This window comes from Nicotiana tabacum, chromosome 6, assembly GCF_000715075.1.
Source record: "Nicotiana tabacum cultivar K326 chromosome 6, ASM71507v2, whole genome shotgun sequence".
NCBI lineage: Eukaryota > Viridiplantae > Streptophyta > Magnoliopsida > Solanales > Solanaceae > Nicotiana > Nicotiana tabacum.
The window spans coordinates 82797163-82869251 of NC_134085.1; the positions used below are offsets into that span (position 1 = coordinate 82797163).

The window sequence follows — 72089 nt, forward strand, 5'->3', positions numbered from 1 at the left end:
TGAACCTGTAGTCAAGATCAAAATTGGGGATGTGGTCAAAGCTATCTTGAGCTTCTAAAAAATCGTCTCACACTCCTCACTCCACGAAAATGGAGTGCCCTTCTTGGTCAACCTGGTCATGGGGGCTACAAGCAATGAAAACCCCTCCACAAAACGACTGTAGTATCCAGCCAAACCAAGGAAACTTCGGATCTCGGTAGCTAAGAATGGTCAGGGCCAAATCTGCACGGCCTCTATCTTCTTCGGATCCACCTGAATAACCTCACTCGATACCAAATGGCCTAAGAATGCCACTGAATCCAACCAAAACTCACATTTTGAGAACTTAGCATATAACTTCTTCTCTCTCAGAGTCTGAAGCACAGTCCTCAGATGCTGCTCATGATCTTCCCGACTCCGGGAATATACCAGAGTAACATCAATAAAGACAATGATGAATGAGTCAAGATACGGTCGGAACACACTATGCATCAAATGCATAAAGGCTGTTGGTGCATTAGTCAACCCAAAATGACATAACAAGGAACTCGTTATGGCCATACCGAGTCTGGAAAGCAATCTTTGGGATATCTTGCTCCCAAATCTTCAACTGATGGTAACCTGAGCGCAAGTCAATATTAGAAAACACCTGTGCGCCCTGAAGCTGGTCAAACAGATCATTAATACGAGGCAAAGGATAACGGTTCTTCACTGTAACCTTGTTCAACTGGCGATAATCAATAAACATACGCATAGAAGCATCTTTTTTCTTCACAAACAAGATAGGAGCACCCCAAGGTGATACACTAGGGCGGATAAAACCTTTATCAAGCAATTCCTGTAACTGATCCTTCAACTCATTCAACTCAGGAAGAGCCATACGATACGGAGGAATAGAAATGGGCTGAGTTACCGGCAATAGATCAATGCCAAAATCATTATCTCTATTAGGTGGCATGCCTAAAAGATCAGCTGGAAACACATCGGGAAAATTCCGTACTACTGGGACTGAATCAACTGAAGGGGTATCAAAACTGACATCTCTCACATAAGCTAAATACACGTCACACCCCTTATCAACCATATGCTGAGCTTTAAGAAAAGAAATAACTCTACTGGGAGTGTGATCTAAAGTACCCCTCCACTCAACATGCGGTACACTTAGCATAGCTAGCGTCACAATTTTGGTGTGACAATCAAGAATAGCATAATGGGGCGACAACCAGACCATGCCTAAGATAATATCAAAATCAACCATGCTAAGTAATAATAGATCGGATCTGGTATTAAAACCACTAAGAGCAACCAAACACGATCGATAAACACAGTCCACAATAAAAGAATCACAGGAGTAGAAACATAAACATGGGAACTCAAAGAATCCTGAGGTACACCCAAATGCGGAACAAAATAAGAAGACACATAAGAGTAAGTAGAGCCTGGATCGAATAGAACCGATGCATCTCTGTGGAAAACTAATATAATACTTGTGATGACAGATGCATATAAAACCTATCATGACGACTTGCAGCTGGGGTACGGGCACCAAAATAATGGCCCGACTCTCGATACCTCTTGGCCTCCCTAGCATGCATACCCTCAATCCTCCTAGAAATGCTCACCACCTGCTGTTAAGAAATATCCATCTCCAACTCACGAGCCATGCTAGATCTGATGCTGGGAATAAGCCCCTTAATAAACCGGCGAACCCTCTTGCGAATAGTAGAAACCAAGGCTGGTGCATGCCTAGCCAAACTGGTGTAATGGACAGCATATTCTGAAACAGTTATAGCACCCTGGCGCAAATATTCAAACTCTACGCGCCATGCATCCCTGAGGCTCTGAGGAACATACTCCCTCAGAAACAGATCTAAAAACTAAGCCCAAGTCAGTGAAGCAGCCTCATCTGGACTGTCTAACTCATAGTTGCGCCACCACTCATAGGCAGCTCCTCGAAGCTAGAAGGTAGTGAAAGAAACCCCGGTCGATCTTGAGATACCCATGGTACGTAGAATGCGATAACCCTCATCAAGAAATCCCAGAGCATCCTCCGATACTAGACCACTAAATACAGGGGGGCTTGTACTTCTTGAATCTCTCATCCTTAGAAGCCGCTGCCCTGTCCTCGGGCTGAATTGGCACTACAGGTGGTACAAGAATAATCTCAGAGACTGCTCAACATGAACTCGCTGCTTAGAAGTGCGGGCGGCGGGAGTCTTTGCTCCTCCCCCGGCCTGAGATGTAGCTGCAGCAAAGGGAAGCAACTCTACCTGAGCCAGAGTGGTGTACATGCTCATGAACTGTGTCAGAGTCTCCTGAAGAGCTGGAGTAGTACTAGCAGTAGGCATATCAGGTGCCTGGACTCCATCTGGATCTGCTGGTGGTACCTCGGCAGTAGCTCGCATAGGTGCTCTGGCTGCACCACGTGCGCGTCCTTGGCCTCTTCCCCGGCCCCGGCCTCTGACGACTGTAGTAGGGGGTGCGGGTGCTTGGTCATCTCGAGTAGCACGTGTCCTCACCATCTCTGAGAGAATAGAAGACAGAAGTTTAGAATTGTGATGTCAAAATATCGCACGACAAGGAAATCAAATGAAGTGGAAATTTTCTCAATAGTTACATAGCCTCTCGTAGATAAGTATAGACATCTCCGTACCGATCAGCGAGACTCTAATAAGTCGGCTTGTGATACGTGACTCCTATGAACCTAGAGCTCTGATACCAACTTGTCACAACCCTGGTTTGCCCTCAGCGAACCACCGTGATGGCACCTAGTCTCTATGATTAGGTAAGCCTAAATTGAGAAAGATAACCAAAACTTGAGAAAGTAAACAATTTTTAAAAAATAGAAATAAGGCAATAACAGTGTTTAAATGAGTTGCTCGGCATACACCATATATAAATCTCAAAACCAATATCCAAATCCAAGACCCGGTAACCCATGAATCAAAAGCTAAGAAAAGGAAATACTACATAGCTCTAACTCCGGAATTTGTCTAATAGGAACAGAAAGTATAGAAGGCCTAAATACAAAAAGAGCAGGAATAGAAAGGGACTCCTCGGTCAGCGGACACGGTAGATGTACCTCGAAGTCTCTAAGTAGTTGCCTCCGTCAAGGATGGTAGGCCTGAGCAGAAGTACCTGGATCTGCACATGAAAAACATGTGCAGAAGAGGCATGAGTACACCATAGCGGTACTCAGTAAGTGCTAAACCTAACCTCGATTGGGTAGTGACGAGGAAGGTCAGGGCCCTACTGAGATAAAATAAATATAAAGATGACAGAGGTAAGATAAGCAATACAATTGAAAATCTAAAGTAAGAATATACACAGGATAATAAGAGTACAATAACGAAAACAGAGATGAAGGCAAACCACAAGGAAGTACCACTCTAACAAGGATGCTAACTGGGGATCTCTTGGTATCCTCAATATATGCTAGGGATCTCTTGGTATCCTCAATATATGCTAGGGATCTCTCGATATCCTGAGGATCTCTTGGTATCCTCAATATATGCTAGGGATCTCTTGATATCCCGAGGATCTCTTGGTATCCTCAATATATTCTAGGGATCTCTTGGTATCCTAAATTATATGCTAGGGATCTTTTGGTATCCTGAGGATCTTTTGGTATCCTCAATATACGTGTCAGGGATCTCTTGCTATCCCGCACCTCATTTTAGATCATAAATACGTACAGGGGATCTCCAGGGATGCCGTCCCGTAGTCCCAAAGTAAAAACATGCAGTAGCAACACAAGAATACCCAATTAAGCTAAATCCCGTACCAAGTAAACAGTTAATTCTAACCTAACATGCTTCACATAATGCAATTAAGGCAGTTGAAGCAACTAGGTAATTAAGTCAACTAAACATGCTTCTCAAAACTAGCAACAGGCTAAATTCACAAGTAGAATAAAATATGAAAAAGAACTCAATTGAAATACATAAGGAAAAACTGGATTTTCAACAATTAGCTCAAGTACGCACTCGTCACCTCACGTAAAAGGTATTTCAATTATCAATATATCATATCCTAAGGGGAAGGTTCCCACACAAGGTTAGACAAGCCATTTACCTCGAACCGGCTGAAAATCAACCAAACACCACGTCTTTGCTACGAGTACCGGACTCCAAATGGCCTAAATCTATTCAATTCAATTGCATAGTATAAAAAACACTTCAAGTAACTGATTCTAAAATTAAATTCTAAGCTAATACGCGAAATTATGTAACATGACCAAAACGCCCCTCAAGCCCACGTCTCGGAATCGGGTGAAATTTACATTTTCAGAAACCTCGTACTATCATGACTCTATACATAACAAGAACACTGAAATCGGAGTTCACATGACCCCTCAAATCTTCAATCAAAGGCCTCTTAAACTCAAGCCCTAATTACCCTTTATTCCCAAATTTCTCACCACTAATTAGGTCTTTAATAACATAAAAATGAGTTATGAAGTAATGAACGTTACCTCCAAGTCATTCCCCTTTGTTTTCCTTGAAAATCTCTCTCAAAAGCTTCAAACCCGGATGAAAATGGTGAAAGAATCCCTCAAATTCGCGAAGGCAACTATTTATATGTTTTGCCCAGCGATTTCAGCATTTGCGACCCTGGGACCGCATCTGCGGTCCCGCTTCTGCGGAAACTTCGTTTCATCTACGACTTTATTTTAATTACCAAAAAACGCATCTGCAATTACATTTTCGCAGATGCGACACCGATTCTGTTGTGTCCTTCCGTATCTGCGGAACCTGAAGGAAAGGCCAAAATCTGCTTCTACGGATCCATAGCCGCTTCTACGGCGCCGCATCTGCGATCCCCAAACAACAGATGTGAAAATACCAGAAGCAGCAAAAATACAGTAGCTGCAACATTTTCTAACTTTTTCTCGTTTACCATCCGAAATCATCCCGAGGTCCCCGGGACCTCAACCAAAGGCATCAATATATCCTAAAACCTTAATCAAACTTGTACAAATCTTCAAAACATCTCAAACAACATTAAAACAACCAAAACAACATTAAACTTTCGTATGCACTTTAATGTTGTAGCTCTTAACAGTCACTTTAAACATGACTCTTTTGTCAAGAATGTCATATAACTCCACTGGATAAGAACACTCATCAACAGCACCAGAAGTTTAAGACCAGATTAGTATTAGAAGTTCTAAAACACAAAAAGAAATAAAATAAAAAGTACATTTACTAAACCATTCCTTAAATCATTAGCCTACTTTTCATTCCGGTAGACTGCATTATGTCATTTTATGATATACTTCTTATTTTGTTTCATTATTCACGTTAATTTAATAATAACAATATCATTTTTCTACAAAGATTGTTGGTGCCAAAAAATGACAAAGGGAATGGTATCAAAAAAATAATAGAGCTCATCATTTTGTGTGATATAACAAATGGCCAGTTCCAATAACTATAAGGGTGTATCGGAGGTGCGAGTTAATTTTTACTATAATTTTGCATGTATACCATATTTAACTTAATTGAAAAAATATATTATCAATTAAAATGAAAAAACATACCTCTACTGAACTTTGATTTAACTCATTAGCATATTTCCCTATGAGTTTTATTGCTTCACGATCCCAAAGCAACAAAGATATAAAGCCAATGCAATTCATTACTTGCACTTGAAGCTTGTACCTGAAAGATACGTTTAGAATAAGAAATTTAAACTTAAGTTTTATTTAGTTTTTTAAGTAAATAGAGGAGCTTATCAAACCTATGAATGGCAGAACTATCAAGGCGATCACATTTCTTGCAGTGAAATTTACTTCCAATTTTATCAACCTTCTTCGAGCATCTCTTGCATCCCAAATATAACCATTATTATTCAAGATGTAGATTCACTACAGTCGCAACAATTCAAATTTAATTGTTGGAATAACAATCTAAATGCCAATGAGCATAAGCTATGAAAATTTTATTATATTCCATTAAAAGATGATGTCCAAAACCAAATAGATATGCAGCGATAAGCATAAATATTCAATTAGTTCCATTAATGTCGCTTATTAATTTTTGAATCTAAGATTGAGGTATGTTATCATTATATTTCATTAAATGATGATCTTCAAAACCAAATAGATAAGCAGCAGTAAGCATCCAAATTCAATTAGTTTCATTTATATAGCTTATTAATTTGTTGATATGAGATTATGAGATTTGGTATCATTTTACATATAAAAATAATGAAACAGATGTGTATAAGGGAATGTCACATTAACAGAAGTATTTAGGATTACACTCTGTAGTTTCAGATTATGCATTGCTCATAAACTTATGTAACAGGGATTCTAAAAAATATATATGTGCATATTTGAGAAAAAAATAGTATTTTAAGATCCACCATTGTTATACATACACAACATAACATAAGTTAAATACTAAAGTAGTTTAATAGATTTATCACCTCCATGCAGTCGACCAATTCTCTAATAGTTTTAACTTCTACAATTCCATCAACCAACACATCAAAAATATAATAACTACGCTGAGAAGGTATTTGACTGATTCTGAAAGAGTTAGCTTCATTCACACTTGCCAATATGCATTTACGCAAGGTTGTATTTGTTTTAACTATAAACAATAATTTTTTTAGTATACACATAAACTTAATTTTTCAAATAACTAACCTAGACTTAAAATCAACAGCTTGAGGAAGATTCGTATTAATCCAGAGCTTTGAAGCATGTCAAGTACTACGCACTGAATACCTACCTATATATAACATTAGTTTCAGAACCAAAAAAATAACATAAAATAAATCTCTCATGTCAGCAAGACAACTGAAATACCTTGAAATTTGTGTGCTTTTATGTGACGACCCAAAGGGTCATCACCGGTTTTCTCCCTTTTTCCGTGCTTCCGAGGCCTTAAAACCTCACCTTTAGTTGCCTCGATTTATGTGCGCATTCCGGTGCATAACCGGAAAAGCTTATGTGTTAAATTATGTGAAATTTGATAAATTGTGGGTTTAAAATGGTTAAAGTTGACTTTGGTCAATATTTTGGGTAAACGGACCCAGACCCATGATTTGACTATCCCGGAGGGTCCGTACAAAAATATGGGACTTGGGAGTGTGCCCGGAATCGAAATCCGAGGTCCCGAGCCCGAGAAATGAATTTTTAAAAGAAACTATTTTTCTGAAATTTATTTGGAAATTTAAAATAAAAATGAATTAGAAAGCATTGGTATCGGACCCGTAATTTAGTTCCGGCGCCCGGTACAGGTCTTATATGTGGTCTAAGCGCTTTCTGTGAAATTTGGTTGAAATCGGACGTCGTTTGACGTGATTCGGACTTGAATTCCTAAGTTTGAAAGTTTATGAAGTTTGATGAAAAAGTGATGATTTTGAGGTTTGATTCCTCGTTTATGATGTTATTTTGGCAATTAAATCGCATGGTTAAGTTCGTAGGAGGTTAGGAGCCCCGAGGGCTCGGGAGTATTTCGGAAGTGTTTCGGAGTGGTTTTGGCCTTAGAAAAGTTGCAGAAAATAGCAGTTCTGGTGTTCTGTTATCCAGTGCTATGCGATCGCATAGGCCTTTCCGCGATCGCATAGAGTGAGTTTCCAGGTGCCCTATTTGTTCTATGTGGTCGCATAGATCCTCCTGCGATCGCGTATAGTAGCCACCATTTGTTATATGTGATCGCATTCCCCTTACGCGATCGCAATGCATAAAAATCAAACCCGGAATGGAGCCTGTTTTCTTCTATGCGTTCGCAATACACAGTCCGCGATTGCAATGGGCAACCTTCCTCTCCCTATGCGATCGCATGACCTTCTTCGTGATCGCATAGAGCAATTTTTCCCAGTTATAAATTTTAATTCCAGAACAGTGTAGTTACGGGATTTTCATAAAAGCACATGAGCTCTTTCTTCTCCAAGGTCCTTAGGCGTCCATTGATGCTCTCTTTCACCAATACTTCTTGGGTTAGTAAATTTCAACTCATTTTCTTCATTTTCCATCAATGTCCATTGAATTCCTAAGCCTAAAACATGTAATGTAGAGTAGAAATTAGGGGTTTTGGGTAGAGTTAGGTTTTTGGGAATTTTGAGTGATTCAACCTCAATTTGGGGTCGGATCTTAAAATAAATTATATATTTGAACTCATGGGGTTATGGGTAATCGGGTTTTGGTTCGAGCCTTGTGTTTGGATCATGTGGGCCTGGGGTCGAATTTTGGTATTTTGAAAGAATGTTAGGAACTTCATATCTAAGCTATGGGATTTTGCTATCGAGTCTTTATTGATATTATTGAATTTGTTATGCCTAGATATCATTGTTTCGGAGTCGGATTATAAAGGAAAGGCGGTATTTGAGGGTTGATTGCTATTCTTTGGACCGAGGTAAGTGTGTGTTCTAACTTTGGCTTGAGGAAATAGGATTAGAGTGTTGTTTGCTACTTGCTAATTGTGAGTACGGTGTATAGGCATGGTGACGAGTATCTATACACCGGAGTCTAGCATGACCGTGAGTCTTATTTGTGTTTATTCAGATTTTGTGATACCTCTTCCTTGTTAAATTGATAAATTTCATATAATGTGAAGAGTTTGAGGAAGAATTATGATTTGTGCATTCTTGGAGCATTGGCTCGAGTATATCATAAAGCGTGAAAGTATATGAAATGATTGAACCCCTTTGGAGCGTTGGCTCAGGTGGTAAAGTGAGATAAGAGGTAAAAGAGAAAGAAAGAGAAAGAATTATTGAATTGCTCCCTTGCCGGGATGCTTGTTGTTTTGTTGACTATCTCCCTTGCCGGGATGCTGAGATTATTGATATGGTTCCCTTGCCGAGTTTTTAACTGCTTAATTGTGCTCCTTTGCTGGGAGATAGCTATTTATTTGTATTCCCTTGCCGGGATTTCTATCATTATTTGTCTACTCCCTTGCCCCTTATTTGTGATTGTTGCTTGGGTGAGGAAGAGTGATAAAGCACAAAGGGTGATGCCGTGCATTGTTTGCTATTGTGAGAAAAGAGTGTAAAGCACGAAGGGTGATCCCATGCCGCACGATATACCATTCCATGCCAATTTTATTGATTATATGGTGAGGAAAGAGAGTAAAAGCACGAAGGGTGATGCCGTGCATATTTTATTTATATGATTGCTTTGGTGAGGACGAGAGTAAAAGCACGAAGGGTGATGTCGTGCATTTGTTGCTTTCTGATTCTTTGTTGATATCTGAGTTATGTTGTTTCTTTCATTACTTGTTCTTATTTGATTTACTTCGAGGATATAGATTTCCTTACCCTGTTTGCCTTGAGATTGTTGTTTGGGTGAGGAAGAGCGTAAAGCACGAAGGGTGATGCCCTGTATTGTTTTGGTGAGAACGAGAGTAAAATCACGAAGGGTGATGTCGTGCAAATTGTTGATTTTTGATTCTTGTTGACACTCTGGCTTTGTTACTTCTTTCTGATATTGAGGATTACCATTTGAAACTATTGGCTCCCCATAGCATGCTCCCCCCCTCTTAGCTGTTTAAATTCTATATATTTCTTTTTATTGCATATATCTACATATGTTGTTTTTGGTAGGTCCCGTCTAGCCTCATCACTACTTCGCCGGGGTTAGGCCAGGCACTTACCAGCATATGGGGTCAGTTGTGCTAATGCTACACTCTGTGCATCTTTTTGCATAGATCCCGGAGCAGCTTTTGGACCTCAGCAGTAGGATTTGATCGGGAGCTGACTTCAGTCTAGAGACACCGAGGTAGCCTTGCTGATGTCCGCAGGCCCGGAGTCTCTCTCTCCTTATTCAGTTTGTTATCTTTTGTACCGAAGCAAACAGTTTATAATTTTCTTTCAGACGATTGTATTTAGTAAATTTTAGAAGTTCGTGAGCATTGTGACACCAATCTTGTGTAGAGGATTATGTTAAACTTTCTGCAAATTTCTATTCAGTTTTTATATAAGTTTAGACTTCCGCTTTTATTTAATTGTCTCGTTTTGTTTATATTGTTACGAATGTTATCAGAAATGCTTTAATACTTGGCTGGCCTAGCTCCAATAGTAGGCGCCATCACAACTCCCGATGGTGGGAAATCCGGGTCGTGACAAGTTGGTATCAGAGCACTAGGTTACTTAGGTCTCACAACTCACGGACAAGCTCGGTAGAGTCTGAGGGATCGGTACGGTGACGTCTGTATTTATCCCGCAGAGGCTACTGTGTTAGGAAAATTTCGCATCTGTTCTTTCTTGTCGTGCAGTTCTATTTCCCCAATACTAATTCAATTTCTACTTCGTTCTTTCGCAAATGGCGAGGACACGCGCTTCCTCATCGACTGCACAGCAGCCCGAGCCCCCAGCAGCAGTTCCTATTAGGGGGCAGAGGCCGAGGCCGTGCCAGAGGCCGAGGCAGGGGCAGAGCTCAGCCCCGAGCAGCAGTTCCAGAGGTGGAGCCTCATGTTGATTATGATGAGGAGGTTCCAGCTCCAGCAGCTCTAGTGGGCCCAGCTCAGGTCCTAAAGGGTTTCATTGCCACCCCAGTTCTTCAGGATGCCCTGGTTCGATTGGTGGGCCTTATGGAGAGAGTCACCCGAACAGGTTTGCTTCCTGTAGCACCAGCCACTTCTCAGGCTAGAGGAGGGGCTCAAACTCCTGCTACACGCACTCTGAAGCAAGTAGCTCCCCAGATTCAGACTCCAGCGTTTCAGCCAGTTGGGGTAGTTCAACCGGGTGCCATAGCTCAGACCGGCAATGGAGCGGCTATGTCCATCGATGCTTTGTAGAGACTGGATAGGTTCACCAAGCTCTTCACTTCTACTTTTGTTGGTGCATCTACTGAGGATCCCCAGGATTATCTAGACAGCTGCCACGAGGTTCTCAGAAACATGGGTATTGTTAAGACCAATAGGGTTGATTTTGCTACATTTCGCTTGTCTGGATCCGCCAAGACTTGGTGGAGGGATTATTTCTTAGCGAGACCAGCCGGATCGCCATCTTTGACTTGGGAGCAGTTTACAGTGTTGTTTCTAGAGAAATTTCTCCCCGTTACTCAGAGAGAGGCCTATCGGAGGCAGTTTGAGTACCTCCAGCAGGGTTTCATGACTGTTACCCAGTATGACACCAGGTTCATTGATTTAGCTCGTCATGCTCTCAGCATACTTCCCACAGAGAGTGAGTGGGTGAGAAGGATTATTGATGGTCTTATTCTGCCGATTCGTCTTCAGATGGCCAAGGAGGCCGGGAGAGAGATCACATTTCAGGAAGCGGCCAATGTGGCCCGTAGAGTTGAGATGGTTCTATCACAGGGAGGTGGTCATGGGTCGGATAAGAGGCCCCGTCATTCAGGCAGATTCAGTGGTACCTCATCTGGAGGTAGAGATTCATATGGTAGGGGCCATCCTCCTAGGCCCTTTTAGTCATCTCTCTAGGTATCATATGGTATCTCAGGTGGTCGTGGTTCTCAGACGCACTATTTGGATCAGCAGTCCTTCAGTGCACCACCAACTCCCATTAGTGCACCACCGCTTCAGAGTTTCTGAGGTGGTCATTTAGGGCGACAGGGTCAGCAGTCTCTGCAGTCGAGGACTTGTTACACTTGTGGTGATATGGGTCACATTGCCAGGTTTTGCCCTCAAGCTTTGGGTAGTTCTCAGCAGCAGGGTCCTCGTCCTATGATTCAGGCACCAGTTGCTCTACAGCCTACCTAGCCAGCTAGAGGCGGGGGTAGAGGACATAGAGGTGGAGGTAGAGGTCATAGAGGTGGAGCTCAGACCGCCAGAGATAGGGGTCAGCCAGCAGCCGATCGTCTCAGGGATGTGATTCAGGGAGGTGGGGCCCAGCCTCGATGTTATGCTTTTCCAGCTAGGCCAGAGGCTAAGTCATCCGATGCTGTTATTACAGGTACTATTTTGGTCTATGATAGAGATGCTTCAGTGCTATTTGACCCAGGATCTACGTATTCATATGTGTCATCCTATTTTGCACCCTACCTGGTTACACCTAGTGAGGCCTTGAGTATTCATGTATATGTATCTACACTAGTGGGTGATTCTATAGTGGTTGATCGGGTTCATCGTTCCTGTGTTGTGGTGTTTAGGGGACTTGAGACCCGTGTTGATTTGTTTCTCTTAGATATGGTGGATTTCGATGTTATATTAGGGATGGATTGGTTGTCCCCATATCATGCGATCTTGGATTGTCATGCCAAGACTGTGACTTTAGCCTTACCGGATTTGCCCCGTTTAGAGAGGAAAGGGACTCCTAGTCGTTCTACCCACAGTGTTATTTCGTATGTGAAGGCTCGGCGTATGGTCGAGAAGGGGTGTTTGGCCTACTTGGCTTATGTTCGTGATTCCAGTGCTAAGATTCCCTCTATTGATTCTGTGCCCGTGGTTCGTGAGTTTCCTGAGGTTTTCCCATCAGACTTGCCAGGGATGCCACCCGATAGGGATATTGATTTTTGCATCGATTTGGCTCCGGGCACCCAGCCCATTTCTATTCTTCCATATCGCATGGACCCGCCAGAGTTGAAAGAGTTGAAAGAGCAGTTGCAAGAATTGCTTGAGAAGGGTTTCATTAGACCCAGTGTATCGCCTTGGGGTGCGCCGGTTCTGTTTGTAAAGAAAAAGGATGGCTCGATGAGAATGTGCATTGATTACCGACAATTGAACAAGGTTACAATTAAGAATAAGTATCCACTGCTGAGGATTGATGATTTGTTCGATCAGCTTCAGGGTGCCAAGGTTTTTCAAAGATTGACTTGAGATCTGGCTACCATCAGTTGAGGATTAGGGCATCTGATGTCCCTAAGACAGCATTCCGCACTCGGTACGGGCATTATGAGTTCTTGGTTATGTCATTTGGGTTGACCAATGCCCCAGCAGCCTTTATGGATTTGATGAACCGAGTGTTCAGGCCTTATTTGGACTCGTTCGTGATAGTCTTCATTGATGATATTTTGATATATTCCCACAGCCGGGAGGAGCACGAGTAGCATCTTAGAGTGGTTCTTCAGACCTTGAGGGATAGTCAGTTATATGATAAGTTCTCGAAGTGCGAGTTCTGGTTGAGCTCAGTTGCATTTCTGGGTCATGTTGTATCAGCAGAGGGTATTCAGGTTGATCCAAAGAAGATTGAGGCAGTCAAGAACTGGCCTAGACCAGCATCAGCCACAGAGATTCAGAGTTTCTTGGGGTTAGAAGGTTACTACCATCGGTTCGTGGAGGGGTTCTCATCTATCACAGCCTCAATGACTAGGTTAACCCAGAAGGGTGCCCAGTTCAGATGGTTGGACGAGTGTGAGACGAGCTTTCAGAAGCTCAAGACAACTCTGACTACGGCACCGGTGTTGGTTTTGCCCACAGGTTCAGGGCCTTACACAGTCTATTGTGATGCATCTCGTATTGGACTTGGTGCAGTGTTGATGCAGGATGGCAAGGTCATTGCCTATGCTTCACGGCAGTTGAAGATTCATGAGAAGAACTATCCAGTGCGTGATTTGGAGTTGGCAGCCATTGTTCACGCATTGAAGATTTGGAGGCACTATCTGTATGGCGTGGTGTGTGAGGTGTTCACGGATCATAAGAGTCTTCAGTATTTGTTCAAGAAAAAGGAATTGATTTTGAGGCAGAGGCAGTGGTTGGAGTTGTTGAAAGATTATGACATCACTATCCTATATTACCCGGGAAAGGCCAATGTGGTGGCCGATGCCTTGAGTAGGAAGTCAGCCAATATGGGCAGTCTTGCTTATATTCCGGTCGGCGAGAGACCGCTTGCTTTGGACGTTCAGGCTTTGGCCAATCAGTTAGTGAGGTTGGATATTTCTGAGCCTAGTAGAGTATTAGCTAGCACGGTCGCCCGTTCTTCGTTATTAGAGCGTATCCGTGATCGGCAGTTTGATGATCCCCATTTGTGTGTCCTTAGGGACACGGTACAGCGTGGAGGTGCCAAGCAGGTTACCTTAGATACTGATGGAGTTTTGAGATTGCAGGGTCGAGTTTGTGTGCCTAATGTGGATGGGTTTCGAGAGTTGATTTTAGAGGAGGCCCATAGCTCCCGGTACTCTATTCATCCGGGCACCGCAAAGATGTATCAAGACTTGTGACAGCATTATTGGTGGTGTAGAATGAAGAAGTATATTGTTGCCTATGTGGCTCGGTGTTTGAATTGTCAGCAGGTTAAGTATAAGCATCAGAGGCCGGTGGTTTATTTCAGAGGATTGAGCTTCCCGAGTGGAAGTGGGAGCGGATCACTATAGACTTCGTTGTTGGGCTCCTGCAGACTTAGAGGAAGTTCGACGTAGTTTGGGTCATTGTTGATAGGCTAACCAAGTCAGCGCATTTCATTCTTGTGGCAGTCTCCTATTCATCCGAGAGGTTAGCTGAGATCTATATCCGGGAGATTGTTCGCCTTCATGGTGTGCCGGTATCTATTATTTCGGACCGAGATACGCAGTTTACCTCGCGTTTCTGGAAAGCAGTCTAGTGAGAGTTAGGCACTCAGGTTGAGTTGAGTACAGCATTTCATCCTCAGACGGACGGGCAGTCCGAGCGGACTATTCAGATATTGGAGGATATGCTTCGAGCTTGTGTCATTGACTTTGGTGGGATTAGTTCTTGCCTTTAGCAGAGTTTGCCTACAACAACAGCTACCAGTCGAGTATCCAGATGGCTCCTTATGAGGCTTTGTATTGTAGGCGATGTCGATCTCCGATTGAATGGTTTGAGCCGGGAGAGGCTCGGTTGTTGGGTACAGATTTGGTTCAGGAGGCTTTGGACAAGGTCAGGATCATTCAGGATAGACTTCGTACAGCTCAGTCTAGGCAAAAGAGCTACGCAGATCAAAAGATTCGATATGTGGCTTTCATGGTTGGTGAGCGAGTATTGCTCCGAGTGTCGCCTATGAAGGGCGTGATGAGATTTGGGAAGAAGGGCAAGCTTAGCCCTAGGTTCATTGGTCCATTTGAGATTCTTGATCGAGTGGGAGAGGTGGCTTATAGACTTGTATTGCCACCGAGCTTATCTGCCGTACATCCAGTATTTCATGTGTCCATGCTTCGAAAATATCACGGCGATCCATCCCACGTGTTAGATTTCAGCACTGTCCAGTTGGACAAGGACTTATCTTATGAGGAGGAGTCGGTAGCTATTCTGGACAGGCAGGTTCGTCACTTGAGGTCGAAGAGTTTTCCTTTGGTTTATGTTCAGTGGAGAGGTCAGCCTCCTGAGGCATCGACCTGGGAGTCCGAGTCCGATATGCGGGACCATTATCCTCACCTTTTCCCAGACTCAGGTACTTCCTTCTTATGTCCGTTCGAGGACGAACGGTTGTTTTAGAGGTGGAGAATGTGACGACCCAAAGGGTCATCACCGGTTTTCTCCCTTTTTCCGTGCTTCCGAGGCCTTGAAAACCTCACCTTTAGTTGTCTTGATTTGTGTGCGCAGTCCGGGCGTGTAGCCGGAAAAGCTTATGTGTTAAATTATGTGAAATTTGATAAATTATGGCTTTAAAATGGTTAAAGTTGACTTTGGTCAACAAATTTGGGTAAACGGACCCGGACCCATGATTTGACGGTCCCAGAGGGTCCATAGAAAAATATGGGACTCGGGCGTGTGCCCGGAATCGAAATCCGAGGTCCCGAGCCTGAGAAATGAATTTTTAAAAGAAATTGATTTTCTGAAATTTATTTGGAAATTTGAAATAAAAATGAATTAGAAAGCATTGGTATCGGGCCCGTATTTTGGTTCCGGTGCCCGGTATAGGTCTTATATGTGGTTTAAGCACTTTCTGTGAAATTTGGTTGAAATCGGACGTCGTTTGACGTGATTTGGACTTGAATTCCTAAGTTTGAAAGTTTATCAAGTTTGATGAAAAAGTGATGATTTTGAGGTTTGATTCCTCGTTTATGATGTTATTTTGGCGATTTAATCGCATGGTTAAGTTCGTAGGAGGTTGTTGAGTTAGTGTGTGTGTTTGGTTAGGAGTCCCGAGGGCTCGGGAGTGATTCGAAAGTGTTTCGGAGTGGTTTTGGCCTTAGAAAAGTTGCAGAAAATAGTAGTTCTGGTGTTATGTTATCCAGTGCTATGCGATCGCATAGGCCTTTCCGTGATCGCATAAAGTGAGTTTCCAGGTTCCATGTTTGTTATATGCGGTCGCATAGATCCTCCTGCGATCGCGTATAGTAGCCACCATTTGTTATATGCGATCGCATTCCCCTTCCGCGATCGCAATGCATAAAAACCAAATCCGGAATGGAGCCCGTTATCTTCTATGTGTTCGCAATACACTATCTGCGATCGCAATGGGCAATCTTCCTCTACCTATGCGATCGCATGACCTTCTTCGCGATCGCATAGAGCAATTTTGCCTAGTTATAAATTTTAATTCCAGAACAATATAGTTACGGGATTTCCATAAAAACACACGAGCTCTTTCTTCTCCAAGGTCCTTAGGCGTCCATTGAAGCTCTCTTTCACCAATACTTCTTGGGTTAGTAAATTTCAACTCGTTTTCTTCATTTTCCATCAATGTCCATTGAATTCCTAAGCCTAAAACATGTAATTTAGAATAGAAATTAGGGGTTTTGGGTAGAGTTAGGTTTTTGGGAATTTTGAGTGATTCAACCTCAATTTGGGGTCGGGCCTTAAAATAAATTATATATTTGAACTCGTGGGGTTATGGGTAATCGGGTTTTGGTCCGAGCCTCGTGTTTGGATCATGTGGGCCCGGGGTCGAATTTTGGTATTTTTGGAAGAATGCTAGGAACTTCATATCTAAGCTATGGCATTTTGCTATCGAGTCTTTATTGATATTATTGAATTAATTATGCCTAGATATCGTTGTTTCGGAGTCGGATTATAAAGTAAAGGCGGTATTTGAGGGTTGATTGCTATTCTTTGGACCGAGGTAAGTGTGTGTTCTAACTTTGGCTTGAGGGAATAGGATTAGAGTGTTGTTTGCTACTTGCTAATTGTGAGTACGGTGTATAGGCATGGTGACGAGTATCTATACACCGGAGTCTAGCATGACCGTGAGTCTTATTTGTGTTTATTCAGATTTTGTGATACCTCTTCCTTGTTAAATTGATAAATTTCATATAATGTGAAGAGTTTGAGGAAGAATTATGATTTGTGCATTCTTGGAGCATTGGCTCGAGTATATCGTAAAGCGTAAAAATATATGAAATGATTGAACCCCTTTGGAGCGTTGGCTCAGGTGGTAAAGTGAGATAAGAGGTAAAAGTGAAAGAACGAGAAAGAATTATTGAATTGCTCCCTTGCCGGGATGCTTGTTGTTTTGTTGACTATCTCCCTTGCCGGGATGCTGAGATTATTGATATGGTTCCCTTGCCGGGTTTTTAACTGCTTAATTGTGCTCCCTTGCCAGGAGTTAGCTGTTTATTTGTATTCCCTTGCCGGGATTTCTATCATTATTTGTCTACTCCCTTGTCCCTTGTTTGTGATTGTTTCTTGGGTGAGGAATAGTGATAAAGCACGAAGGGTGATGCCGTGAATTGTTTGCTATTGTGAGGAAAGAGTGTAAAGCACGAAGGGTGATGTCATGCCGCACGATGTACCATTCCGTGCTGATTTTATTGATTATATGGTGAGGAAAGAGAGTAAAGGCATGAAGGGTGATGCCGTGCATATTTTATTTATATGATTACTATGGTGAGGAACGAGAGTAAAAGCACGAAGGGTGATGTCGTGCATATTTTATTTATATGATTGTTTGGTGAGGACAAGAGTAAAAGCACGAGGGTGATGTCGTGCATTTGTTGCTTTCTGATTCTTTATTGATATCTGAGTTATGTTGTTTCTTTCATTACTTGTTCTTATTTGATTTACTTCGAGGTTATTGATTTCCTTACCCTGTTTGCCTTGTGATTGTTGTTTGGGTGAGGAAGAGCGTAAAGCACGAAGGGTGATACCGTGTATTGTTTTGGTGAGAACGAGAGTAAAAGCACGAAGGGTGATGTCGTGCAAATTGTTGATTTTTGATTTTTGTTGACACTCTAGCTTTGTTACTTCTTTCTGATATTGAGGATTTCTATTTGAAACTGTTGGCTCCCCATAGCATGCTCCCCCCCCCCCTCTTAGCTGTTTAAATTCTGTATATTTCCTTTTTTTGTATATATATGCACAGGTTGTTTTTGGTAGGTCCCGTCTAGCCTCGTCACTACTTTGTCGGGGTTAGGCCAGGCACTTACCAGCACATGGGGTCGGTTATGCTGATGCTACACTCTGTGCATCTTTTTGCACGGATCCCGGAGTAGCTTTTGGACCTCAACAGTAGGATTTGATCGGGAGCTGACTTCAGTCCAGAGACATCGAGGTAGCCTTGCTGACACCCGCAGGCCCGGAGTCTCTCTCTCCTTATTCAGTTTGTTATCTTTTGTACTGAAGCAAACAGTTTATAATTTTCTTTCAGGCGATTATATTTAGTAAATCTTAGAAGTTCGTGAGCATTGTGACACCAATCTTAGGTAGAGGATTATTTTAACTTTCCGCAAATTTCTATTCAGTTTTTATATAAGTTGAAACTTCCGCTTTTATTTAATTTTCTCGTTTTGTTTATATTGTTACGAATGTTATCAGAAATGCTTTAATACTTGGCTGGCTTAGCTCCAATAGTAGGCGCCATCACGACTCCCGATGGTGGAAAATCCGGGTCGTGACATTTTATCATCTGCATAACCACTATGATTGGCTGATAGGGTGATTCCTCCAAATGTAGCAAGATTTGGTCTACGAATTCTCCTAAAAAATTGCCGAAATATTATTTCTCCTACATAAATTATATAAAAACTTAATCACATGATAAATAATCTTATTAAAATATATAACAAAGTAAAGTCATAGACGCAATCTTACTCATGATCTTCAAGCTCCACATTCATAAAAGTACTGGTCTTATCACCTTGGTTATGTGATTTTACTTCACCATAACTTACAACCTCTCTTATGACATCTATAATATTATTTTTTTTAAAAGTCACTACAAAGTTGATAAGACATTCAACTAAAAGAACTGCGGAAGAAATAATAACCGAAGAGTTCACTTTCATCAACATCAAGTTGATTTACTAAATACTCATAAGGTCTTAAGTCGAAGATACTCATACCAAAAAAGCTGATCATTTGATTCCTCTCCAGTCGTCTTATGAGTAAATGCCAACTTCAATTTATGCCGCGTGTATTTAAGTTTCATATTATTTGGTCCAACCAAAAAGTTCTTCATAAAGTACAAACCCAATTCCTCTATCTTTGGTTTGAACATACGTATAAGAGATCGACCAACAGTCACACGAATCCGATCGCCCCAGAAACAAATAATTCATAAATAATATTGAATCAGGGAAATTCTCAATTGTAGAGTGTTGTCACAGATTATATTAAACAATCAAGCACCAATGAGTAAAATATAATATTTGAATGTCTGCCTTTCCCAAATAACACATAATGCAGATTTTATGTAATTATTGTTCATATGACACTAATCTTAGATATTTTATAGTTTAATATATCCAAAATATTTCTTGCCCATGAAAAAATTATTTCAAAAAAAAATACAAATGATTTCAAGTATATAAAAATTCTTTTCTACTTTAGAAAAAAGTATTTAGTTTAAGGCTTGGCGAACACTTCTTTACTTTGTTGACAGATAAACAAATAAAAAAGAATGTACCTTTTCATTTTAGAATAAGTAATATATTTCAATCTAGATTATAAAAAACTGAAATTGCAGTTGATTAAATACATGCAGAACCTGATGAATTCCATAGTACAAATCAGAAGATGGAGATTGTAGTCGAAATATGGGGAAAAAAAATGCATCTAAAAAGGAATGCACATTTTCGTCTTGAATAATTAATATATATTATATATATAATGTATTGAAGACAAACCCTAAGCAGTAATTTAGTAAAAAAAATTTAATTGCTATATATATGTGTAAAGTATATAATATATATTCGCATATCATTTTACTTGCTATAGATAAGATACAAAATACGTGTGTTTAGGTGCATTAACTTTATGAAAAAGAAATTTTCATAAAAAGAGCCGAAAAACATGTGATTCGGCCCATAAAATATAAGGGCAAATAGAAATTTGAATTCCAAGCAACTAATTTAGGGTTTATATCTAAAATTAAGGAGGAAAGTCATCTGCACAAACATACCTCGAATTGGATTTTGGTTGGAGATGATAAAATGTAATTATTGCTGGGAAATTATGAATCTTTTCCAAGCAGAAATCTCTCCATTTTAGATAATAATTTAATTTTAGTTTCTTATTTTATTCTTAATGATATACTTTTGTAACCACATAAACATTATGAGATGTTTTAAAACACAAGTTTATATGTCTTTTTTTCTTTCTTTAATTTCGTATTGGATTAACAACCACCGGATAAATTAAAATATAGGGAGTAAAAAAATCAAATGTACTTTGAGAAAAAGCTAATTACCCTGTTATGATTAAGGGTATGTTTAGAAAATAATTTCCCTACCAAAAGAATGAAAAAATACTTTTCAAAACTCTATATCAACCTTCCTCATTATATTCCCCACCTCCATCCCAACCCTCTACCCTCTTGCCCACCCACCCCGGCCCTTTCCCCCCTCCCCCCACACCTCCACCTCCCCCCCCCCCCACACTTCGCGTCTACTCCCACCTCACCCCACCCCACCCCACCCCACCCCCACCCCGCGTCTACCCCCACCCCTCCCCCTAATATCGTTGCCGCCACTCCGGCTCCTAGAGGCCTAGATCCTCCTATCACCCTCCCCCCATTACCCACTTCGTCTCATATAGTATTTGCCTAAATTATATATTTTTCAAAAATATTTTCTGCTACCTAACCAGAAACCGAAAAATAAGTAAGAAAATTACTTATTTTCCAATAAAACATTTTTCTAAGGAAAGCATTTTCCCTCTATACCAAACACACCCTAACTCTTCACTCCCTTTTCTGTCATGAAGAGTCCAATTTTGACCATATCTGAATTAACTGAAAGTTTTCCTCATAAACCTACTTTATGACTTGCTACTAGCAATAGAATCTTGGAAGTTCAAATTCCAAAGAAACTTTAATTATTAAAAGTTAATGTCAGCAAATGTAGCTAAACCACATGGAATGCAACCATCAGCCATTTTCATCACTTTTAGCAGCCATATTCTCTTGCTTCCTTTTTCCCCTAAAATGTCATGCAGATTCCGTGGAGTTTCAGTTAGAAGTAGAACTCCTTATTTCTGTTTTCCAACTAACTTAATTTCTCTCAACTTCCTTAGCTCATTCACTTTCCCCTTCTTCTCGATAGATTCACATGCATTTCCTCTTTAAAACATTCCAAACTGTGGGCCTGAAAGCTTTTACATGTGGGTTTATACAAGTTTTCTATCTATGTAATATTTGATATTTTGATTAAACGCAGAGTTTAACAAAGAAAAAAAGATTTTTGGAATATATAGTCCAATACTATAAGTTAGGACATTTCTTTGATGTAAAATTACAATATTATACTAAGGATAAAAGAGAAGTTTAAAGTTAAATTATTTTTAACATAAAATATGTCACTTTTATCAAAACTGACAAAAAGGAATATAAGTTTTTTTGTGAGATCTTCAAGTTCCTATAAACTTATACTAATATCTAAAACAATCCACATGGATAAGCATATGAAGGACGTCAATCACATTTTAGCACCTTTTTCTTTTTCTTGTTCCAATTACTTCATTCTTGTTTAATTTCCTTCAACTGAAGATTCAGCTTTTACCTTTGCTTCCTGTGTCTACTTTGATTAAACTTTTAAAATAAAGTTTTCATATTTTCCAAATTTAGTAAAACGTCTTATCAGCTTCACCCCGAAAATCTTCCTAATATTCTTGCCAGTTATATAAATTTATCTTCTATTTTTGGTAAGTTCCTTCGACTCCGTGAAACTATAAATAGCCCTAATAACATCTCTATAGCAACTCACCTCTTTCTTTTCTATCAAACAAACCATCAACACCGTTATATCAAATGGCTTATTTTACTAGGATGACAAGCTCTTTCTTTGCCTTATTATTCTTCCTAGTTCTTGCTTGTGAAGCTAGAGTTCCAGGAAAAACTAGTGGAGGATTTGTTAGAACAAATGGTGCACATTTTGTACTAAATAGATCACCTTTTCTATTCAATGGTTTCAACTCCTATTGGCTTATGCATGTAGCATCTGATCCTAGTGAAAGGTACAAAGTTTCTGAGGTATTTCAAGAAGCCTCTGCTGCTCGCCTTTCTGTTTGTCGAACTTGGGCTTTCAGTGATGGAGGAGATACAGCATTACAAATATCACCTGGTGTTTATGATGAACGTGTTTTTCAGGTAAATATTTTAGGATTTAACTTATATAAATTGAAAGAAGATAAAAAAATATACTATAAGTTATTTTAACATGTTGTAGCATAACCACTCCAAGTTAGAATCCCACTTGTCATGGACTATTAATGTATACCGGCAATTCTCTTTCAAGTGACCTGATAGTAAGATTTTGACTAAATTAAACTCATTATTTTAATAGGATAAGTTTCTTCTTTTTATTTTATGTATAGTTTTACACATAAATGGAGATACTTTAATGAAATTCAGGGATTGGATTTTGTGATCACTGAAGCAAGGAAATATGGGATTCGCTTAATATTGAGCTTCGTCAACAATTATAATGATTTTGGAGGGAGAGCTCAATATGCTCAATGGGCACGAAATGCAGGAGTACTCCAGATTAACAGTGAAGACGATTTCTACACTCATCCAGTGCTCAAAGATTATTACAAGAATCATATTAGGGTATGACAATATATTTTTTTTAATTATTTTTGGCTGTTTGTCTCTCAATTGGAGCCAAGTAATACTGTGATTATATTTATGTTGCGCAGAAAGTTGTAACAAGGTTGAATACTATCACTGGAATGGCTTATAGGGATGATTCAACTATAATGGCATGGGAACTTATGAATGAGCCTCGTTGTAAAGCTGATTATTCTGGGAAAATAGTAAATGTGAGTAAAAACATAGGGAAGAAATACTTTGTTATTTCCAAATATGACGTCTTTTGGCTTCTAATATTGTGCAAATTTTACAGGCATGGATTCAAGAAATGGCAACTTTTGTGAAATCAATAGACAGGAAGCATTTACTGGAGATAGGAATGGAGGGATTTTACGGTGATTCAATGCCTGAAAAGAAGCAATTTAATCCCGGTTACCAAGTTGGAACAGACTTCATTAGTAGCCATCTCATCAAAGAGATTGATTTTGCCACTATTCATGCATATACTGACCAATGGTAATTAAGCAATTCTTCTAGACCTCCAATTTTGAACAAAGAAATATATATATATATATATATATATATATATATATATATATATATATATATATATTAGATTTTATTCCCTCCTTTTCAGATTGTGTGAACATGTTTGTCGGATAAAAAAAAAAGCTTTTTAGCTAGAATATGTGATCTTAAACAAGCTGTGACATTTCTATGGCTCTAAAATTATGATACTAAGGGTAAAATATGAAGTTTAATGTTAAATTATTTTTTAAAATATATAAATCTGATTTTTCATATAAAAAAGACGAAAAAGGAAAGTGTAATATAAGATGGAATAGATGAAATAATTTTTATACACTGACAGAGTGAAAGATTCCATACACTATTAGGTTACTTAAAAGATGACTTAATATAAATTTTCACAAAAAGTAAAATTAGTAACCTAGAAAATAAGGCATGTCAGGTAGAACACAATAGTTAAAATGCTCTAGTTGTATAAAAAAAGTTATATTATCAGTGTGTATAATTTAAATCCTTTGAAATATGATACAAGGTTTGTTGTCGCAGGTTGTCGGGACAAAATGATAATGCTCAAATGGCATTCATGCAAAGGTGGATAACAAGTCATTGGCAAGATTCAAGCACAATACTAAAGAAGCCATTAGTCCTTGCTGAATTTGGAAAGTCAAGCAAAGATCCAGGATTCAATCTAAATGCAAGAGATACATACATGAGTAGTGTATACAGAAACATTTATAATTATGCAAAATCAGGTGGAACTATGGGAGGGAGCTTAGTATGGCAACTAGTGGCACAAGGGATGGAGAATATTGATGATGGATACTCAATTATCTTAGCACAAAATCCATCAACTGCTGGAATTATCTCTGGCCAATCACATGCCATGACAACATTAGCTCATTTGGTTAATAACTGATAGAAGTCTAAAACATAGCCATCAATCATCATCCATTTTGGTAGAAGACAGGGAAGAAAAGCATGTCTAGTTGCTTATATTAGATCAAATTATTCTTTGAACTTAATGATGCAAGAAAAAGAAGAATTATATAAGCTTATAATGCCCAATTTATTTTTGGTTACAATTGGAGAGTGTAATGCACATTTTCAGAAAAGAGAGGTTGATTAATTTCTTGAATGTATTTTGTTCACATCATCTGGATGAAATGAAAAGTAGTGAAGTCATAATCAATAGTTTGATAATAAGATATGCATGTGGCTCAACTAAAATTTACAGCTTAAGAGAAAGACCAGTCAACAACAACAACAACTATCCAGTAAAATCTCACAAAGTGGGGTCTGGGGAAGGTAATGTGTACGCAGACCTTATCCCTACCCTGATAGGGCAGAGAGGCTGTTTCCGATAAACCCTCGGCTCAGAAAAAAGAAAAAGAGAAGGAGACAATTCATTAGTAACTCCAGTAGAAACCATAATGGTAATAGAAGCATAACAACCAAAAGATAAATGACATGCAATAACAGTAACCAGTAACTAAGGCCCGGGGCTAAGATAAACAGCAAGGATAGTGTGGATTCAACATAAACTGCAAGCTATCTAAGATCAACCCTAATCCAACCCCGCCTCACCCCCGGTATGAAGTACGCAAAGCTCTACTACCCCCTAACCTACAACCCTAATGCTTGACCTCCAAACCTTCCTATCAAGGGTCATGTCCTCAGAAATCTGCAGTCGTACCATGTCCTGCCTGATCACCTCTCCCCAATACTTCTTAGGCCTCCCTCTACCTCTTCTCGTACCCACCACGGCCAACCGCTCACACCTCCTCACCGGAGCATCAAGGCTTCTCCTCCGCACATGCCCGAACCATCTGAGCCTCGCTTCCCGCATCTTGTCATCCACGGGTGCCACGCCCACCTTCTTCCGAATATTTTCATTCCTAATCTTGTCTATCCTAGTGTGTCGCACATCCACCTCAACATCCTCATCTCTGCTACTTTCATCCTCTGGATATGGGAGTTCTTAACCGGCCAACACTCTGCCCTATACAACATGGCCGGTCTAACCACAGCTCTATAAAACTTACCTTTGAGTAACGGTGGTACTTTCTTGTCACACAAGACTCCCGATGCAAGCCTCCATTTCATCCGGCCCACCCCTATACGGTGAGTGACGTCCTCGTCAATCTCTCCGTCCCCCTGGATCATCAACCCAAGATACTTGAAGCTATCTCTCTGGGGATGACCTGTGATCCAAGCCTCACGTCCCTGCCTACTTCCCTCGACTCAGCGCTAAACTTGCACTCCAGGTACTCTGTCTTAGACCTGCTCAATTTGAAACCCTTAGACTCGAGGGTCTATCTCCAAACCTCCAATCTCTCGTCAACACCGACCCTCGTCTCATCAATTAGAACTATGTCATCAGCAAATAACATGCACCATGGCACACCCCCTTGAATATGGTATGTCAATGCATCCATCACCAAGGCAAATAAGAACGGGCTAAGCGCAGAGCCTTGGTGTAATCCCATAACAATCGGGAAATGCTCTGAATTGCCTCCCAAAGTCCTAACCTTAGTCTTAGATCCATGATACATGTCCTTGATTGCTCTTATGTAGGCTACCGGCACGCCCTTTGCCTCAAGACATCTCCAGAGCACCTCCTTAGGGACCTTGTCATACGCTTTCTCCAAGTCAATAAACACCATGTGCAGATCCTTCTTCCTATCCCTGTACTGCTCCACCAACCTCCTAATAAGGTAGATAGCTTCCGTAGTGGAGCGACATGAACCCAAACTGATTGTCGGATATAGACGTCGTCTTCCTCACCCTCACCTCCACCACTCTCTCCCAGACTTTCATGGTATGGCTAAGTAACTTGATATCCCTATAATTGTTACAACACTGGATATCACCTTTGTTCTTGTACAACGGTACCACTGTACTTGACCTCCACTCCTCTGGCATCCTCTTCGTCCTAAAAATTACATTGAACAACCCAGTCAACCACTCCAATCCTGCTCTACCCACACACTTCCAAAACTCAACCGGGATTTCATTTGGCCGGTCGCTCTACCCCTACTCATCTTGCGCAAAGCCCCCACGACCTCCTCCACCTTAATGCTCCTGCAATACCTAAAATCTCTGAGACTCTCCGAATGCCCCAAGTCCCCTAGCGCTATATCCCGGTCCCCCTCCTCGTTCAGAAGACCATAGAAGTACGTCTGTCATCTCTGCTTAATCTGGGACTCTCCCATCAATACTCTACCATCCTTGTCTTTGATGCACCTTACTTGGTCCACATCCCGGGTCTTCCTCTCCCTCGCTTTAGCCAGCCGAAACAACTTCCTGTCCCTGCCTTTCTCCCCCAATTCCTCGTATAGGCGGCCAAACGCTGCATTCTTAGCCTCCGTGACCGCCAGCTTTGCCTCCTTCCTTGTTACCTTGTACCTCTCTCTATTCGCTCTCCTTTCCTCCTCGCTTGTGCTCCCTGCCAACTTTGCGTATCCTACCTTCTTCACCTCCACATATTAATGAAACCCCTCAGCAAAGTTGTTGTTTTTTTCAAATTCAAAAAGTTCTTCTTACTTAGAATGGGTCGTCGATTCAACATTAGATAAAGAGGGTAAAATTTCTATTTTTACAATTTATAATAAGCGGTTCAATTTATTTTATCAATATGAGTATCCTATTTAAAATATTTATCTTAAAATCATCTCTACAAACATAGTAGCAGAAAGAGTGTCATTATCTTATGCAGATAATGACAAAACAAACAAAAACGTGCTGGACTTGGTTTGGAAAGACAAAACTGTCTATTCGTAAAATTTATATCAGCATGAACAGCTGTCAAAGCAAGCTCAAAATGAATATGCTGACCCTTTTGGAGTGTAGGATCTGAAATATATTAACATATTAATGAAACCCCTCAGCAAAGTTTTTTTTTTTTTTTTCCAAATTCAAAAAGCTCTTCTAACTTAGAATGGGTCGTCGATTCAACATTAGATAAAAAGGGTAAAATCTCCATTTTTACAATTTATAATAAACGGTTCAATTTATTTTATCAATATGAGTATTCTATATCGATAAAATATTTATCTTAAAACCATCTCTATAAACATAGTAGCAGAAAGAGTATCATTATGGGTCTAGACTTTAAACAGTTTACTTAAACAAGTTAATAAACTAGTGATGAAAAACAAACTAGCTAGTCCTCTTCTACATTGTATATATTCTTGTATTCTGTTTTATTTCTTGAACCAAGTCTTTTACCCCTTGTTGCCCACGAGACTTTGTTTTAAGTGGAGAGTTGAGATCTTAAGATTCCGCGCGTTCTAATTTCAACTTTGAAACACCATTTATGTTGTATTTACTCTCTTTCTCCACGGATAAGCTTGTCATACTTCAAAATTAATTCATTAATAGTTTATGGATCTGATCATCCTATCGGTAATCGTACAGTCATTGCTTTACTTATAGAAAGGAAAAAAAATGAAGAAAAGAAAAAGAATGAATACTTCTCCTGCTCTACGAGCGAAAAAGCTGTTTCTCATAACCAAAAATATTCTTTCAAAACCATGCTGTTATTTCCTGTCAGGGGAAGTGTGAGTGGAGGTGGTTTAGGAAAGTAATAGAAAACAAACCCAAGCAACATTGAACAGTTAGCCACTCAGCAAATCTTGGTAGCAAGATTTTCTTCAATTTGTTTTAACTGATCATAGAGCAAATCAGACTCATCTTCAAAGGCATCAGGCAGAAGTGACAATACCGGCAAGATAGCAGTTAAATGCTGTCATGAAAATGCACCGCCTACAATATTTTGCATTCCGGCTGAAAATGGTCCCATGCATAAGCGGTTTTCCTCGTACATATCTGATCCATGCATATAACTGCAGAGTTTCGTCCTCTATCTCATCTACTGAATGATAGGCTTACTCGCTATATCGATCAAATATCACAAAAACACGAGTTACTACGCCTCCGACATCATACTCCCAATTCTGGAAAAAGTTGTCCGGACAATGATGCAAAGGCCTTTTAACAGAGTAAATTTTAAACGCTAGCTAAACTGATGAGAAGAATACATCAAGTAAGGCTCATATAAGAGGAAAGTCGATTTCACAAAACCAACAGCTCAAATTCTAGAAAAAGACTGAACTCCGCCATCTCTTTCATTATTTCGTATACCCATCGTTGAGAGCCAATTGCTTTTACAAATACAATTAACACGAGGCAACCCTTGTTCAACAAATTATATGAATATTTTTTAAGAATAAAAATGCCCAAACAAGGAAAACAAAAACTCAGCCAAGCTATTCTACAAAAAGAGTCACTCTACAACAATCTTCGTCCACCCAGGCAAATACTGCCATGCAGCATAATATGAACAGGTTTCTCCATGGCGTTGCTGGCAAAAATCTTTAATCACGTGGGATGAACAGCTCCCCAGATTGATCTGAATCAGATCGTCCGAACTCGTTTCACAAAGGGACTACATGCTAGCATCTAGAGCAAATCCATTAGAGGGGGCTGCTCTGGCTGAGACTTTGCATTACTAGACCCTGATGTTGAGGACCTCAGTTGCCCTTGATTTCCCCTTCCTCTTCCCCTTCCTCTACCAACAGCAGTTGATGGAGGTGGAGCAAGCCTTGGTGCAGTCTGCTCACCCTTGTTCGAGGAAAAAATTGATCCAATATCGTTGGCTCGACCACTAGAAGCATTCATAGCTGATGGCCCTTGACTTTGTTTCATAAATCCAAGAGAATTCTGTGGGTTAAAACCCCCACTAGTGAGACTATCAGTGTGCGATGCAGTTCCTTGATTCTGTTTCAAGGGCCGAGAAGAAATTGGGGTGCTGAAAGCCCAAGAATCAAGGCCATTCGTTTGGGAGTTTAAACCATTCAGAAGAGTTGCACTATTGGCAGACACGGGTCTGTTTGCGAATGGGGCCACTGATCCATTGTTCAAAGAGTGAGAAGCAACCGAGGAGCCACTTGGCCGGGGAGGCCAGTTAGCAAAAGGATCAATATCATCGAGAGTTGAAACCAATGCCCCCTTATTTTCTGGTTGTTTCTCAGAATTCCCAAGGATGGTAGTACCAAGTGATGAAGATTTCGGAGGCCATTCCACATCAACTGCAGGACATGAAGATGAAAGTTGCTGGTTAGATAGAGCAGATGTCATGGACGATTGTGAATGTCCAGCATTAACTTGGATCGACTGATCTGCAGTAGTAGACTGAGCAGGCAATATTGTAGAAGACTGGATGGTGGTTGAAGGTCCCCTTGCAGGAACCCAGTCTTCGTCCCATGATGGGCTGCGTTTTGTAATAGGCTGAGAATTCGCACTTGTTTTATTCACTTGTCTGGGCATCTGACTGTCAACTGTTGGAGATGATTTTATATTTACTGCTAGATTTCCAGAGTCACTCACTGTCACTCCTCGTTTCTCTTCAATTTTCCTGTATCCCAAGAAATTGAAAATAAATAAATAAATAAATAGAGATGATACAAAATTTAAAAATTGATGCACTAGAAAGTTCTCTCAAATGGAAGTCTATAAGCATACATTACAGCATACCATTTCTTAAACATGTAGAACTGCTTTTTCTTTTGTTTTCTCCTTTACTTTTATATTTCTTTTTTTTTTTTTTTGTGTATATATGTGTGTGTGTAGAGGGGGGGGAGTCGTAGTGTTGCCGTGTGCCCATGTCAAAAGTTCTCAATTAAGCAAAAGCAAGACTGAAGCCCAAAAGTTTTGCAGTTGGTATCCTACTAATCATGAAACAACTGAAGAGAACAAGAACACACAGGCTACCAGTAGTTTCTTCAATGTTTTTAGCATCTGCAAGTTCCAGAATCCCTCTTTCAAGTGTGTACATGGACATGGGGGGAGGGGGGTGAGTATTAGCGGCTGATCGTAAATTGTAATACCTGAGAATATCCTTCACAAAAGCCATATATTTTGCAAACTGCTGAACATTTAATTGTTGAGCAATGAGAAGCGGCATGAGAAGTGGAAGGACATGCTCTGCCACAAATTCTATCCCATTCTGAGGGAAAAAAAAATTAGGTAAAAGCAAAGCAATAAGTTAGATACTATTGGTGTAAGCACCAGCAATCAAGTTGGCCAAGATAGCATATACCTTCTTCAAGATAGAGTTGGCTACCCCAAGGGTACACATAAGAGTTGGTGCAGAACGATCAACTGCAGTACAACGTTGGATCGTCTGTAAGATCTCTAGAACAGCAGGCTTGTCTAGCGTGTGAACCATATCCCCCAAACATAACAATGCATTGACCCTCACCTGCAAAGAGAAAAAGAATTATCGCGTGTCTATTAATGTTCAACTTGGTCAACCAACCAAAAAGAAGGGCCTAGCTTATCAACAATCAGTTACACTGGAAAACGAACTTATGTATCAAGAAAGAATGATTAGATATGTTCATAAGGTTAAAAACAAATGTGACCGAAAAAATTTAGGGACATTGACGTGCCAAAGCAATTTTCATCCTACTAAAACAAGCAGTCTTTTGCTCTGAAAGGATGAAATTTAAGATGAAAATATCAATTGCCCAATATTCAGGAGTTTGTGATGTTTCAATTCACAGTCACAACTCACAAGACTTTTGAGTAACTCATGCAATAACATTCCTGCACAGAATAATGACTACGTACCGCAGCAACAGTTGTTTTCAGTGCCAAACCATGAACACGAGGCATGATTGCCTGTTTTACTAACTGCAATAAAAAATAAAAAATAAGCATTTTCAAATTCAAATATAAATCAATTCCTAGTCTAATAGCAGTGATACTAGTTCTCCAGAACTTGAGATCATATTCGTTCACATCCAAGCATTAATCTCTCCCCTAACACATATGCAGGTTACATCAATATTTGACAAAGAGAAATAAACCTCATCTGCAGGTTATTCAATGTTTGACAAAGAGAAATATACCTCATTGTGTAACAGGAAACTAGTGTTAAGTGGTCAACTAAAATTAAGCTTACCATACACACATACGAATCAACTGTGAACAATCTTCAAAGGTCGAAGTGACGTTCATTAACTCCACAAATAGAAGACCATGATTTACCCAATAAAGTGTCAATATTTATCTTAAATCTTGATTGGTTAACAAGATAATTCATTCCAAGGAGTTACAATCAGATAAAACCATTTTTATAAAGCTTTTTGTGCAGAATATTGACTTTTAGTGTAATTCTAAACATTTTGTACATAATCAAACCGTGTAATTAACAAAAGGAAAATAGAGCATACTGTGAACTCAAACAGCAACATTATTTTTCAAATTACATAGAACGGTTGAGATGTGAAATCCACTAGCCACAGTTACTCATTTTTTTGTTTTCTTGTTAATCCACTAGCCACATTTATAAAGGTCAGTCACTTTTAATATTACTTTCTACATAAATGGTTAGAGGCCACGAAAAGGCTACACCATTGCAACACTAATCTAAATGATGGTTTAGAACTCAAAATAGATAATACAACCAAATTCTGAACACCTCAGAAGCTAGAGAAGGAATGGTTGCAATTAGTATACTTCCAAACTACAACTTAGATTCCGAAGCTGATAATTCAATAAAAGTTTTTTCTACAACCTTCTTAAAAGGGAGAAGAAATGGCACATACTATCTTCTATAGAGTGCCTCCCACGAGATCACCTAGCAAATGTTCTGGTTTTGATATAACCTCTCCATTTTAGGATTTGTCCTCATACCTTTCTTTTCTATTAACAAAATCACTTATCAAATGAGTATAAACCTAAAGAGAATTCGCAAAGAAAAATCTGGTTCAATTTGAATGAATTGTATCTGCATTTCATATTCTACCACATCATCAATACAAAGAACGTGTAGGTTACAGGCTAGCTACAATGCCATAGCCCAAGATCCAATCTCATTATTTCTTCCCAGTCCTTAAAAATGACATCTTTCTGCCATTGATCTTGACAGAAAGTATTCTCTGCAAGTAGCTCTCAAATTTCCACCCCTATATCAGAAACTGAGTAAACATGTCTCCAAACACACTGCATCCCTCTCACCTATTTTCACTTCATCTTGGCACTCACATGCTTTATCAAGTTAGAGCTGCCTGAAGATCTTCATCAGTGATGAAACTTCATTAAGGAACTTTCATTAGGAGGATCAGATTATACAACATTTTCTCCTTTCCTTTTCTTGGTAAAACCGGTGAACTTGATATAAACGGCCATTAGTTTCAATTGAGCCAACAACTGATGTGACAATTAGAAATAATAAAGGACACCAATTACCTGAACGTCAAGTTGCTTAGCCAGTGGTAGAGTCTTTTTCAGGACTTCCTCTTGCAAACGTGGATCAGTATCATCATAAGCTCGCACAAGCATGGGCAGGACATGTGAGATTAAGTGGTCCTGACTAGCCTACAGATGAAAAGATGCTATAAGAGATAAAGCAATGATAATAAACAAGCACCAAGTATATGTCAACTTGCAAGGATTATCAGAAGGTGGAGAAATTTCCTACAGTATTTCTGGGTCTACCATTGGGGGCAAGACAAAATGGTACATTGATGTGGCAAGAATGAGTAAGCGGTATTTATCTCTTTCAGGGGTGTTGACTTTGGTGAACCATGTGTTTGGATGGTATACCAACATATCTCATGTCTTTGCTTCTAATCCCTACAAATATTGTGAAGCAACTTAACAAAAGATCTGACTTTTATGGGAAGGTGGGAGTGTTAACAGGAGATACCATTTAGCAAAATGCTCGACAGTCATTCAAGATAAAAAGGTTGGAGGCATGGGATGGGAGTCAGAAATCTGAAATTGCACAACAAGAGTTTGCTATATAAATGGCATTGGAGGTGCAACGATGGAATAAAAGGATTGAGGAAGAAGGTAGCAACTGTTAAATATGGGTTGGAATCTTCATGGTGTACTAAGCTGGTGAAGCCATGAAGGAACCTGATGGAGTAGATTTGTGGAGGCAAATAACAACTTGTAGGGATGAATTTAATGCTCATACAAGTCTGAAAATTGGATATGGAAGAATGGTCAGACTTTGGTGGATAAATGGTTGGAAAAATACTCATTTAAGGGATATAAATTTTAGATTTGTATAATTTGGCCACTGATAGAACATGTACTGTAGCAAGCTGCTATTCTAAAGGCAGTTGGAATCTTCTTTTTAGAAGAAAATTAAATGATTGGGAAATTGGAAATGTGAGCAGCTTGCTACAAAAATAAAATGCTGTACTTTTAGTTGAAGGCGAAGAAGATCGCTTATTCTGGGAAGGCAGCAGTGACGGAGTATTTTCAGTTAAGTCCTCCTTTAAATTACTTTAAGACAAGATGATTCAGGGAAACGTGACTGGCCATGGAAGCTTATTTGAAAAACAAGAGCTCCTCTGGAAGTTGCTTGTTTTGGGTGGATTGCAGCAAATGATTCTTGCCTCACTCAAGATAATTTGCAAAGGAGAGTAATCTGTAGTAGATGTAGCATGTTCAGACAGGCGGCGGAATCAGTCAATCATCTTTTTATTCATTGCAATGTTGTTTGGCAGATATGGTGCATGTTTCTAAATCTCTGTGACATTCAATCGGATGATGCCAAGAAATTTAGAGCAGCTGTTCAACTGTTGGCTAGGATAGAAGCCTAACAATAGGTGCAGATAACTATGGAGGTCTATTCCGTTGCGTATAATAATTATATGGGCTATCTGGGTAGACAGGAACAATAGGACTTTCGAAGGGCGAAAGATTGTATTTCCCATATCAAATTTAGATGCATTCAGAATTTGTACTGCTGGAGTAATAGATATTTAGCAAGTGAGTTTGCAGATATTTTGGCTCTTCTGGACTCCTTACAGGCTTAGAAGGAGTAGGGGATCAGACATCTTTGTAGTGATCAGTAGTTCTTGGTACTATTTGAATTAATAAAATTTTACCTTTCATCAAAAAGAAGAAAAAAAACACCAGGTAGGTAAGTATTCAACAAACAAACGAGTAAGAATGAGAAACCAGAAAAGTCTTCTGTTGCCTCGCTTCAAACAAGGCCTAAGTTAAGCTTCCGTCCCTGTCAGCAGTGAAAACCTATAGTATTCCGCTTCTTCATAGACAAGCTTGGTTTTCTTTTCCTTTTTCCTTTTTTTTCCCCTTCCTCTTCTTAGGTTTTAGGAAGCATCGTTATTACAAGTTTGAATATATGTATTGCAATAGTTAAAAAGTGGTCAGGTTAAAAACAATTAAAAGAACAACCAAAAGGTCAGCAGCTACTTTCTTACCTTGTTGATAATAAGATCTGCATGCTTAACTAGTAGCAATAATGTTTCACCTGCTGCGCTGCTTAGGACAGGAACAAGAGCTGGCAGGGTTGACATCTCAAAATCACTTTTATCCTGCAGTGCACCACTCAATCAGTCATACCACACAAAATTGATTGATAATACATGTAGGTAATCACATTGCGACAGCTTATAAAGATCAGTCCTGATAACCCAGAAATATAATGATTAATCCTTGTACTGCTGTACAAATCAATTTTAAAGATTCAATAACAGAAAAGTGAACAATAAGAAACAAACAAATTGACATGAATAAGCAATATTACATACATAACATTGAAGCATGTTCTGGAATACACATTGGTACAAGGAAAAGACAGTACAAGCAAAGATCAAACATTAGGAGATTCTATTATAAGATGAGCTATGGAGACATATAAGCAAAGAGCACATACGCTACAATGTTTCACTAAGGATAATTTACAAGTTTTTACATAAAATTATCGTTGAAGATGTCAAGCTGAGATGGACAGTGCAGTGCAATGAGCTGGGAATGAATCAAAGCTGTTATGTAGTGTATTGTACCAGTTAGTTAGTTAGTTGAGAGAGCTAAGTAAGCTGACATGTACAGAAATATCTAGAAGCTGTGATGCTTTGTGAATGACAATCGAGTAGATTAAATTAGGTCGGTTGGCGAGTTGAGATTATTTTGTATATATAACTCAATCAGTCGAGGTATGTTAGCTCATAGCTGTTATAGGGTCACGCGTTTTTTTCATTTCCAGAATTTAGGCAGCAAAAGTTAGTTTCAATTCTCTCAAGATTTCCTCTCAAATTCATCTACTACATTTCGATTATTGAGAGTGCTTCGATTGTGATAAATAATACACATTGTTTCTATCCATGATAAATTGTTCTAGTCGTTGATAACACACATAACATGCTTCTTTCAGAAAAGTTTCTCGTCGTCATATTTTTCTGCTTCACAGCCTAAATAGCATTCTAAGTCACTAAACATGTCCAGTGATGAACTCGTGCGAGGCCATAGTAATGTTTGCTTCGAAATTGAGACTACAACACCACCACCTTATTAAATGACCCTAAATCTCATACAGATTGCAAGAAGATTAAAGAAATGAGGTTATGCTACATATTTAACCTACACTCAAAACATAATAATACTAATTGGCGGAATTTGGATTTGGATTAAAAAACTAATCAAGCTACGAGCTATACATATCAGATAAACATGGTGACGCAGACAATACCTGAGATTCTGCAATAGTCAGAACCATGGGAAGAATCATGGGTTGCATTACCACATTCCGGAGCTCAGCACATAGCGGAGGAAGAACCTACATCATAATACAAATATGATAAGTTCAACCATTTAGAATTGCAAAGCAATTAACAGAGTACTTGAGCAACAGAAGAGCACATAATTGATTTATCAACTTCTGCGGCAATGAGAGATCACATGTTCTGAACCTTAACTTTTGAGACACCCTCTGGACTACACATTAACATGATAAAAAGCATTATCTACCCCGTGAATAATGTTCCTAACATCGAGGAGTTGGCAGACATTCTATGTTGCAACATAGGTACCTTGCCTACCACTTATCTAGGACTACCATTGGGAGCCAAGTTCAAATCTAATGAAGTTTGGAGTGGTGTGCTGGAAAAGTTTGAGAAAAGGCTTGCAGCATGGCAGATGCAATACCTCTCCATGGGTGGCAGATTAACCCTCATTAACAGTGTCCTAGATAGTCTCCCCACCTACCACATGTCACTGTTCCCAATACCAAGCTCAGTTCTAAAGCAGATGGATAAACTTAGGAGAAAATTCTTATGGGAGGGATGCAGCACCACACATAAGTTCCCACTAGTAAAATGGTCTAAAATAATTCAGCCAAGATATCAAGGAGGCTTGGGTTTTAGAGATTTATATTTGCACAGCAAAGCAATGATATTGAAGTGGCTGTGGATATATGGGCAAGAGGGACCTGGACTCTAGAAGAACATCATTGATGCTAAGTATGGGCAACATAATCACTGGTGTACAAAGAAAATAAGCACTCCTTATGGTTGGCCTTTGGAAGAATATCAGCAAGCACTGGGATGAGTTCTTTCAAAATATAACCTTCAAGGTTGGGAAAGGAGATCATGTTAAATTCTGGAAAGACAAGTGGCACGGAGATAATGCACCAATGGATATATATCCCAATTTATACCAGATTGCACTCAGCAAGGAATCCACTGTTGCTCAGAACAAAGAAAATCGCACATGGTGCCCCTGTTCAGAAGGAACCTACAGGACTGGGAGACCTACTATGTTCAACTCTTTAGAAGGCCACATCAGTGATGACCAGCAGCTGCCAGCCAGACAAACACTCAAGAGGGGCAAATACACAGTCCAAGATGCACAAACATTATTGTTTCCAGAATAATATGACAGATAACTGGCCTTGGAAACATATCTGGAGAACTAAGGTGCCTACCAAGGTGAACTGCTTCACCTGGATAGCTATAAAGGGGGTATGTCCCACTCAAGACAACTTAAGCAAGAGGAACATTATACTTCTTAACAGATGTTACATGTGTCAACAAAATTCAGAAAGTGCCAATCATCTTTTCCTCCATTGTTCAGTTGCAAGTGAAATCGGGACTCTCTTTTTCTCTATTTTTGGTCTGGAATGGGTTATGCCTCAGACAAAAAAGCAAGCATATGAAAGCAGGTGTTTTTGGAGAGTTGACAAAGCCATCAAGAGGATCTGGAGAATTGTTCCAGCAGTAAATGTTTTGGTGTATTTGGACAGAAAGAAATCAGAGGTGTTTTTTTTTTTTTTTGAATGGTAACTATTGTATATATTAAAAACATTAGTACATAGGTTGCACTGAAAACCAAATTTACATGAAGAGGATTAGTAGATGTTCTGATTTGAGACCTAGCAAGATCCTAGTATGTCTATGATTGTCAATGTATCTTCTGTGTAAATCTGTTTACACCAAAAACAAAAAAGAAGAATACAATTGAGTTTGATCTTCTGCACTGGATTGCTTCTATCTTCAAAACATCTAGCATTCCTTTCCCTCCAAACTGTCCACCAGATACAAGCCGGGACAGTCCTCCATCTATCTCTACTAGTTGCTTCAGCTCCAGCTTCTTCCCCGCTATAAAGAACATCTTTAAGCCTGTATGGCACTGACCATGAAATACTCCTAAGACTAATAAAGATTTTCCATAGTTGGTCTGTAATCTTGCAATGTAGAAATAAATGGGTGACAATTTCAGCATTTTCCCCACATAGAAAACATCTTGAACACAGAGAAATTCCCCTTTTTATGAGATTATCCTGGGTTAATACCGCCTCCTTTGCTAGTAGCCAAGTGAAGCATGCTACCTTGTATGGAATCTTTGTTTTCAATATATGTTTCCAAGGCCATGGGTCTACCTGTTGATTATTCTGATTCAAAATCTTATATGCATCCTTCACCCGGTAAACCCCTCAGTTGTGCCTCTGCCACCAAAGTGAATCAAACCCTTCCTGTAATCCTTTAAATGCATCCAGCTCTTTAAATCCTTTAAATCCTTCCTGTAATCAGAGGTGTTTTGATGGCATCTCAACTCCAACCTACTCCCTCGAGACTATTCTGGATTTATCTTTCCCCTGTAACTAGTACAGATCACTTTGTGGATTTCATTAGCTCCCTGTTCTTAGCATAGATTTTTGCTATCTACCTTTTTGTACTTTTTGCATCTTGTTGATGCCTATTAATGAATCACTCTTGCTTCATCAAAAAAAAAAGTGATTTATCAAATAAAAAATGACTTATAAACAGGGATGACCTCCAAACCTTATAACGCAGTACACGGGAGTCAAAATCTTTCCACATGTCAGACAATGCCTTTAAAAACTCAGACTTCTGCATGTTATCTCTTTCCTACAAAATGAGAAGTGTTCCTATCAATACCGAGCTTCAAATCATTTTGTAACATTGTACTGTTGCTAAACATTATAGCATATATTCCTGCAAGCATGCTTAAGCTAAAATATGAATCCATACAAGCATGTGATCCAGGAAGCGAAGAGCACGCAACCTAGTGTCGTCGCGGAAAAAAGATGAACCTGTAGAGAAAAGAAATAATTTTTAGATGAAATTTAAGTTCTTGAAGCATAAGCTCATTCAAGTACGTAGATGAATAGCTATATAAACAGAAGGACTGTGAAACTACACTTCTCAACCACATCTGTCTTCTAAGATCAATAACACTTCTAAGACTTCAACCCCCTTTTGGTTCCACTGTATTAATGAACTGTACATTAATTCAAATTGATCATTAAAAGTTTAGAGATAAACAATCTTTATCCAAGAAAAAAAAAGTTTAGATATAAACAACCCCCTTTATGCAATCTATTCACAATATTTCAACATGATAAACGGTATAGATGTGAACTGATGAAGACTAACATGATCATATTCCACTTTGCGACATGCTTCCAGAAAACTACGCAAAGACAACAAGGAACACAACAGAAAAACAAGGAAACTGATACAACAAATAAAAACTATTTTCTGAATTATCAAGGTTTTCCGACTGTGGTTCCTATAATTATCTTTTTCTCTCCTTCTTCTTTTGTCCTGTTTTAATTGATAAGTGGGCCCTGAATCAATATATTTTACAAAGAAAAAATAAAACCAACAAGAAAGATAAAGAGAATGGATTGGTAACAGTGTATACACCTCACGAGAAATAAAAGAAATGATAATACTTACTTGTAAAACCCATGGCAGTTGGTCTCAGAGCCTCAGTTGCAGAAAGCATGTTCTGCAAGTCCGGAACTAGTTCTTGTGGAATAGACGAGAAAGCTTCGCTGGATAAGTAATTCAAATTATTCATGTACTGCAAGAAAGTTGTACAAGGACCACTATTATCAAAAGAAACCTAAAATAAGAGTAACAACAATTCCAAAGTCGTGTTTCATTAAATATTCATCTGAGACAAGAATAGATCTCAAAGAGAATACATTAGATATGCAACAAGGTATCATATTTAACTTTCGTGACTGTCAAATATCGTCAATTTTGGTACAAAAGATGTTCACTCCATAAAAATGTCTTGGTCGAGTTACAACTGTTGCTAGTTAGGGTTGAAAGGATGATCGCAGAAACTTAAGCTCACAAGTTATTCAACACCGATAACTTCACCATACTTTCTCCCAAGAGAATATACAAATTCATCAGCAGCTTAAAACATACATAAGAACACACCTACTTTGTTCGGCCTAGATCACTAAGTCAATTTATTACAAAATAGCAAGATAAATTCAGACATATACCTTGATGCTACATGTAAAGTTTTAGAATGCGATCAGTGTGACATTTATACTTCAAGTACTTTCCACGGCAAAGCCCAATGTTATAGCACAAATGAATATGACAAAGACTACGAACATAAGATTGAACGAGCTAAACTTCTTCCCTCTCCTCACTACTTGCCAAAACCCAACTTGTCCCTTCTTCCTTATGTTGTAGTAAAGCCTCAATCGCGGTGAACCAGAAAACTAGAATTTGTGGTACAACATATTCATTATGTGGATCATCAAAAGCAGACCCCAATAATCTATGTAAATGATCACAGCTGAGTTAGTCACCTTAGAGCAGAAACATAGTGTGGATTAAATAAAGACCTTCAAAACTTGCACATGCAGAAAGCTCTTTTAAGACAGATATAATGAGTAGGTTCACCCAGAAGGCCCTACTTGTATAGACGATTGGGTGGCTTTTGTAGAGGTCATTTTTTTGTTACTGCTTGTATATGGGGTTTTCTCCAACATCAATAATATTATTTAGCTTATCAGAGAAGAAAGGTATAATGAAATCTACTATGAACAACAACAAAAAAGAATTGTTCTACTATGAACAACCTAGCAATACTATCAGGACGCTGCATGCAGTTTCCAGTCATTACTTTACAGAAAGCAACTACATTTGCAAGTACCATTTTCACATTGTTGTGGCAGTCCAACAAAGGCTTCCGAGCAATCAAGTGGTACGCAAGGCACCCAAAACTGAATATATCAGAGGAGCACCCAACCGAAGATGTCTTACTTCGAACCAGCTCTGGTGCAGTGTAGTTCAGTGATGGCTGAAGTGGTATAATCAAATCTTCAACATCATATTCCTGAAAATTCATCAGATAATAAAGCTAGTTTTAGCAACTATCACCTCCAGACCAAAATATCTAATAGATAAAAAAAACTTGTTTAATACAGGAATTTTACATGTAATGAATAATAGAAGTCATCATCAGCTAGATAAGTTATTTCTTATTCACATTCTCTATCAAAATAAAAATATTCTTTATTCCCATAGAGAGAGAATTAATGTGCTTGAACTTTCTTCCTCACAAGCACGAGCTATCGCTTTCGGATTGGCGAAATTCACTCTTAAGAATTTCTGGAATTTGGCGGATTGAATTGCTGTCCATTGCTATCGAGTTGCTCTCGTTTGGTCACCGGTTTGTTGCTGTTATGTTGCCGGATCTCCTCGCCTATTTCAGAAGCTTGCTTGTTGTTTTTCTTCAGTTAATTTCGGCTGCTAGTTACTTTCGGTGCTACACCAGTGGTAGCGGTGATAGCCCTTGTTGGTCTTTGGGTCGTGGTATTTTCTGTGTTTTCAGGGAAATTCTCAAAGTGGTTGGAGACAAGTTGGGCGCACGAGCACTAGCAAAGGAGAGCAACCTGGACGAGCGTCAGCAAAGGGCGGTGGGAAGCAGTGCGTGAGCTTGCAAGTATATCGAGGGCTGCAAATCAACACAGGTTTAGTTCTCGGGAATTGGTACCTCCCGTTCTACTGTTTTCCTTTTGGTGTTAGCTAAATTGATGTTACTTTAGTTCACAATAGTTAAATCATTCAATAGGTGTACAGGTAGTCACTTGTTTCCTTCTAGTTTGATTCGTTGTCCGTGGTGCACTAGCGAGTCTTTTGTAGATCTATCGTAGGTGTAGTGGCGGCAGTCTGGGATGATAGATTAAAGGCATGTCCTCAGGTGGGGCAGAGGGTGGGGCAAAGAGTGGGCTCGGGGTCAGGGGGTGGGTCGAGAGGCAGGGGAGGTAGAGGGGGCAAGGGAGCCTATAGGTTGAGAATCGGGTCATGGAACATAGGTTCGCTAACGAGTAAGTCTATAGAGTTGGCGAAGATCCTTCAGAAGAGGAAGATTAATATAGCGTGTGTCCAGGAGACTAGGTGGGTCGGATCGAGGGCGAGAAACGCGGATGGGTATAAGTTGTGGTACTCTGGAGTCGTGAGGGGTAAGAAATGGAGTGGGTATCCTAGTAGATAGCCATCTTAGGGAGTCGGTGGTAGAGGTCAGGCGTGTGAATGATAGACTAATGACTATTAAATTGGTGGTGGGTGAGTGTACTTTAAACGTCGTTAGCGCGTACGCACCGCAAGTAGGTTGTGATGAGGAGATTAAAAGGCGTTTTTGGGAAGGGTTGGATGACATTGTTCGTAGTATTCCGCCTTCCGAGAGGTTATTCATAGGAGGGGATTTCAATGGTCATATTGGGTCGTCTGCAGGTGGTTATACTGAGGTGCATGGCGGCTTTGGTTTCGGGGAACGGAACGGAGGGGGCATCTCACTGCTGGATTTTGCCAAGGCATTCGATCTAGTGATTGCAAACTCGAGTTTTCCGAAGCGAGAGGAGCATTTGGTTACTTACCAAAGTTCGGTGGCGAAGACTCAAATTGACTATCTCCTTCTTAGGAGATGCGACAGAAGGTTGTGCGAGGATTGCAAAGTTATCCCAGGTGAGACCCTTGCAACGCAACATAGGCTCTTGGTGATGGACGTTAGTATTATGATAAGAAGGAAACAGAGGTCAGTACGAGGCCGCCCGAGGATTAGGTGGGGCGCCTTGACTAAGGTTAAAGCCCAGGAGTTGGAAGGAAGGTTGTCGGCAATGGGAGCTTGGAGAAGTAGTGGGGACGCAAACACTATGTGGTCGACGACGGCGGACTATATAAGGAAGGCGGCGAGAGAGGTGTTAGGGGTATCTTCAGGCCGCACCGGTGGCCACAAAGGAGACTGGTGGTGGAATGCAGTTGTACAAGGTAAAGTGGAAGCGAAGAAAGTGGCTTACCTGCGGTTAGTGGGGAGCACTGGAGAGGAGGAGAAGAGAGCGAACATTGCGAGATATAAGGTAGCTAGGAAGGAGGCAAAGATGGCAGTGACGGAGGCAAAGACGACAGCTTTTGCTCGTTTGTATGAGGAACTAGGGAACAAAGGCGGGGAGAAGAAGTTACTCCGACTCGCTAAGGTGAGAGAGAGGACGGCTCGGGATTTGGACCAAGTGAGGTGCATAAAAGATGAGGACGGCAAAGTTTTGTTGGGGGATGACCAGATAAAGAGGAGATGGCAGACCTACTTTCATAAACTTCTAAATGAGGAAGGGGATCAGGATATTGTACTAGGTGAATTGAGGAACGCCGACAGCCCCCATGAACTAAGTGATTGTCGGGACATTGAGGTCGATGAGGTCATGGAGGCAATGCGTAAGATGAGAAGGGGCAGAGCTACCGGACCAGATGAAATTCCGGTTGAGCTTTGGAGGTGTGTGGGTAGAGCAGGCTTGGAATGGCTTACTAAGTTGCTTAATGTTATATCCAAGACTAATAGGATGCCCGAAGAGTGGAGGTGGAGTACAATGGTCCCGTTGTATAAGAACAAAGGCGATATCCAGATCTGTAACAACTATAGGGGTATTAAATTACTAAGTCATACCATGAAAGTCTGGGAGAGAGTGGTAGAAATGAGAGTGCGAAGGACGGTGTCTATTTCAGACAACCAGTTCGGGTTCATGCCGGGGCGATCTACCACAGAAGCTATCCACCTTATTAGGAGGACGATGGAACAATACAGGGATAAGAAGAAGGATCTCCACATGGTGTTTATCGATCTAGAGAAAGCGTACGACAAGGTTCCTAGGGAGGTCTTATGGAGATGCTTAGAGGCTAAAGGGGTCCCGATTGCCTACATTAGGGCGATTAAGGACATGTATGATGGAGCTAAGACTCGGGTTAGGACAGCAGGAGGCGATTCAGATTATTTTCCGGTTATTACGGGGTTGCATCAAGGGTCTGCGTTCAGCCCTTTCCTATTTGCCCTGGTGATGGATGCTATAACGCATCATATTCAGGGGGAGGTGCCATGGTGCATGCTATTTGCTGATGACATAGTCCTAATCGACGAGACACGACGCGGCGTAAGCAAGAGGTTAGAGGTTTGGAGACATACTTTTGAGTCCAAAGGTTTCAGGTTGAGCAGGACGAAGACGGAATACCTTGAGTGCAAATTTGGGGCAGAGCCGACGGAAGCGGGAGTGGAAGTGAGGCTTGATTCTCAAGTCATCCCTAAGAGGGGTAGTTTCAAGTACCTGGGGTCATTTATTCAGGGGTCCGGGGAGATCGACGAGGATGTCACACACCGTATAGGGGTGGGGTGGATGAAATGGAGGTTAGCGACGGGAGTCCTGTGTGACAAGAAAGTGCCACTGTTACTGAAAGGTAAATTTTATAGGGCAGTGGTTAGGCCTGCTATGTTGTATGGGACCGAGTGTTGGCCGGTGAAGATCTCACACACCCAGAGGATGAAAGTTGCAGAGATGAGGATGTTGAGGTGGATGTGCGGGCATACAAGGAAGGATAAGATTAGAAATGAAGATATTCGAGAGAAGGTGGGTGTGGCCCCCATGGAGGACAAGATGCGGGAAGCAAGACTCAGATGGTTCGGGCACATTCAGAGGAGGAACATTGATGCACCGGTGAGAAGGTGTGAACGACTGGCGGTGGTGGGTACGAGGAGAGGTAGAGGGAGACCTAAGAAGTATTGGGGAGAGGTGATCAGGCAGGATGGCGCGACTTAAGGTTACTGAGGACATGGCCCTAAACAGGGAATTGTGGAGATCGAGCATTAAGGTTGTAGATTAGATATTTTGTGTGACTATAAATCATTGCAGCGCACTAGAGTGAGACTAGCCAGTTAGGAATTAGTCTTAGGATGCTATTGATCAACTACTGATGATGGGCTTTATCTTCTGTGTATTAATACCTTACATCTTTCTCGTATTTCCTATATCTCTTATATTGTTGTTACTTTGTTTTTTATGGTATTTATGTTATGTTATAAATTTTATGGTACTTTATGTTGTTTTATTATGAGTCTATTGATAGTACTAATATAGTGTCTCTTGTTGCCTCTTTGAGCCGAGGGTCTCCTGGAAACAGCCTCTCTGCCCTCGGGTAGAGGTAAGGTCTGTGTACATATTACCCTCCCCAGACCCCACTTGTGGGATTACACTGGGTTGTTGTTGTTGTTGTATTCCCATGATAGAAGACTAAAGAGGGGAAAGGTGTGACGGTAATTCTGGCATACCAAGAGCATGTAAAAAAGTAGCTTTCTTTACATGGTGTGTGATGCCAGACACTATTAACACCATAATTTCAGAAAGAAGAGAAGGTTGGTGGAGAGTTAGTGTTGCTTGTGTAGAGAGGTGGCGGAAAGTTACTGATCATATCTTATTACACTCCGGACTCGCAACACATTCTCTTTGGGGGTAAGGACAGACTCACAACACAGTTGTAATTGATAATATATTCTGAAGATTATCTCGAGGCCTTTTTTTATAAGGTAAGATCAGTTTATCTCGGCGCTTTTAGACCCATCCAAATAATTGGTATTCGATTGAAAGAAAAGAAGTAAAGATTTGCATTATCTACCTGGAGTTATACCGAGGACAGCGACAAAGACAATCACCAGTTGGAGTATAAAAAGGATAGGCAACGTGAACAAGGCAGCATGGAACACTCTACCATGTATTCTTTGGACTATTCGGAACATGAGAAAATTATGTCATGAACATTATTTTTGATAAGGTATGTCATGGACATAATGTTTTAAAAAATATTTTATATTTTATAATACTTTTTGGTGTAAATAAAGAATACCAGTGCGTAGGGGATAGGGATATTTTGATAGATTGTGGTGGTTGAGCCACTCAATTATTTCGTAAACAGGTTTGACAAGATTGTGGTGTGATATCAATGAAATGTCTAGACTTATCAGTAAAGTTCAATAGGAAAAAACAACATCAACTGTAAGTGATAACAAGTGAAAGGAGAAAAAGACACAAAAAGAGAGATATTCAATTGCACAACTTCAAATTATGTGGAAATATCATTTCATATTATATTTTGGATTAACTCCATTCATGTATTTGCAGTCTAAAAAATGTTTGACCCACTTAGGCAAAAAAACAAATAACAGGATGCCACGTCAAAGGCATATTCCCCGTTGGCTCATATACAATTAACAAACATACAAAAGAGAAGCCATCTTGTAATGACTTGTAACTTTTAACTTAACCGTCCATTTCAGTATTTTCATACTACATAAATAATAGGAAGTAAAAAAAAAATCTGGTCCACTACATTTGACTAAGATGCAATTTCGTTCCTACTATTTCTGATTGAGCCAATTCCGTCCTCAGAGCATGAAATTTATTTAAATGGTCTAAGAGTTTTCAGTGGCCAAATCAGACCTTTTTTTCTTTTTTTTCTTTTTATTTTTTTTGGGGGGGATAAGCAACATAAATTTTATTACTATAAAGCAGCACATTGACCGTGCTAATATACAAAAGTTTTATGCAAGGCTAAGCCAGTAAAGTACTAACAAACTCTATTATGTCCTCTATTCATATACCTTTTTGCACTGTAATAAAATAAAACATGGACCTTCTGTTACAGTAGACTGTCAGCACATATTATTTTAAAAAAGATCCACATAGAAGCCTTAAATTACTGCACGTCAGAGCATATCTGTTTTATTTATCGCTAGGTAAAAAAGAAAATTCCATGTCAACTTGATCAGTGTGCAATATAATAGTGGCATTAAGCTTATCAGTCATATCCTCTAACTTAAGGCCACTATTTACTATGACAAAAGACCTGATAACAATGTACATAGAAAGGAGCACATCAGCACATGACAAATATAAAATGACTTGGAAGAAAATGAACTACGTGCTAAGCCCCATGTTGTTCGCATTTAACTTCGAAAATCCCTGGCAAAAATTTTATGAACACCAAGAGCATCATAGTCAAATTCATAGATGATTCCATAAGCAACCTCTTAGGAGCGGTCAACAGTATAGACAGTATCATTTCCATGTTCACAGCTGCATCAATGGTATGCTTTGCAACACACAGGAATTTGAACAAGTGAACTAAGAAAAGCAAGTTCAGATGCACACTAAAATTCAAGGCAAATAAAATATGAGTTCCAAGCTCTTAGAATTATTTACTTACAGCATAATGGAAAGCCTGCATGTTGGACAAATCGGCTGCTTGATCCACTGAAATGGCAAAACCAAAACCACCAAGTTTCCAAGCTCCATTTGAAGTGATGAGAATAGTCTGCAAAAGTAATTAGCATGGAAAATCAATTTTCTATTTCACATCCCGACACAAGGTATATACTCCAAATGGTTTTCCTTAAAAAAAGAACAACTTTGTATAACAACAGAAGGAGTAATAACCTATCATTTTCCAGGTGTACCAAGACATAACTGTGACATCTTCATAAATGATATCAACCTAACAGCTGTGCCAAGTAGCTACCTGATCTTGCTCTTGGAAGATAAAGAAGCATATTAAAGGACAATTCCTATCAAGAACCTTCATATTATCCTACCTATTTTTTTTTCTTTTCTTTGCAATAAGCAGTAACCTTAGGAATTTCTCTCAAGCAAACACAGCCATAATCTATATCTCACATGCATGGGCAAAATTAGCACATTTTGACCAGCATATCCTGGAGGTATCCTACACCTATCAAGCAAAGATAGACTTCCTCAGGAAAAAACTCAAAACTCATTTTCGTTTGACAAACTTGCAGTTGCATATGCAAGAACCCATTCTCCACCAGCAGGCACGATCAAATAAGAGAACTAGACTATGATATTCCTTTAAAAGAATAAAAGAGTAGCACTAACATTTATGGTAAGCCTCCACATAACTCTGCTAGAAATTCCAATATACCTCCATTAGCCTCCAACGCAGTCATCAACACCATAGTTTATTTCGCAAAAATTGCTAAAAACAAACTCTACCATTATAATCCAACTCTTATCGCCAGCAGTCCGACAAGTTACTTCTTGAAACGCAACGCACCGTTTTACTTAAATGCACAACACAGCATCACCTGTTCTTCATTAGCAAGCAGCCCCAACTCCCAGGTAACCCACCTCTACTTCTGCCGGGTAATCACAAGCTACATAACTTACTAATATATTTCTTATCAGTGTTTAACAAACATAATATGGCCTTGACTTTTTCTTTCCTAAACCAATGTGGCACACTTAATCACTAGAAATATACTAACATCTTAAAAATTAGCTGTGAAGATATAGTGAATTGTAGAAGAGGAAGAGGGACAAGGAGAAGAGCATTATAATGAACAATTAACAATTCAAGACAGGGGTAATATGAAATGATCATGAATACAAGCTTTAGGATAAGCTTCTTTCCTCCTCTTCTTAGTGCACCAAACATCAAATAAACACTCTACTTCAAATGAAACCAAGCCCATAAGAACAATTCTCACTTTTTACTCCAGATATGAGGGTGAAGAAAGAAAAAAGATAATGGATATATTTGGCAACGGTCTCACTACCTCATTCGTCTCTATAACCATATTAGATGTACTGTAAACCTATATAAATCAAAACAAGGGCAATCATCGGCTGAGAAATGGAAGGTATCATATAAATTATATGCATGATAACAATGCCTCACCCACACAAAGGTAATAACGTAAATAGTTAAGAAAATGGAAAAACAAAAATAAATACCTCCGGTGATATAGACCGATGAATTAGACGAGCATTGCCGTGGAGGAAATCCAAGGTTTCTGCAATTTGGAGCAGACCATGTTTAACCTCAAGCAATCCCATTTCCTGCAAAGCGAGATCTCATCAGCAGAGTATCAAGTATCACCAAGTGCTAACCTACTGCCAAATCGGGAAAAACACAAGATAATAGTTTGCATCTTTTATTACAAAAATGTATCAGTGTTTCTTAAAAATCTTAATTTGCAAATAAACATTATGTATGTGCGATGAAGCACCGAAAGATGAGACAACAATCGAAGTAAAAGTTGTTTCTCGGCTTGCACTCTCTGTTTTAAGCATCTTATTTTTGTCTTAGATTTAATGCTGTTTTAGTTTTACTATGGGAAATTTCAGCAATAAGGAGTAGCTTCCCTAATGACAACAAGTGCATCTCTGCTTCATGGCTGTATTGAAACTCTATTGTCCTTTCTCCCGTTTATAGATTTAAGATGATTACACTAAAAAAAGGCAATGTCCTGGGTAAATATCACTCAAAAAATGCATGAATTTGGAAAGATGAGATTATTAATACAGTCACCTATCAGAAGCTTAGGCTTCTCAACATGAGGCAATTGCTGCAACAGACCATCTACTCCAAACACCACTTGCTTGTTTTATCTCCCCTTCCAGATACTTTAGAACTATTTGGTTTTATGTATAGCAGAATTATTGAGAGCCTCAAACATGTTTTTTTACGAGGTGAGAGCTTCAAATGTGGTTTAATGTTTTGTATAATACTACTATGTTAGTACAACAACAACAAGAAACCCAGTATAATCCCATAGGTGGGTCTGGGGAGGGTAATGTGTATGCAGACCTTATCCTTACCCGGAGAGATAGAGAGGCTGTTTCCGATAGACTCTCGGCTCAAGAAAAGGTGGCAAGGAAGAAAACGGAAGAAGAAGAAGAGGAAGAAGAAGAAAGAGGAGGAAGAAAGAAAGAAGAGGGAGACAAAAGACAATAAGAAAAATGGGGAGAAAGAGTAGCAATATACCACTATGTTAGTGAGTCCGATAAACAAAATTTCTTCCCCCTCCTCCCAATTTATGTGGCATCATTTGACTAGGCATGGAGTTTAAGGAAAAAACGAAGACTTTTGAAAATTGTGATCTAAAACAAAGTTTTAGATATTTGTGTGGCCATAATGTTAAGGGTAAAATTGGAATTTTAAAGTTAACGTATTTCTAAACATAGAAAGGTGACATTTTTTTTGGACAGACTAAAACAAAAGTCTGACATATAAATTGGGACAAAAAGAGCAATAATTGTTCTTTTCCATGTCCCAGAGGGTTGATAAAAAAATCCTTAAGTATATTCTTGTTCATTTGACATAAGGAAATGAACATTTACTAGCAAAAGGTGACGCCTATATACAAAAGATTGATAAGAAAAAGCTCTACAATCTATAATTCTCTAGAAAACCCATCCTGACGTCCGTACAAGCAGGAGTGACATGTGCACTTCAAAAATATATGGAAAAGGGAAAAAGCAGGGTCAAAATTGAATTTTCTTTTCCTTCTATGAGGTTCACATTACAACGAGATTCCCCATGCTCCATAGCCGGGTCACTCTGTATTTGCAGCTCAACACGAGCTGCTCTACATTCCAGGGCATAGCTGATGCCAAACAGGTGTAACAATAGATTATACTTTTTTGTTGCTACGAAGTTAGCATCCCCATGGTGCCCAATGACAATACAATACCTCTTTTACTTAAAAAAGGAATGCCTATAGCATGATTGCAATATAATCTCTTAATTGAGTTGGCTTGTGCAACCAGACATAGACACCTTCTACAATGTAACCCAAATCCTAAAAAATATAACAAAGTCATCATTCTCTAGCCCATCCCTCTCCCGATCGTGTCACACTCTTCAAGAGTACACATCAACTTCGCTCAATCCCAAACTAATCGAGGCCAGTTATATGAATCCTCTACGTTCATTATGCTCAATTCGGGACAAGTCATTCCAATACTAATAATTTCTTAAGGAAAATTAAGTGGTCCCGAAATCACATGCTTATACCTACAGTGGGTTCAACACTCCGACCACACTCTAGATTCCTGAAATCCGTCTCTTTCTCATTTTGCCACCAACAAGAGCTTCCTTGTCCGTGGGAGATAACAACAAGCTGTGGTGAAGATGATTATGAGGAATTTCCACATCGGTGTTAACTCCAACATCTGAATTTATCATATGCTATTGTGATAACCATGCACACAGGATGAAAATGCATATCATGTGTTCATGCCAATACGTGTTCTTTATAGATACTACCATGAAGTACACTGTTTTTTAACCAACTTTTTTTTTAATAAGTAAAATGCTTCCCTTCTATTCACCAAATGTCTCCAAGCAATTTTAACTATGACCAGCTTCTAGTCTAGCTTTAGACAGTGGGATTCTTTCAAAAGAGATGCCGTGCTGCAAAAGCTATTATCCAGCTAGACAGAAATTAGGTGCCTTTAAATCCAATATTAAGATTTTATAAACGTCAGATAAGAAAAATCTTTTGGTCTAATGCAACCCATCCCTAGTAGATTTTTTTTCTAGCAGCTTTCAAAGTAAATCTTACAAGTAACTATTTAAGTGTCTAAACCTTTTGGTCTAATACAAACCATCCCTAGCTTTCGGGGTAAATCTGAAATCTAACTACTTCAGTTAATAAATCTAAACATTTTGTCTAATGTAAACCATCCTGTATAGCATTTGAATCAATCTACATCAAACTTTAAGTTGGTAAATCGCACACATAAACTAAAAAGTGCAAAAATATTTATATAGGAAATGACACAGGGTTACCATCATGTTCAATTGGTCAATTAACTACACATCAATTCCAAACTAGTTGAGAGGTAGTAGTTATCATCACATTACTATAACTCCAAAATCTATACTAATAACCCACTTATTATCTTCACTTTTTCTTTCTTTTACGTTAGACAACCACAATGTAACTCAAAGAACCACCTCAAGATCATCAAAAACACCCAAAAAAAAAATTCAAACTTCCCATGAAAGATTCAATAGCCAAAACAAAATTTTGGACCTCCGACAAGCAAGGTAAACCCTTTCTAGTAAAATGTGTCTGTAATAGCTTTCGCTGTCAATCTTACATCTAACTATTTAAGATAGTAAATCCGAACTTTTGGTCTAATACAAATCCTCCCTAGTAGGCAGTAGCTATCGGAGGCAACCTCACATCTAATTACATAAGTAAATTGCACACATAAATCCAAAGCAAGCTATCTTCTAATTAACTAAAAGTGAACCATCTAGTAATAAATGACACAAAAAATACAAATTAGCATCAATATACTAATTACCCAAGCAGAATGTAACTAACTCAAAAAACAAAATCACACACTTGAACCAGCTCAAAATTATCATAAACGCGTAAAATTTCGAACTTTGCACGAAAAATTCAATGAAATTTGCAGTTAATTACACATTTATCTAAGAGATAGTCAGAATAACACAATTACCATTCCTTTAAGCTCCTTAGGAACTTTCTCAATATTCTCCAAATCCCCCAAAGCATTAGCAGCAGAAGCAAACAAGGGTTCAGTAACCATAGCCATAGCATTCTTACTCTCATCAAGTGCCTGCACTACATGAACAACCCCAGGATGCCTCAACCTCACCAAACGGGCCGCATCAGCCCGAATAACATCAAAAAACGAGTCTTCAGCAGTCTTAGAAAGTCCGGCCCGTTGTCGCGCCTCAGAGAGGGCCCGCTTATCGAGAAGCCAAACGCAGACGTTCGGGTACACCGCATGGCCGTCTCGGGCCTTGGCTGAGTACAACTTCCAAGCTAGGCCCGGCCCAGCTGACCCGATCTGATCTAAGAGATCGTAGTCTTGTAAAGCTCTGGGTAAACCGGTGACTTCTTGAACGGTGGTTTGAACGGTTTTTTCGATCACCGCTGAGGCTTTGGCGAAGGCTTGGGTTAGAGTTTTCATGTTGATCGACATTTTTGATATATTTTGAAAATTATACAGTGGAAATTAGTATCGTCAACGGCGGCGACGTGGCGGTGTCGGTGGTGGGGGTGGGTGGAGGAAGAAAAAGGAAATTGAGATTGGAAGTTGAGGAAGATGGGATCCCAACAACAACCTTTTTGTTTTTCTCTCACTCCGATGAACAAGTCCTTTTCTCTGTTTTATTAATTATGTACTTCTTATATAAGTTATAGCAGTCCGAAACTTTTTTAATCATTTTTTTTTTGGACAAAAACGCACTACTTTAAAAAAAAGTTACATAAATAAGTAAAATGCAGCATAGTAATGCGTTTTACTTAAAAAATTATTTTTTTTTGTAATTCGCAGTACTATACTGCGTTTTACTAAGATACATTTGTAAAACACAGTATAATAATGCGTTTTACATTAAATAATTGTGTTGTACTCTGGTTTTTGCCCCAAAGTATAATGAACTGACATAACAATAATTCAATATATAAAACGTAGCATTGTACTGCATTTTACATAGAAAAATTCTACACCCCAACGTCGGACTTGCCTTATTTAAAGGCGTTTCAATTTTATAAAAAATCATTCAATACTTTATTTCAAACTTACGTTCATACTTCTCTCTTCTTCTTCTTAATTATTTTTTTACAATGTCTGAAGTGGCAAAAATAAGGGTTTCACTATATTGGGGGGTGAGGTTGTGTTGGAGAATAACTCTGTGAGGTATTGCTCACCTCCACAATGTCATGTTAAATTGCCGCTTACTATGGAGTACGATAAATTGGTATCGTTGATACGTAAAAAAATGAATGAGAGGAGGCGTTCGGTTAACCTTAAAATAACCGGTAGATTTCCGTATTCAGTGACTCCGCAGGGGTTTGCTTATTATTCTGAGTTTAACATCGAGGATGATGAAACTCTTAGAGATTTTTTGCTGATTCCGGATGAATATAGGGAATTTATTGTAATAAAATTATTGGAAATGTACGTCAAGGTGGAAGATGTTCCCAATAATGAGGGCGTGCATAGTAGGGATAACCCCCAGTCATCGGGTGGTTATTCTGGAGCAGTTTTTGTCGGACAGATTGGTGATGAAAGAGCTTGCCTTGATTTAAACTTGTCACCACCGGTGAATGAGCAGCCACAAAATAATTTTTTGACTTTAGATAATCAACAAGACGACTGGTAAACTTCAATTTTACTACGCTTTAGCGATGTTTAATTTATGTTTTAATTGGATTTGTATTAACACTCATATTTTTCATAGGGGGTACCGTCCGGATATGAATTTTACAAGGTATGACCCTGCCCCTAGTTGGAATATGCGTAGTTCTGGAGTATTGGACCATGGTGGTCCATCTGGGAGTCATCACCAACAAGAAAATATCCATCATGAAACGTCAAGACAGTACGACTTGTAAGTAAAGTGATATAGCTATATCTAAAGTATTTATCTAGTTGGGTAACTTATCATTTTGTTCTTTATGTGCAGTGAAAACGAGCTTCTTGAAGCTCCTGACCTCACACAGTTGCCCATAGACGACGTATTTACTCGTGATTTGGCAGATGCGCAGAGTCAGGAAGATGATAGTGATTATGACAACAATGCGGATGAGTCTGGGGATGACACACCCTTCCATGATGAGGGTGATGATGAGGAGGAAGTGAATGTTGAGCCTGAGTTGACGAGGGAGCATGTTCCTCCACCTCCAGCTAGACCAAGAGTGTACGAGTCCCACGTGCCATTTCATGAGCGGAATATTCCCTACCTTGATAATTTGCCAAGCATGTCGAACGTGGATGCCCTCACAAGGGAAGATGATGAATTTCGGTCAGCGATGTGGGATGAGTCTAGACCAGCTGTTCTGACAAAGGGCATGTATTTCCCTGATAAAGCTCGCCTAATTAGGGCTGTAAAAATCTACAGTATAAGAGAGTGCTGTGAGATGACGGTAAGTGAGTCAACTATGGAGAAATACAAGGCTGTATGTCGTAGAGACTTTATGGGTTGTCACTGGATGTTGCGTGCCACCAAGAAGAAATCAGGTTTGTGGAAAGTGGGTAAATTTATTAGCGAGCACAGATGTGAAATGGACACATACAATGAGAATCACTTCAACTTGGATGTGGACTTGATTTCTCTTGTCTTGATTCCATATTTGGAAGTGTCCATTAGGTTCAAGATTAAAGAGTGTATTACAGCCGTCCACCAGGAGTATGGTTGTACTATAACCAAAAGAAAGGCATATCTCGGTCGCAAACGTGCCTTTGAACTTATTTATGGCGACTGGGATAAGTCTTTTTCAAATCTGCCCAGGTACATGGCCGCACTGCAACACTTTAACCCCGGGACTGTTGTTGAATGGAGGCGTGAGCGGAGTCCGGACAGACCCGAATATATTTTCAACTATGTGTTCTGGTCATTTAAACCAGCAATTGATGGTTTTGTGCATTGTCGTCCTGTTATTTCCATAGACGGTACTCATGTCTATGGAAAGTATGATATTAAGCTTTTGATTGCAGTTGCAGTAGATGCCAACGGGCAAATATTTCCACTAGCTTTTGCCATATGTGCCAACGAAAGTGAAGAGACATGGACGCTTTTTTTGAACCACTTGAAGCAGCACGTTGTCAAACAACGTTCAGGTATTTGTCTAATATCTGATCGGCATGATGGTATTTTAAGTTTTGTACGTCACTTGCCTGAATGGCAGGAACCATATGCATACCACTGTTACTGTGTGCGTCACCTGAAGGCCAATTTTCAGAAGAAATATCCTGACAAGGCATTGCATGACTTAATGTGGCTGGCTGCAACTGAGCACCAGCAATGCAAATTCACGAGGCGCATGGAAGCGATCCAGCAGTTAGAACTACGAGCCTATACTTGGTTGATGGGGCATGAGCTTCACATGTGGACATTGCATGCTGATGGCGGCAGACGATGGGGAGCCCTCACTACAAACATGTCGGAGTCATTCAACGGCTTGTTGAAGTCTGCCCGTGGACTGCCTGTCACTGCCATGGTCCGCATGACATTCAAACAGAGTGCGGAGAGGTTTGTTGAAAGGCATGCAGCTGAATCAGCATTGATGGACAGGGGTGTTCAATTTATGCCAATACCCATGAGAATATTTGAAAGGTCCAGGAGGCGAGCACAGTTGCATTCATTTCTTCAGTACGATCATGAACGGGGTGTTTTTGAAGTTAAAACCGCTATTCGCGGACACCGTGGGAATAATCTACAGACGGTGAATGAAAATAGAAGGTTATGTTCATGTGGGAAATGGACCATCTACCACATGTTGTGCGCACATGCGTTGAAGTGCTTTCAACAAGTTGGATATGGGGCAACAAACTATATTGATAGGCAATACAGTGTTGTTGCATACATAGACACGTATAGTGGGAAGTTGCAGCCATTAGGTGCTGAGCATTATTGGCCGCCGGAACCTTTTAAGATGGTATGTAACAAGGACTATTTGCGCAAGCTGCAAGTGCAAAAGAGAACGCGTATACAAAACCAAATGGATGTTGGTGACACCGTTTATGCGCGTAAATGTGGCATATGCTCGCAAACAGGACACGACCGTCGTAAATGTCCTTCAGGTGGTGTGCGTGGCGGTGGTAATCCGGCTCCTGGTGCAAGTTCGTCGAATGTACCCAACTATCAAGGATACCCCTAGTCTTTTATTTTGGTATTGTTTTTTGTAATACATGTTTTTACTTATGTATGTTGCAATATATATCAAATAAAATTATGTTCCACAATTTGAAATGAGTGAAGAAAAAGCTGTTTAATTGTAGGAAATGTAATATGTAAAGCGTGGTTTGATAGTTTTATATAACAACACAAGCACTTAAACTTAACTTGCACTTCAATTAAAATAAAGCATTACTACAACACAAACACAAACATAACAGGCCAACATAATAAAAATACATGAAATATGAAAAATACACTAAACACATACAAGCAAATATTTAGTCCCGGTTGCCATATATTCTCCGCTCCAACCACTTAAATCGTTCTTCCATTCGTTCTTTTTCTTCTTCTACCTCTTTCAGTTTCGCCTTCACCTCCGCAAGTTCCCGTTTATATTTTTCTTTTCGTTCCTTTTGTGCTTCACAATTCTATTGTGCTTTCCATTTTTCTTCTCCCACCTCCCTCAGTTTCGCCCTCATTTCTACAATAATTCTATTGCTTTCTCTTTGTGTTTCCCATTGGCATAAACACATATTATGAAAAAACTGCAGTTGTTCTCTGTAGCATTCCTGATAACATGGTTCATCAACCCATTCCTGAAAATCACAAATAGGTTCGCCGGAAACCTTGTATAACTGGTTCATACAGCACCAGTAGCGGCGTCCAACTTCACCATCGTCCCAACAATTTTGCATCGAGCATTCTTTTCCACAGTTGCACTTTGGTGCACGAAGAGGTTGAGCCATTTGATGAAATATTTGCTTTTAGTAAAAAAAACCTTACTTTTAATGAAATATTTGCTTTTACTAATTTTTGAGCACACAAAATAACTATAATGATGCCGTTATTTATAGGCGAGACAAAATACATAAAGCGTAGTATAGTACTACGTTTTATGGAGTTGTCTTGTCGTTCTGAAAAAAGATGAAAACCATGTGAAAAAGCTGGAATATCGCAAAAAAATTTAACACATAAAGCGTAGTATAGTACTACGTTTTATGGAGTTGTCTTGTCGTTCTGAAAAAGATGAAAACCATGTGAAAAAAGCTGGTTTTAGTTATCCTTTGTGCAGTGATGGTTTTAGTTCTATTGTTTGTTTTTCTGTGTACTGCTATCCTTTGTGCAGTGATGGTTTTAGTTCTAGTATAGTACTACGTTTTGCAATGTTTGTGTTTCTTGTGTACTGTTTAAGTAAAACTGCTGTTCAAATGCAATTAAAATATAAATGTTGTTAAAAAATAATTGTTATCATTATATACGTAATGCACTATTTACACAAACTAAAAACCTAAGTAAATCAGTGAGTCCCATAGCCTGTGTGCTTCAGTGCTGCTGCTGGCCTGAGTCGCATCCCCTGTCGCCCGGGTACACTATCTGGATCATCATCATCAAGCCGCCTCTTTATGTGAGGATGTGCAGCAGCATCGACACCACAACTGGCAGGATCGGAAGAATAGGCCGTCGGGCCGTCAGCAACCTACAAAACAAGTACTAAACTTAGCATGTGACAAAGTATATTTGTATTGTACGTGTTAAGTCAAAAAATATTTTCCCACCGTGGTCTCGTCGGCCTCCTGAATATACGCATCAATGGTGTCCTCATCAAATCATGTAGTGGCCTCAAAGATGGGCTGGGACGATGCCTTCATAAGAAAGTTAAAAATTAATTAATGGCAGCTCATTAAGGAAAAAAACAAATTGAAATTTTAAAGTAATACAAACATACCTGCGCATGTGATAGATCCGCATCAACCGCCGGGAATGAGGCATAACTCAACTTGCGCCCGTCATCCACGTCCCGGGTGGGCCGATCCTCAGCTGCGGTAGATGGGCATGCAAAGTACTGGTCTACATCCCCGTCGAATGTACCCGTGATCGACAATGATCCTGATGTGTTTATGTCGTTCAGAGATAGCTGAAGGCTGTACGAAGGCATGCTGCTGGAAGGCTCATCTTGCCGAGGTATATAACCCGGCTGATCATCTCCAAGCGCCACAACTCCAAAGTCCTCATCATGTCCCTCAACAGGTGGGTCGACAGGTGCCTCAACGCCCCCTTGCTGGGGACCACCTCCTCGCCGTCCCAGGCGACCCCGTGGGGCACCCCTACCTCGTGGGGCACCCCTCCCTCGTGCCCTACCCCTACCTCGTGGGACACCCCTACCCCTATGGTAGTCCTCTGGCGCCATATACTAAGCCTCGTGGTCCAACCTCGCGGCATCTCTCGCCTGAAACAGGGTCCGACGAGCCAACTGTGCCACCCGCCGGCCATAGTCAACGACTGCAGGGATGTCGGTATGCTGCTGCATCTCCTGTCCCAACTGGTAGAGGTGATGATGCCCAATAGCCTGTGAAATATTTAAAATATTAATTAAATAACGCAATATCACATTTATACGATATTAATAAGCCAAAAAACATACCAGTGCCTCGTGTCTCCCGGCGTATGGTTTGTAGCGCTCGCCAAGTACATGAATGGGGTTCCCGATAATCAGTCATGTGTGACGGCAGTACCATGATGCATACATATGAATAGTGGCCTCCTGGGTAAATGTAGGTGCTGGCGGAATACGGTCAGCTCGGTGCTCCTCCCAAATAAGGACCTGCTGCTCTAGCCATCCCATATATATATCGTCCAGCCTGGCACGGTCATCCCGTTGATAGTGTATAGCCACCCATCCAAGATCCCTCGGTATAGGCTGGGGACGGTGAAACTGGCGAAGCACACGCTCTGTGGCATGATACTCAACCATATCGAAGAAGATCATCGGGACGGAGGTGCTCCAAAGCATTCGATCGACTGAGCAATAAAAGGGCAGCTGAGCTACCAACTCGTCGTTGTATGGCGTCCAGATGAACTGCCAAATAATAACATAAAAGTGAGTATGCGCAACACAACTCAATTTAAACAAGTAAGTGTAGGTACATATCTACATGTCCGTCCACCAGCATATCTAGCACATCCCTGATAAGGGGGAGATTATGATGAGCATCGGTCCCTCGGTAGTTCCCACGCCGGAGAATCCACCTAGAAGCTAGAGGAGAAACGGATAATCCTCACCAGGCGCAAGTGCTGGTAGAGGTGGCTGCAACGGCATGATCCGCTGCCAGGCCCAAACCTAAGATAAAAGGTTGATGTAAAATTTATGAGTCATTTCGACCATATAGAATTCGAAGAAATGAACAGAGTATTCGAAAATGTTGTCACCTGTAGGAGGGGCAGAAAACCACATATGTCCACCGCTGGGCCCATGCTCGCCCGGCACATGCTCTTATACAGGTATGCGAGAAAAGCAACACCCCAACTGTACTGGGGTAAACCATCCAACTCCTGAAGATGATGGAGAAAGTGCATACTCACTTTACTTCCCGAAGTGTTCGGGAACAAGACACACCCGAAAAGTAGGAGCAGCGCCAACCGCGTGTACCTCTCAATATGGAGATCCTCCGTCTCGCCGGTAATGTCTGGGTGCAAAAAAGCCATATGATCTCGGATGGCTGACAAAGCAACGCGACTGCCCCCAGCGTCACCCTGAGGTCTATAACCAGTAAAATGCATTATCATATCCAAAAATTGTGCACGCGTCATGGATCTAATGTACTGGGGCAGTGCTACGGCCCGTCCATCTACGCGCAGCCCGTACAAAACTTGAACATCCTCCAGCGTGATGGTGGCCTCTCTAGTGGGCAAGTGAAAAGTGTGCGTCTCCGGTCGCCACCGCTCTACCAAGGCCGTGATGAGAGACCAATCAAGTTGCATCCGTCCAAGCTCAAAAATCGTATAGAAGCCCGTAGCCTGTAGGCGCGCGACTACGCGGGCATGGAAATGATGTTCCTCGATGAACTCCCACAAATCGTCAGGTCTCTTGGGGCGGAGAGGCTGCATCGATAGCTGTCCCTCCCATACAAATGAGGACCTATGGTCGCCCTGCAACACTAGTAGCTGATTCTCGGCAGGTCCGGGATGCGCAGGCGGAGGAAAGTCCATGTCGTCTTCTATAATTTAAACAAAATTAATTGTGTGTGTTAACTTAATAAATTAAATAATTAATTATGTTTAAAATTGGACTGAATAATTATGTACGGGTTCCAGGCTCGATATTTGAGGCCCGGTAGCACCGAGTTATCCTTAATTATTATGCGTGTTAATTTCAACATTTTTAGAATTGTGTGTGTTAGCTTAATAAATTAAATAATTAATTATATTTAAAATTGGACTGAATAATTATGTACGGGTTCCAGGCTCGATATTTGAGTCCCGGTAGCACCGAGTTATCCTTAATTATTATGCGTATTAATTTCAACATTTTTAAAATTGTGTGTGTTAGCTTAATAAATTAAATAATTAATTATGTTTAAAATTGGACTGAATAATTATGTACGAGTTCCAGGCTCGATATTTGAGGCCCGGTAGCACCGAGTTATCCTTAATTATTATGCGTGTTAATTTCAACATTTTTAGAATTGTGCCTGTTAGCTTAATAAATTAAATAATTAATTATGTTTAAAATTGGACTGATTAATTATGTATGGGTTCCAGGCTCGATATTTGAGGCCCGGTAGCACCGAGTTATCCTTAATTATTATTCGTGTCAATTTTAATATTTTTAGAATTGTGTGTGCTAGCTTAATAAATTAAATAATTAATTATGTTTACAATTGGACTGAATAATTATGTATGGGTTCCAGGCTCATTTTTTGAGGCCCGGTAGCACCGAGTTATCCTTAATTATTATTCGTATCAATTTTAACATTTTTACAATTATGTGTGCTAGCTTAATAAATTAAATAATTAATTATGTTTACAATTGGACTGAATAATTATGTATGGGTTCCAGGCTCGATTTTTGAGGCCCGGTAGCACCGAGTTATCCTTAATTATTATGTGTGTCAATTTTAACATTTTTAGAATTGTGTGTGCTAGCTTAACAAATTAAATAATTAATTATGTTTGCAATTGGACTGAATAATTATGTATGGGGTTCCAGACTCGATATTTGAGTTAATTTGACAACATATAGGAATTTGTTACTTTTGTAAGTTTATTGTTATAAATTAAATAATTAATTTTGTAAAGTGTAATTGGATAGAGTTTGCAGTTACTACATACTTAAACTACATAGACTCTACGGTAAAAAGCTCTACATTTTACTACGCTAAAAGGCTCTATATTTTATAACACTAACAGCTCTCTATATTTTAATACACTAAAAGGCTCTATATTTTACTACGCTAAAAGGCTATTTATTTTACTACGCTAAAAGATCACTATTACATATAAAAACAACTAACATAAAATACAAATATGAACAACCAACAAAATAAATAATATTAAGTTTTTAACAATACAAATAATTTATCAAATTTTAATAATTTTTTGTACCAAAGCTAATAAATCAATTCGGGTATAAATAAGATACAAATTTAAACACAAACATAACACAAATTAACATGGAAACACATTAAACAATACAAATATGCATGTACTATACGAGTTTCGACATAAACAAAATTGAAATACCTCGATTTAAGTTTTTTAAATTTGATTGAAATCGAATTTTTGCACCCGAAAGAAGGAATCCAAAGCTTGTCTTGTATGTGGGACCTACACTCCTTGCTCTTTAGGTGACAAGTGGGGCCCAAATTTTTTTTTTGAAGTTTGACGCGGGGGGGACCAGCAGAATCGAAGGTAAACAATTTTCTTTAGTTCAGTGGTCCAAGGAAGAAGAAGGGGCTATATTTTATTGAAGCTGTTCGCTATATTATACTGCGTTTTAAGTGAAACGCAGTATAATACTGCGAACAGCTTTAATAAAATATAGATGGGCCCAGCATCTTAGTAAAACGCAGTATAGTACTGCGAATTACAAAAAAAATAATTTTTTAAGTAAAACGCAGTACTATATTGCGAATTACTTTAACGACAAAATTTCCGTTAAAGTAATTCGCAGTATAATATTGCGTTTTACTCATTTCTGTAACTTTTTTTTAAAGTAGTACAAAAGTGTTTTTTGTCCAAAAAATGATTAAAAAGGTTTCGCTAAGTTATAGTAGCATATTTGGCCAAGCTTTCAAGACAAAAAAAAAAATACTTTTTTCTCAAAAGTATTTTTTTTCCTAATTTGAGGTGTTTGGCCAAGCTTATTTGGGGAAAAAAGTGCTTTTGGGAAGAAGCAGAAGGAGTTTCAGAAAAATAGAAAAAAGTAGTTTCTTTCCAAAAGCAGAAGCAGAAGCAGTTTTGACTTTTCTTTTTACCTAAAATACCCTTAACAAAATATAATATATACCAAAATAACCCTTAAACCTAATACTTAGGATATTAATTTATAAATATTTCTTCTTATTTTTAGGAAACTTTCTAATATATAGTGACTTTAGGGGTGAGTGCTTTTATATTTGTTGAAGGAATTTTAATATATTTAACTTATATTAAAAGAATTAAGTACTTTTTAATTTTATTTTCATTATTTACTTAAATAAAATGAATTTTTTTAATTATTGCATGTAATAACAAAATTTTGATATTATTTATTTACTTATAATATTAATTATTAAGTAAATCTATTCATGTCCTTATTCGTAATTTGACACTTAAAAGCACTTTCTAAAAAGCTTGGCCAAATACAAATTATTTCTCAAAAGTGCTTTTCAGACTGATTAGCCAAACACAAATTGATTTTTTCCAAAAGCACTTTTTTCAAAAGCACTTCTCAAAATAAGCTGATTTCTCCGGCTTGGCCAAATAGGCTATTAGTAACAGACAAGATCCTAATTGGCTACAATTTAGAAATTGTGATGATCATGAATAGGGAGTATAATCAATTTACTTACTGTCTGAATTCTGCCTTGCTATTTTATCCTGCCCTTGATAGTTTACAATTTGATTAGTATTATTTTCTTTGATATCTTTTGCTTTTTCATTTATTTCTGTGTTTTTGGTTGTTCATATTGGAATGTACATTTTGAATTTTTTTTTATCATCCTTTTTAGGAAAGATAAATTTAGAATATGTTTCCAAAGGTTACAATCACGTTTAAAATTCAGAAATTAATGAATTAATATTCAAATTGAGACCTAATTAGATAGTGTATTCTCAAACCGTAACTTTTTATCTTTCTTTTTTTAATGGAGGAACTATTATATTATGATTAACGATATTTAATAAAGTTAAAAGATAAATTACATGAATCAATTTTTAAGACATCCATCTATGAAGCCCCTCCGTATATAAACATTCAAAATGTGGTTCTTCATTTGAAATCAAATTATCTTTTCCTGATATCACGTTTTCTAGCACTACAATTTACTAACTTAGATATTCAATGTTAAATTAAGATCAAACACTAGTTGGCAAAATACATAAGTTGACACCCAAACAATGGACTAAATTCCCGTTACACACTTTCTGTGAACACAAATAATATTACACACTCAACCTTTTAAAAGTGTATCTAATACACACCGCTTTTGACCAGGACTCAGCATGTGTAAAACACCACGATAGAAGCGCGTCTACTAATAAAAATACTGTCTAATTATTTATTTAATGCCACGTGTCTGCAATTTCCTCATCTTCCCCACCCTTCCTATATCTCTCTCTTTCGCCAGCCAACACCTCCCCCCACCAAATCCCTTCTTTTTTTTTTCTTTCTGGTTTCCTCTTAAATATACATATTTTGTATTAATCTCAAGCTTCCAATCTATTTTTGTCTCCAGCCTCCTTTTTTATATGTTTGATTTCATTCAAATTTAATAAAATTTTGTCATCATCGCCAATTTTTCAATTAATATAGCTTTTTTTTTCTTTGTGAGTAATTTCGGCTACATCTATCGCGTGCATCTGCCTTTTCCTTAAATTTTGCAGTTATCTATCTCAGATTTAAGATTCTTAGCTTCTCATGTTGAAGAGGAGGCTGAATCTTTTATTTTGAAAGTTGGTGGTGGTGATGGCAGCCATGGAAATGACAAACAAAATTTTGGAAGAGAGCTATAAATGAAAATAGTCCGTTTATGTCTTTGTTGATGTAGATAAGCTTCAATAGATATGGTACCCAAGCAGTTGTAATTTTCGATCTACCTTTGCCATTGTTGCATTTTTTTTGAACAATGGCCTTGTTGTGGTGATAATACGGTGGTGTGAGCCATGGCTTATTAGCTTTTGATGTTTTTATTTCTTTCTGGGATTAAATCACTTGGGCTCCTAATTTTTGGGTTGAATTGTGTGTTCTAGTTTTTCGGGTGGTCCATGGAGGTTGAAGAGATGGGGTTGGAGAAGATGAGGGTATATGTGTAATTTTATATTTTTTGTTTTATTTATTTATGTTAATGACACGTGTCATGACCTTATTGGTGTATGACATTACCCATATTTAGGTAAAGTGGTCAAGAAAAAAGTGAGGTGTATTAGACACACTTTTAAAAGGTTGAGTGTGTAATATTACTTGTGTCCACAGAAAGTGTGTAACCGAGATTTGGTCCATTGTTTGGGTGCCAACTTATGTATTTTGCCAACACTAGTTAGATGAAGACTATTGGACACCATAATATTAAACTTTTCAAGTAATAAATACCACAACTCGAATGAAATTTTATCGACGAATAATAAATAAGATGGTAAAATTTCACGCAAGTATCCTAATGACAGAGAGTACAAGCCATGAGTCATTAGGATTTTGATTTTACAATGCTGGTACAAAGAAAATATAATATTTGTTTCAGTGGCGGATCCAAGATTTTAATATAATGGGTGTTCGACGGCTTTTAATTTTGGTAAACACATAATATAAGTTGTTTACCGTGAAAATGGTAATAACAATTAAAATTTGATTATGGGACTCTAAAAATACGTGATCTATTTTTATACTAGTTGTTAAGCAGTTGATGCCATATATGTGAGACTTAGAAACGAAATGAGTGTTAAGGATAAGGTGATAACCAAACCGATGAGTTAACAATCGGGACCTCGAGCTTGTCGATTTGGGGGCCTCGAGGTCGATTCCAGAGCTCGGCTGAGAGCTATCGAGGATGGTTTAAATAAGACTAACAGTTACGATAAAATCAATGAAGGCTCTTTATAGCCAATGGTAAGCAATAAATGATAAACAACAACGAAGATAATAAATGGAAGTAATAATCTCAAGGAAGTATGTTAGAGAGCAAAGAGAATGTTCTTGTTTATTTAGTATGGAGCAATCAATCCTTACAATGTGGTAATGACCCTCTTTATATAGAAAAATGGGGGATTCTATCATAGTACAAATACATTTATTACAAAGATATGGAGATGGGACAGCTAGTCGACGTCATGATGCGGGCTCAGACTAGCCTGACAGACTTTGTCTGTTCTAGCTGTACCCTTTGGGAACTCCCCTCTTTTCTAATATAGCCATTGGTCTGCATTGCCCCGAGGCCGAGCATCGATAGCCCTCGAAGGCGAACCTCGATCCTAGTCTCGAACCTTGGGAAGTGTGTTCGCGGGGCATCATAATGACGAGGAAATTAGACCCTCTGATTTCATCGTGCACAGATAGTCTCCGCGTTTCTTAGAGTGAAAGTGATAAGAAACGACCTTGAACCTTTGCCCCCTCCGATATTCTTATAATGACGACAGTTATAATGTGCCAAAAGACGCTGCACACGCAGCCCTTGAAGGCCTCCGTATTGATTATGGCAGTTAGCTGCCCCTTGGCCTCCTTCAACGCGCATGCATGGCTTCTATAAATACTCCCCTTCTTGTTCTTCCCAACTCATTACATTTCCAAGACCTAAATAAGGTCCCTTCTTACTTTACCCTTGTTCTTTCCTAGGAACGCGACTCCCCTTTCTCTTTCGGAATTTTTCTAGTAATGGTGAAAACTTCCGCCTCTGTTTCCCAGGAGAATATGGCCTCACCCTCTTCTCTTTTATCTCAAGGTAAAGCGGCAATGCCTCATCGTGCTGAGAAATGCGTTCTAGGATTTTTCGCGATGGCTTCTGATTTCAAGGTCGAGAGGCCTTCTTCGAAGCTGGGGCGCAGTGAGCCCATGACTCAGTATATTAGCTCGATAATAGACGTCGGAAGAATGAGAGTTGATTGTCGCTGGGGAGACGCGATGCTTGTGGACATCCCTTCTTGGGAGGAGGATATTACGACATACAAAACCGGTTTTCTCAGTGTGTATACTTACCCATTTACTCTGGGGCCAGTGGGGCCATCTTCGCCCCGATCGACCCCGTGATTCTCGACTTCTGCCAACGATACCAAGTGACCCTTGGCCAAATTCATCCTTCATTCTGGCATGTTGTTTACATGATCAGGTACTACGTGAACATGATCGGGGAGATTCCCTTCACCCTTGATCATCTGATCAGGATGTACAGCCCCTGTCTCTTCCATGGGGGTCTAATAAAACTCCGTTACCGAGCCCCGAGGGCCCTCTTTGCCTGTACCGAAGAGCCCAGGAATGGGGGATAGATAAGCCGCTTTTCCGAGTAAGGACTTCTGACCTGATTCAGGCAGAAAAGATGTCGTTTCCCGAGAGGTGGAATGTGGAACGTAAGTAGACACGTTATCTAGCATTCCCTCTCTTCTCTTTAAATACGTTCTTCCACACACTTAACTTTTCTTGTTAATGCAGTCGCAGTAATTTACTCTGTGCGGTTCTGGACCTCCCGAGTTGGGTCGCCGCCTGGACTCGATTTGCCTGTATGCTGAGCGAGTGTGGCATGATTTATACCAGGCCCCATGGGAAGCTAAGGATCATGGTGAGCCTCTACCCTTGCTGTAGTCATTCTTTTTGACTTAAATCGCTACTGGCAGCGCTCTTGTTCTCTGTGCTTACCTCTTGCATTTGTGTAGGTCTAGGGGAAGACCCCTTGATGAAGGGAGCATTACCTGGTGGGGAGGGTGATATAATACCCCGACGAAGGGAAGAAAAGACAAAGGGATCTGTCGGATGGACCTTCGGAGTCTAAGAAGGTTAAGGTGGAGGGAACTAAGGCCGACCCGGTAGTCCTGACTTCGGAAACAGCGGGAAACCCTCGAGTTGAAGGTGAGAGGGAAAATAGCTTCTCGACAGCGCCCGAGGGAGGGATAAACCTGGCCGATCCTGGGGCCACAAAGATGGTGGCTTCCAAGCCGGAGTCTGATGTCATTGCAGTCCCACTTCGTAGTGGAGAGGCAACTGAAGGAGTATCGGGTTCTGCCCTCGAGTTGGTCGGTGGTCAAAGTTCCCCTCGGTCTGGGGTGCCTTCGTTAGCTGGTTCGGAGGGGCTTAGTTCTGAGGCCTTGAATGGACAGGGGATGGCCCTGACTGACCCTACCAGTGGCGTGGTCATGATTGATTCCCCTTAGGGAACGACCCTACCTCCTAAGGGAGTGCAAGATGCCCCGCACGAAGAATCTCCCATTGCAGGGATGCCTATCAAAGGCGGAGATGTGCTCGAAGGCTTCCAACTATTCCCGAGTGAGTCCCTGAGATCGATGCTTCCCCTGTCTTTGGTGAGATGAGCAGGCTTTGCAAGCAGGTAATCTTTGCGAACCCTGCCTGTCGCTCAGGCCTTAGTTTCCCTGACCTTTGTCTTTCTAACTTGTCTTTTTTTGTGGCTTTAGGCCAAGGCGCTTTACAATCAGACTTTCACCCAGTGTCAGGTCGAGGTGACCCGTCTCGAGCGTGAGAAGGCTCTTCTTACTGAACAGGTTATCTAGTCCCCGTTTGCCATTATCTGAATACTTTTCCAGATCCTAGTGTTTTAACATCTTGGATTTGATTTGTGCAGTTTGAGAAGGAAGGTGCCCTGCTGAGGGAGGAGCTCCGGGCCAGAGACTTCGAAGTCTCCGAACTCAAACGTCGTGAGAGAGAGATAGCTTCCGAGAGGGATGCCCTCCAAGAGAAGGTGATCTTAGTCAGGCGTCAGCTTAGTGAGGCAATGGAGGATAGTAACAAGTACAAAGATCTCCATTTTGAGTTGGTATCTGCATTATCCGGGATCAAAACGGAAGCCGAGACGCTTATATCTTTGCATGGAGGGGATGATATTGCGACAAGCGCTCAAGCCAGGAGGGCGCCCGAGGGGGCCAAGCCGAGATTGACTCAGGCAGTGGAGCGTGCTCGAGTGGGATCTCGAAGGTAGAGTTTTGGGGACATACATGCGGGAGACATCATTTTGCCTGCCGAGTTCGAGAGGGTGAAGACCCTAGAGAAGGGAGATGCTGCCTTGCTTGCTTTTGGAGGTGCATCGAGCAGTGTCCCAGGAGGTGATAAAAATGAAGGCGGAGCCCCCGGAGGGGAAGAGGCCGTCGAAGAGGGGCCGCTGAAGGACCCGTAGTTGTCGGGGTGTAACCTTTGGTGGAGACATCGAAGATGTACGCTTGATAGTAGATTAGGATTCTATTTGGTTCTCTCTTTGTAAGGGTTTTTTCAAGACTTGTAAACATCCCCCTGGGGGTCATAAGAAGGCTTTTTATGTCCTGTCCCTTCTTCCCCTTTTGTTTTTCGGAAATACTATGTGATATACTTTGAATTTCGACCTAAGGTCCCAGACTTCGAGTTAGACCCTCGAGCTTTGCTATTGTCGGTCGACTTGGCTTTTATGTATCCAACTGGCACAACCTTTGACCTTAGCGATGGTGACAGTGACTCATACATATTGGGTTGGTACGCCCTTTTAGTGTAAGCTCGTTGTTAGGCTCTTACGCGTCGGGTCGGAGTGACCTTATATATGGGCTGGCGACAATGGCTCTTATGCCTTGCCCTTAGGCATATTTAGTTAACTTTTTTGGGTTCAGTCTCTGAGTCAGGTTTCAACTCGAGCTCATTCAACCCTCAAGTTTTAGATTTGTGTGGGCTGACGATAATGGCTCTTACGTCTTGGGTCGAAGCGGCCTTTTATGTATGGCCTTGAGGCTCATTAGGCTGGTGACAATGGCTCTTACGCCTTGGGCCAAAGCGACCTAATGTGTGGGCTGGAGGCAATGGCTCTTACGCCTTAGGTCGAAGCGACTTTTTATGTGTGGCCCTGAGGCTCATTAGGCTGGCGACAATGGCTCTTACGCCTTGGGTCGAAGCGACCTAATGTGTGGGCTGGCGGCAATAGCTCTTACGTCTTGGGTCGAAGCAACCTTTTATGTGGGCTTTATGTTTCCCTCGATAAGGATTTTTTGAAATAGTGTTTGTCTGACTTTTCGACGGCTTAATAAAAAGCCTCGATTGCGAGTCAAAATATGGAGATGATCGAGCACCTTAGAAGGTTTGGCTCGGAGGCCGAGTATCTCGAAGCCGATGTTTAGGAGCTGATATGGTCGAAGCTCTTTTTCCTGTATCGAGGGTAGCCTGTTTAAGGGGTTCTTTTCGAAGTAGATTCGAAGTAATTGAAGGCCTGTGATTTATAGAGATGGTCGGGCGTCCCCAAGTCGCGTTAGTTTGGCTGGTACAGCTAACCTGAGTCATTTATGTTCGCCCAGAGCCTTTAGGTCCCGAGTGAAGTAGTTTCGGCATCTATATTGAGGGTATGCCTTTTTAGGGGTCTTACAAGTTAGATATATAGCCGAAACTTTGAGATCGGGTTTAGGCATTTAGTAAGGTCTTACAAGTTTTACATGCCTTTGAGGTCTTACAGTTTTGGATACTTGGTACTAGTATAGTTCATGCCTTGCTTGAGGTCTTACAAATATTGTTGTTGCCTTATGAAGGTCTCACGAGACCGAGGCTGCCCGCATGTGGACTTACGACCTTGGGTCTTGATAAGTTGATGGATATGGCGCTGATGACAGTCCCCGAGTCATCGAGGGTTTCTTGAATCGGGAGCCATTACTTGTAAACTTTGTATTGCCTCATTGAGGTTTACAATTTTGGTGATTCCGACCCTGAGGTCATGCGATTTTTGAGATTTTGGCGTCAGTCTCCGAGTGTTCAAGACACCTCCGGTTTTGGAGACATTTTATAATTTTGATGTTGCCTCGTTGAGGGCTATTGAATTTGGGATTTTAACCCGGGGGTCGTACAGGTATCGAATTGTTGGCGCCAGTCTCCGAGTGTTCGGGACATTTCTGATAGAGGAGTTCTTTTCACTAAAACATCGAGTTTCTTTTGAAGTGTGAAATGCTTTGATGAAAGTGTTCTTCGATTACTTGGTAAAAGTATACACATTTTTCCCGTTAAAGCTTGGTTGCTCTATATGGGCACGGTTCGTTCGATCGTTTGGCCCGGTACATTACTTTTCCTATCGAGGTCCCGTTTGGGGTGTCTTGGCTTTCCGTGTAGGTGACCTTCCGGGGGGATGCCCCCCAGTATCCGAGGTGGATTGTAAAAGAAATCTTGAATACTTGTTGAGTCTCCTTAGGTGCCGTATGGCCATTGCCTCGTTAAAAACCTTGCCGGTAAAACCCTTCTAGGGACAAAATCCGATCGAAGGAAAAGAGTGCAACGCGTGCTCGAGGGTGTTCTGGGAATTTTCAGTCGGATGCCCTAGCAATAATATTGTTTTAGCATTGATATGTTCCAGTTGCTTGGAAGTTGTTCGCCCTCCATGGTACCGAGCTTGTAAGACCCTTTGCCAACTACTCCGAGGATGCGGTACGGCCCTTCCCAATTTTGGCCTAGCTTTCCTTCCTTAGGGTTTTGGGTGTTGATGGTGACTTTCCTTAGAACCAAGTCCTCAAATCCGAAATGTCGGAGGTTTGTTCTCCTATTATAATATCTTTCGATCTTTTGCTTTTGGGCGGCCATCCAGACCAGCGAGGTTTCTCATTTTTCATCTAGTAGTTCGAGGGCCGTTGTCATGGCCTCGTTGTTCGAGCTCTCAGTGGTGTGTTGGAATCTGATGCTCGGTTCCCCAACCTTTACTAGGATCAAAGCCTTGGCGCCGTATACTAGAGAGAAAGGTGTTTCCCCTGTGCTTGATTTTGAAGTTGTTTGGTATGCCCACAGTACTTCGGGTAACATTTCTCTCCACTTTCCCTTGGCACTTTCCAGCTTCATTTTTAAATTTTGGATGATGGTTTTATTTGTGGACTCGGCCTGGCCGTTTGCACACGGGTGGTAAGGTGTCGATAGGATTATCTTGATTTTGTGATCCTCAAGGAATTGTGTTACCTTGCTCCCGATGAACTGCCTCCCCTTATTGCATGTTATCTCGGAAGGAAACCCAAATCGGCACATAATGTGGTCCCAGATGAAGTTAATGACTTATTTTTCTCTTAACTTCTCGAAGGCCTGCGCTTCCGCCCATTTTGAGAAATAGTCAGTCATAAATAAAATGAATTTAGCTTTACCCGGTGCCGTCAGCAGGGGCCCAACGATGTCCATCCCCCATTTCATAAATGGCCGTGGTGATAATACCGAATGTAGTTGTTCACCAGGTTGGTGAATCATAGGGGCAAATCTCTGGCATTTATCGCATTTTCGGACGAATTCCTTAGTATCTTTTTCCATGTTGTCCCAGTAGTAGCCTGCCCTGATTATCTTTCGGACCAAGGAATCGGCACCAGAATGATTTTCGCAAGTACCCTCGTGAATTTCTCGGAGTACATAATCTGTATTCCCCAGCCCCAGACATACTACTAAGGGCCATCAAAAGTTCTTCTGTACAGAGTCTTGTTTTCATCGAGCGAGAACCGGGTTGCTTTGGTTCACAGGGCCCTCGATTCCTTTGGATCCGCGGGCAATTTTTCGTCTTTTAGATAATCAATATATATTTATTTCTCCAGTCCCATGTTAGGCTGGTGGAATTAATCTCCGCGTGACCTTCCTCGATCACTGATTTAGATAGCTGAATAACAACCCCGGGGAATAAGTCAACTTCTTCAACAGATGATCCTAGGTTTGCAAGGGCACCGACCTCGCTATTCTGCTCTCGAGGTACATGAACTAAAATTCATTCTTTGAAGCGACGTAATGCGACTTGGATCTTGTCCAAATACCTCTGCATCCTATCCTCTCGGACCTTGTAGCTC

At 40.1% G+C, this 72089-nt stretch overlaps 2 protein-coding genes across 2 annotated transcripts; one reads left to right on the top strand and one right to left on the bottom strand.

The window, feature by feature from the left end:
* The first annotated feature begins 21930 nt into the window (after positions 1-21930).
* Positions 21931-24415, top strand: LOC107831024 (mannan endo-1,4-beta-mannosidase 5-like). The gene is made up of 5 exons (XM_016658733.2): positions 21931-22308; positions 22573-22770; positions 22860-22982; positions 23066-23268; positions 23827-24415. Exons 1-5 carry the CDS (start codon positions 21970-21972, stop codon positions 24194-24196), a joined length of 1233 nt encoding a protein of 410 aa, XP_016514219.2. The 5' UTR covers positions 21931-21969; the 3' UTR covers positions 24197-24415.
* Positions 24416-28374: 3959 nt separating this feature from the next.
* On the bottom strand, positions 28375-52722 carry LOC107801664 (SCY1-like protein 2 B). Its single transcript, XM_075254895.1, has 14 exons — positions 51968-52722; positions 48443-48547; positions 46899-47006; positions 40531-40713; positions 39306-39432; positions 38595-38656; positions 38385-38471; positions 35795-35881; positions 34527-34640; positions 32536-32664; positions 30913-30975; positions 30380-30541; positions 30168-30286; positions 28375-29695 (listed from the first exon to the last, which is right to left on the bottom strand). Exons 1-14 carry the CDS (start codon positions 52454-52456, stop codon positions 28741-28743), a joined length of 2790 nt encoding a protein of 929 aa, XP_075110996.1. The 5' UTR covers positions 52457-52722; the 3' UTR covers positions 28375-28740.
* Between the last annotated feature and the right edge of the window lie 19367 nt (positions 52723-72089).

Coding starts and splice junctions, on each gene's coding strand:
- LOC107831024 (XM_016658733.2), top strand. CDS start 21,970: ATGGCTTATTTTACTAGGATGACAAGCTCTTTCTTTGCCTTATTATTC. Junction 22,309..22,572: donor ATGATGAACGTGTTTTTCAG/GTAAATATTTTA, acceptor AATGAAATTCAG/GGATTGGATTTTGTGATCAC. Junction 22,983..23,065: donor ATTCTGGGAAAATAGTAAAT/GTGAGTAAAAAC, acceptor CAAATTTTACAG/GCATGGATTCAAGAAATGGC.
- LOC107801664 (XM_075254895.1), bottom strand. CDS start 52,456: ATGTCGATCAACATGAAAACTCTAACCCAAGCCTTCGCCAAAGCCTCA. Junction 32,665..34,526: donor CAGATCTTATTATCAACAAG/GTAAGAAAGTAG, acceptor TTTCATCTGTAG/GCTAGTCAGGACCACTTAAT. Junction 30,287..30,379: donor CCAACTCTATCTTGAAGAAG/GTATATGCTATC, acceptor TTTTTCCCTCAG/AATGGGATAGAATTTGTGGC.